This window comes from Gymnoscopelus microlampas (assembly GCF_963454915.1).
Source record: "Gymnoscopelus microlampas genome assembly, chromosome: 12".
NCBI classification, from domain to species: domain Eukaryota; kingdom Metazoa; phylum Chordata; class Actinopteri; order Myctophiformes; family Myctophidae; genus Gymnoscopelus; species Gymnoscopelus microlampas.
Window position 1 is genome coordinate 17,772,714 of NC_139949.1, and position 60,156 is coordinate 17,832,869.

At 41.5% G+C, this 60,156-nt stretch overlaps 3 protein-coding genes across 4 annotated transcripts; 1 reads left to right on the forward strand and 2 right to left on the reverse strand.

Annotated features, from left to right (window-relative positions):
• The first annotated feature begins 4,724 nt into the window (after nucleotides 1-4,724).
• Nucleotides 4,725-30,187, forward strand: LOC311057648 (rho GTPase-activating protein 42-like). The gene is made up of 24 exons (XM_084074653.1): nucleotides 4,725-5,147; nucleotides 6,710-6,805; nucleotides 7,005-7,066; nucleotides 10,481-10,552; nucleotides 12,573-12,674; nucleotides 13,103-13,213; nucleotides 15,466-15,570; nucleotides 16,084-16,213; nucleotides 17,101-17,201; nucleotides 17,913-18,022; nucleotides 18,437-18,515; nucleotides 19,631-19,670; nucleotides 19,792-19,854; nucleotides 20,091-20,165; nucleotides 20,448-20,532; nucleotides 20,618-20,676; nucleotides 22,126-22,231; nucleotides 22,325-22,484; nucleotides 22,661-22,811; nucleotides 24,118-24,798; nucleotides 25,768-25,924; nucleotides 26,375-26,440; nucleotides 27,834-27,913; nucleotides 28,204-30,187. Exons 1-24 carry the CDS (start codon nucleotides 4,994-4,996, stop codon nucleotides 28,290-28,292), a joined length of 2,934 nt encoding a protein of 977 aa, XP_083930779.1. The 5' UTR covers nucleotides 4,725-4,993; the 3' UTR covers nucleotides 28,293-30,187.
• Nucleotides 30,188-31,680: 1,493 nt separating this feature from the next.
• trpc6a (transient receptor potential cation channel, subfamily C, member 6a) lies at nucleotides 31,681-45,536 on the reverse strand. 2 transcript variants are annotated; one of them, XM_084074655.1, is made up of 14 exons: nucleotides 45,275-45,536; nucleotides 43,206-43,534; nucleotides 42,235-42,367; nucleotides 41,313-41,613; nucleotides 40,494-40,679; nucleotides 38,640-38,804; nucleotides 37,240-37,510; nucleotides 36,358-36,585; nucleotides 35,646-35,910; nucleotides 34,906-35,101; nucleotides 34,215-34,415; nucleotides 33,527-33,583; nucleotides 33,278-33,350; nucleotides 31,681-32,512 (listed from the first exon to the last, which is right to left on the reverse strand). In XM_084074655.1, the coding sequence occupies exons 1-14, from the start codon at nucleotides 45,406-45,408 to the stop codon at nucleotides 32,385-32,387; spliced, it is 2,667 nt and encodes an 888-aa protein (XP_083930781.1). In that variant the 5' UTR covers nucleotides 45,409-45,536; the 3' UTR covers nucleotides 31,681-32,384. The 2 variants fall into 2 exon arrangements, with proteins under 2 accessions (XP_083930781.1, XP_083930780.1); XM_084074654.1 differs by having other exon boundaries at nucleotides 33,278-33,353.
• Nucleotides 45,537-49,671: 4,135 nt separating this feature from the next.
• Nucleotides 49,672-56,650, reverse strand: angptl5 (angiopoietin-like 5). Its single transcript, XM_084074664.1, has 8 exons — nucleotides 56,517-56,650; nucleotides 54,522-54,693; nucleotides 54,188-54,291; nucleotides 53,313-53,406; nucleotides 53,111-53,214; nucleotides 52,691-52,811; nucleotides 51,131-51,316; nucleotides 49,672-50,165 (listed from the first exon to the last, which is right to left on the reverse strand). The coding sequence occupies exons 1-8, from the start codon at nucleotides 56,571-56,573 to the stop codon at nucleotides 49,846-49,848; spliced, it is 1,158 nt and encodes a 385-aa protein (XP_083930790.1). The 5' UTR covers nucleotides 56,574-56,650; the 3' UTR covers nucleotides 49,672-49,845.
• Nucleotides 56,651-60,156: the final 3,506 nt, after the last annotated feature.

Sequence of the window (60,156 nt, forward strand, 5' to 3'; positions counted from 1 at the left end):
AGCGGACAACAGGGTGAGCAGGGAAATCCCTCTGGTACTGAGTCTGCATCGACATTCTCTCCCGCTGACCCCTTGTTTCACCCGTAGTGGCTACCCTCACCTCCGCTTGACCTCTGCTGCCTTCACACTCATCCTCTCTCCGTCGTGCCAGGCTGTCGTTCCTTTGTCCCGTTTGTTCTGAGGTTCTGGAGGCCTGCTGTGTGTTCTGGAAGGTCCGGTCTTCTCCTGTAGGATGATCATTACCAGGGTGAGATATTAATACAAGATGTTATGTCATGTCATATTGCCTTATCTTTCCATACTATGCCTTTTCTTATTTAGGGTGTAGTAGGCCATGTTTTCTGGCTGATTTTAATTTAAAAAATGTATGTGGATGCATGCATCCAAACCCTTCCACAGACCACAGCCAACACACACACACACACACACACACACACACACACACACACACACACACACACACACACACACACACACACACACACACACACACACACACTACACACACACACGTCCTCTACAAACCATGACATACACATAAAGCTGATCTAATAACTGATAAACAAAGTATACCCACTAGGTTTAAGTTACAATGCAGACCTTTGCCTCTCTCAGGCTGGGAGCCTGGCTTAGGGCAGAAGGCTTCTTGTGACGTGGTCTCCATCTTTGCCGGAGTGTCTGGGTAGAGGAGTAATCCTGACCAGACCAGAGAGTTGCAGGGAGAGGTGTCACTCAGAAAAGGATATAAAGGCCCTGAGAACTGCCTAGTGCTTAAAAGCTCTGTAAAATCCTGAGTCTTTATTTAACTCTGAGAGTGTAAGAATGGACCTGTAAGGGTCTCAGTGAAATAGACCCCATATGATACCGCAACGATGATGTCAACTGACTGAGCCACAGCGATGCCCCTGAGTGTAGCCTTGCAAAATACCAGCTAGTACAAACTTACCTGCAGCTGTTGGTAGCTCGCCCCTGTATGGTCGAGTACGTAAAAACAACATGTGGTGGGGACGTGTCTGTGACAGGTTTGCATTTTGGATGAACATTCTGTCCACAGGATCCTGAGAGCGATGTTGGCTCATTGATATCACCAACTTTGAGTCAGTGGTTCCCTCCAACAATTGCTGCAGAAATCACCACAAGTGTTAATCTTTGCAAAACCACTTGAATTACTAATTTGCCTTAGCTCTTTCTGTGTGTTGGATCATTTTGATTTTTTGTACACATAGCTTTTTATGCAGATAGCAGTTGAATATAGAAGATATATTTTATTTTGTGAAGGAATCCCAAGGTATTATCGTTTATGTCTTAATAACCACTTGAAAGCCAAGGTGACGCAAGTCTAGCAACACTTAAATCAGCTGTATTTCTTTATATTTTGCCACTAGATATATACAGCCCTGACTATATTGACAAAAGGCAAATACTAACGTACCTCAAAATCGACAGACTTCAGCACAGTTCCTTAGTTTTAACGACTGTCTACATTTTCCTAACCATGCCTTGTTATACTGTACACAGGCTCTTTTTGGCTTGTATACTTCAGTTGTCATGGAGCTCCATTATTCTTCAGTGATTGGCAGGTGGTTATTCAGAGCTCCTTGTACAATGAAGCTGTTAACCACCCTGGAATGGAATGGAAAGATGGCTTTAGAGTAGTTCTTCACTGGATTCACACTGGGACCCAAATGTCGTGTAGCTCACACAGTTATAGGATCCAATATGCAGCCTCCCTTCAGTGTAGTGATAGGATGTTGGGAACCAGTGGTTTAGAAAAGCAAGTCTCAACCTTTTTCATTTCAAGGACCCCCTGTTTGATATGCATTAGATTAGGCCATGGATATTTCTATTGCTGGAACCCCAATCTACACCATAAAATTCTCATTGCTTATTTAACTTGAGAGTGTACAAATGGAACCAAATGGTCAAGGCAGCAGAGTGTTTGTTGTTGACTGCAGGCTGGGTCAGTGTGAAGAGAGACCTTCGTCAGAGAAGGAGCACACTACTGACTGTGAAAGTTTTGTTTTGTTTCCCAGAGAGGGACAAAGACTTTTTAGCAGTTTTTTGTCTGATGTGGCCACTTACCAGTGGGGACTGCAGCAACCTGTGTTTGTGTCTGTCACTCCACCTACAAGATCTCTCATACAGCCCTAGTCCGTTACAAGTGTTTCAGGCAAAGTACCCATCGCTATAGAGTGTTCTTCTTATACATAGTACTTACAGTCAAACATGTATTGTAATGAAAGTTGAATTATAGACTATACTTGGCATAACTAGTATACCAGTGGTAGGTCCAGAACTGGCCCGTCACTGATAATATCTGGCCCCGCAACTTAATTTACAATATCTGATTTGAATTGGCTTTGCATTGATGAAAACGGGTAGGATGAACGCATAGTTCTATTTCCATTCTTTGAATGTTCTGTGCCCACTGTCAAGTTGTGTAAACCTTACTCTACAGACTTTTGATGAACAAACCTCAGGTTTAAGAAAGAAAGAAAGAAATCTTATCTGCACCTGTACCATTTGATTACACATGCATTTCTATCAGTTGTTCTACCACACATTTTTGCAAAATATTTTTTTTGTTGTCCAAACCTCACACACATCATTTGGTATACATTATCTCTGTAGTCATGTGATCAAGACGTATCTGTCACATTTCTCATATTCCATTCCGATTGGCTTCCAAAGTTTTTGGGGGTGGCCGTTTTGCACAAAATACTACACCATTACACTGTGAAGGCTACTTACGGAATGTAGGCATCCCAGCCTCAATACACTACTGCCTCCTTCCTTATGCTGTTGCGTTGACAAATCTGACCAAACTGACAAAGACTAAAACTAAATACATTTTCTGTATATATTCATTTAATTTTACTTGGTTAACTAAACACACAAGAAATGCTGTGGGTACACAGCTGATCATGGCCAGCGGATATACAGTAACACTTTGACTTACAAAATTCTTTGGAAGGTTGAGGTTCTCCACTCTGCCTTGGGGCCTTTGGCTGTTTTCCAACGTAACAGTTGTCATGGTTTTTCTTGTGAATTCGAAAACAAAGGCAAAGTGTTCCCACTTCCCAGCACTTGAATAAATGAATAAACAAACGGCCTACACAAGTGGTGATTTAAAACATAATCTTTTCTTTACTGCAGTCATGTTTCCAAGAAGTTGTTCTGCCCCTGGCACCTCCAGTGTTTGACTCTCACCAGTATTGCATAACTCTTGTAGCCTACATTTATAGCAGCCAGAGGACCTGTTTTGACCTGTACAGGTGAATTCCCTAACCATAAGATTCTTGTAGTGATACGTATCACTACGATAATGTTATGTCAATCATGCAAAGAGATAAAGCATTTCCATTTGTGTATTTTTGGTTAGAAATATATATATATGTGTGTGTGTGTGTGTGTGTGTGTGTGTGTGTGTGTGTGTGTGTGTGTGTGTGTGTGTGTGTGTGTGTGTGTGTGTGTGTGTGTGTGTGTGTGTGTGTGTGTGTGTGTGTGTGTGTGTGTGTACACTATATATATATATATATATATATGTATGTATGTATGTATGTGTGTGTGTGTGTGTGTGTGTGTGTGTGTGTGTGTGTGTGTGTGTGTGTGTGTGTGTGTGTGTGTGTGTGTGTGTGTGTGTGTGTGTGTGTGTGTGTGTGTGTGTGTGTGTGTATGTATGTATGTATGTATGTATGTATATATATATATATCCTACATATAGATATTAGGCCTGCAAAAAAGAAAATTGCTTAAAAATTGCCTGCAATAAAACAAAGTATAACAAAATCAACTAACATTGATTCACTAGATTCAGATTAGCTAATGTGTCATATAGAAGCTGCTGGGTGGGGGGGGGGGACTATTATGAAAGTTAGCTAAATGTCCACTGACGATTCCTCCCCTACATAATAGATTTATTTCCTAATAGGCCTACTGGACATAAATCCTCAAATTACTTGGCAAAATACTCTCCCAACGCCAGCAGGAGTCTCCCGTCCCCATAGTAACAAGCAGTGATTGAGAGCCATAGATAGACAGAGTTGAGTTCGTTGAATGGGTTAAAGTTTTCTGTGGCAGGCAGCCATCGACGATAAAAACCCACATATCAGTTTGTTTTTAATACCATTATATGTTAACTTAACATTTTAGAAAGTAAAATTTGTAATCTCTCAATGGCGACGTCACGTTATTAGTCCAGGATAAAAGTCACTGAACAATGTGCGCGTCATGATAATAGTCCAACTCCAGTGTTGCCATGTCTGCTTATTATAAGCGACTTTGAGCTTGTTTTTCTGTAAAGTTGTTTGTAAATATTGATAGTTGTGGTTTTGGGGGCTTGTTTCTAAAGTGTAGTTGCTTATTTGGGCTTGTTTCCTAATGTTGTTTAAACCAGTGGTTCTCAAACATTTTCATGTCAAGAACCCCAAATTAATATGTATTTGTGGATCCAATCTTCTGAAAATATTTTGTGCCAGAGACCCCCATACAAGATTTTGTGGATTTGAAAAAAATATTCCCAAAATGTCATTTTCCCCCCCAAGAATTTTCTTTGAAAATAGCCGATCTATCTGAGCTTGTAGATCAGGTTTAAAGGGTGCTCATGTGGCTTCTTTTGGGCTTGTTTCCCTAGAACTGGTTGCTTATTTCTCTCACAGAATCTGGCAACTCTGTCCAACTCTCTGTATCCACGCCTCTGGCTGTGATCCACACAGTCTGGACTGTCCGGAAGTTCTGTGGGAAAACTGAGAAGAGCATGAAAGAAGAAAAAAGAAAAGAAAAAAAAAGAAAAGGAACAGAAGGAGTTGGAAGAAAGTTTACTCTTAATAATCTTCTCCGAGCACTGAAATAAAAGTTCTCCTCTTTGTACCTCATTCATTGCCGAGGATTTTACGCAGAAACACGGTCTGAATGAAGTTAAAGTGCAGTGGATTTTTACAGAACACGGTCTGAATTAAGTTAAAGTGCAGAGGATCATAATATTCATTTAGCGATGGGTCTCCCGACGCTGGAGTTTAGTGACTCGTTCCTGGACAGCCCAGAGTTCAGAGACAGACTGCAGTGCCATGAGATAGAGCTGGAACGCACCAACAGATTCATCAAGGACCTCATTAAAGATGGAAACATGCTCATATCTGCCCTGAGAAGTAAGTCAAAAAAAGGAGAGTCAAATGTCTTTTTTTGGGCGTCAAAACAAGTTTGCATGGAGCAGGGGTTCTCACCCTTATCAGGCCGTGACCCCCCCCCCCCCCCAAATAATCATATTTGAACTGGGGACCCCCCAAAATAATCACATTTGAACTGGGGACCCCCTAAAATCATATTTGAACTGGGGACACCCCCCCCACCCTGATAAGCAGTTGGAATTGTAGTAGTCGAGGCATGACGGTTCCACAGATAAATTACAGTAATTTAGCAGACGCGTTTATATTGTGAAAATAGCTTTGAGAGCTTGTAGATCTGCTATTTTCACAATGTTTGCATCTTTCTTATATTATTTGACAATTTGGCTAATGTTTGACCAGTTTTTATAGTATTATTTGTTGATACATTTTGATGCAGTAATGGTCTTTTTCTTTTCTTTCTTTCTTTCTTTCTTTGTTGATGTATTAAAAAGGTCTTTAAAGTCCTTAAATTGTCACTTCACTGTCATCTGGGGACCCAAAAAAAATCATGTGGGGATCCCCCTGGGGGTCCCGACCCACAGGTTGAGAACTACTGGCCTAGAGAACCTTTGATCTCATTGTAGTCCCTGATAATTATCACAGTGTTGGCAAATCAAGGCCATTATGCCGGAAAGGGCAAAGTAAACAAACAGCGTAGTTTGAGACTTTGAGTTTACTGTTACTTGGCCTTTCTATGTGATTTGTTTTATTGTTTGTTGTGTTATTGTATAGCTGTAGCAGCAGCAGTATACACCTGGTAATGGACCATAATAGAACCTTATGACCGTTGAGACCGTGGCATTTGGAAATAACGGTGGTACTAATATTGTGGCACTCAAACGGTGTTGCACATAGTTATTACAGTGTCACTTAGTGAAGTATGTCTTCTAGTGCAATTAACCTAATCTCCCTGGAATGTCATGAATCGCAAGTTGTCCACAAAGAGGGAAATGTACGTTGCTTTCACAGACCCCCAAATCGAACAAAAACATGATGTAAAACCACAAAATATGCATGTTAAGTTTACGGCTCTCTCAGTTTGAGGTTATGGTCAGTAGACCATAACACTGGGATCCAGATAATGCTATTGTAGCCTACTGTCAAGATGGTGGTTTCTACATCTGATTATTCTACCTCTGACTGTGTAAACCATTGGGTCAGAAAAATGTGTTGTGACTTGAGATGTTCTGAAAGGGAATGAAAAACGACTTTATCATAGGGTTATATCATGATGTGCATGTGTGCTGGGCTGTATGAATACGAAATGTGTATATGGTAATAAAAAGTTGTGTTGCATACTTGACTTGAAGTACTGTAGCCACATTGATGCTGAAATAGAAACAATGTAGTGGTGAGCTTTGTGTGTGGGGGGAACCTTTTTCTGTGAATGTGATGTGAAAGTGAAGACCTGCAAATAATGTTTGGCTTACATGCCTAATTTATACTCTGTCACATATGTAACACATTGTTAGCTTGTAGATCAGTTCTTCTAAGCAAGTTATACGTACTTAAATCAAGTTTTACTATGTCCTTCTTTCACCCAGGTCTGTCTCTGGCTGTGCAGAGGTTCTCTGAATCTCTGAAAGAGTTCCAGTTTGAGTGCATTGGGGATGCTGAGACTGATGATGAGATGAATATAGGTAATGTGGCAAACGTAAAGAACTTAACTTGCTTGGCAATCTATTGAACTGAATGGTTTCTTTTTAACCAGCAGTGTTTTTTTTTGTGTCATCCTGTTTCTATCTAGAACTACTACAGTAAAGCCAAAGGCATTTCCACAGCATTCTATTATTCTATTCCCTGTTCTACTCTAATGGTCTTGTACATTGTGTGTTGCAGCCCAATCCTTAAAGGAATTTTCCCAGCTTCTGAGCACTATGGAAGAGGAAAGAAGACGATTGGTAATGTTTGTTTGTTTTGCTCATATATCTGTATGTTTGTGTGGATATTTATAAAGAGGTGTAACCGGCAGCTAGCTGGATAGTGCATCAAACACATAATCACAGCGTCCCTGGTTCATCTGGCCAGAGACCAGGGTTGCATATTATCATTACCCCTCTGTGCCCTCAACTTCCTGTCTCTACACTTTCCTGTGTAAATGAAAATGAAAACAAAAGCAACAAATCCAAAAATTTAGCAATAAAAAATGGCATGATCCTTTTAAGGTTTAGTTGAGGTAAAGATGAGAGTTACTATCAGGGTAGAAATTGAACTATAAGGGTCAAGCTTTACACTCAGATTTAAATATACACTCACAATTTTGCTGCTGCTGTAGGGATTTTATTTTGCAAATGATTGATGTATTCATGAATTGAAGAAAAGATAATTAAAACATCACTTCACAGTGTCCAATTAAATGGGTGCTGGATTAAAAAAAAGGACCTTGTACATTATATCGACACATCAAATTAAGAGCATTTTTTTTAATGCAATGGTGTGACGTTTTGAGAAACAAGCTCTTCCTCAGACTGAAATACTGTATTTATGACATTGTCAGAATGGTTTGGAACATACCATTATTTTTCTTCCTTCCTTGTTGGCCAGGTAAACTTCTCAATTAGTGTGTGTACTTTACACTGTGTACCGTGAGTGTGAATGTTCGAATGCATAAGATAAGATAAACCTTTATTCATCCCCGGAGGGAAATTTGGGTGTCATAGCAGCAACAGCAGTGAGAATGAAACACAGGAGAGGTACAGGTAAGAATAAGTCTCAAGAACCAAACCAAAATAAATAAGAATACAAATAAATCCACAGCCTATCAACAATGAGGGTGAGGGTGGTCAGATGGAGCAGGGGTGCCCACCACTGCGGAGACTAGGGGTTTAAATAATCTGCGGTGCCTCTGGCTTGCCTGGGTGTTCCAACAAACACATTTGGCAAGAGGGAAGCTGGATGGGGGACGGCGATCTTTGTCGCCGCATTAGTGACTCCTACAAGTTGCTCAAGGGTGCCTGTGAGCAGGGGCATTGAACTTTGAGGAATAGGGTGTTCCTCCGCACTCACTATGTCCTGGTGAAAGTCCTCACTGGCAAGCAATGTGCAAACTATCAACAATGGATATGTGCGCACACAGTCTATCAACAGTTTATGTGAAATAATTGGATGTTAAAGACGCTGCTGCAGGTGAAATATATGACTCTCACTTCAGTCTATGCTATAACTACAGTGTCTATCATTTTACATATGACAAAATTCCAGGCCTGGTTGCAGCAATAACAAATATGAACATAGCTAAATTGTCTTGTAAATTCAGCTGATTAGATGCAAAAAATGTCCTTCTTGCAGGCAGCTAGTCTTAAATGTTGAACTTCAATTCAATACCAGCTTGAATGAAGGGAGAGATGATCATCAAGGTCTTCCTTTGCTCTTTCCTCAAGTTTGTGATGTGCACTATGACACGGTTGTATAACAAAGTACAGTTTAAAACAACAGAACAGAACAGCTGTTGTCCACTATTGTCAATTGGGCAATTAGATGTAAAGTGATGGTGACAGTGTGGAATAAGGTTCTATATTCCCCGTTAGATATGTCCTTGCCATCTTGTGTATTAGGCTGTGTGTTGTCTTCACATGTAGATGTTATTTGTCTAGCTCCTTGTAATATGTCCCAGCAGTGTGTCAATATTCCAGGATGCTGGTATTTCTTGTACTTCTTGTTATGAGTACAGCTTGGCTCTGTGGCGTGGGCCTCTTATCTAGTAAGTGTATAACTATGGTCCTATCCCTGCTGTTAGACAGAACTACTTGACCTCTGATCTGTGTGTATCATGTACTTCTCACATGAGCTCATGTAACAAACGTCTGTCTTAGAAGTACTTAGTACTCAGGTGTCTCCGACTCCATTTGCCTCAACATCCTGAGTGATCCAGAATTCCTCGACAATAGTTATGGACCAATCATGGATATTCCATATCAGTATGTCTTGATTTGCCCATGTTTACTCTAGTCTAGTTAATTACTTAAATACAAATTAAACAATGCAAATGTGTTTGATGTCTTTGTTAACTGAAATAAGAATGACCTCCATCATCTTGGATGAGGCTAACAGGGAAGCAACAGAGAGACATACTGCCCAGCACTACTTGAATTCTTCCTTTTTGTCGACATGGCTCCTTAGTATTGTATTTCTTATTTGTATTGAAATGGGGTGTATGCAATTCTTTTGGAGAAATAAATGCGTTTAAACCATTCAAACAGTTTGGGGATCAGAATCCCAGGGGCCTGGGGTGACAGGACCCTTGCTTTCTTTAGTCTCTGAAAGCTTCCTTGGTTGATAGATACTTTTTTTCATTTGACAACTACCCAGGTCCAGTGTGCCCATTGGACCCGGTATCCCAAGTGGCCCCCCCTACAACAGGCCTCACCTATGCAAATGAAGAAACTTAGTGAAACATGTGTGCTCCATAGTGAATTAGATTTAAAGACCCCAACTCAACCAGAGGACTTTGTGTACTGTAGAAGTGTCTGGAATCTGGCCCTGAGTATGTGTGTGTGCGCACACGTGCGTGTGTGCATGCTTGTGTGTGTGTTATTGCAATCCTGTACTGTACGTTTATGTGATGTATGTGTTGCGTGCACGTATATGTGTGCATTTGAGTGTGTGTGTGTGTGTGTGTGTGTGTGTGTGTGTGTGTGTGTGTGTGTGTGTGTGTGTGTGTGTGTGTGTGTGTGTGTGCGCACATGCACATGCATGCATGAGCACTAAGGTGGTATAAGAGACGTGCGTGTACATGGACTGGTTGCAGTGAAAGCATGTGGAACCTATTCTGCCAATTCCCCTGTGAGACTTAGGGCCCAGTCTGGCATGGGAAAGACTATAAAAGGAGCCTGTGTGTGTTTGCCTCCAGTCTCTCTCTCTCTCCTCCTCTCTCTTCCTCTCTTTCTCTCTCCGTCACTCTCCTCCCCTTTCGCTTCCTCCTTCCCTCCCTCCATCTCTCCCTCTCCTCTTCTCCCCCTTCTCTCACTCACTTGTTCCCTTTTCGTCGAGGAACACTTAACGAAGGTTGTGCATGTGGTGAATTATTAAGCCCGATGTATCCATAGTTGGCCGGCATGTTGCGTGATGAAAATAGCTGATCTACAAGGTCACACTGCGTCATGATGCGACGAGTTGTGTAAATCTTGTAAAACTTGTAAATATGCTATTTTCAGCATGTGACACCTCTGCGCAGTGTGCAACCAAGTATACATTAAGCTTTAATCTTTAGTCAGACAGTCAGTTAGACAGTTGAAGTGTCTAATGTCATATTAATACTGTACCTAGAGAGTGTACGTGGTGAATAAACCTGATCCTGACTCAGACTGTCTCCCCAGATCCAAAATGCGGATGACGTACTGATCTCACCCCTGGAGAGGTTCCGTAAGGAGCAGATAGGAGCCGTCAAGGTATGTGTTGTGTTGCTTTATGTGTGCCATTTAGCTGAAAAGATGCTCACCTACACTTCAGTCAGAATTATAATCGCTTTGTCACCAAGAATTCTTTTAACCCATTAAATCTGTGTCATTTTAGATTCTATTCTTTGGCTATTTAAATATAGCAGATATACAAGCTCATAGCGTGTCACTTCGTGCCGCACTATGAGCTTGTAGATCTGCTATTTTTTTTTTATCTTGAAAATTCTAATCTTTGAATATATATATTTTTTAAAGCGAACATTTTTAACTCAAATGTTTGCTTCTGGGGGTCCCTGGAACAAAATATTTTGAGATGGGGGGGGGGGGGGGGGGGTCCGCGGCCAAATACATGTAATTATGGGTGTCCTTGACATGAAAGGGTCCAAGATTCGAGAACCACTGATATAGCAACATACGTTTTTCTGAAAACTGTTACGATTTAGAAGAGATTTTGTAGAATCGACCTCAGGTCTTAATGGGTTAAATAAATATAAATGACAAATGAATGTGGTTCTGATTCTTAACATACTTTTTAGTTGTACTTGTTGACACATGATCAGTATGATACCAAATGTACGAAGCTTGACATGTACTCTCTTGGCCAGCTTCATGCTCACTAAATTGACTTCATTATAATTTCACGTGAAATATTTCAAAAGGTATAAAACATTATGTTGAAAATACTTCTGTGGCCTACTGGCAGTGTGCACAGGAAATGTGCACCTGATCGGTCCGGTGGTTTTCGAGATTAGCTCCGGACACACTCACACACACACACACACACACACACACACACACACACACACACACACACACACACACACACACACACACACACACACACACACACACACACACACACACACACACACACACACACACACGTTTACTCAAGAACCACTCCATACTTGAGCCATGGACATAAATTTGAATGAAATAAATGTTAAAATATATTAGATGAATGGGGTTTTATTTTTGTCATTGGACAACACTAATGTAACAAAAATATTCTGGTGACATCAATGAAGAAGCAACTGTCTCCACTGAAGCCGTGTGGGCAGTCAAATAAGTGTGCTTGAGCCGGACTCTGAACTGTCAGAGTCCAGCATGCTCATAAATCCTCATAAATAAAAGATATGTGTGTCATCATCTCGTCTGTAGGGAACACTCTGTGAAGTAGTCATCAGCTCGTCCCTGCTCTGCGTGCTGTGCAGGGTTTGGCCCGCTAGTCATTCTTCCACACAGTGGTCAGAGAGTCCAGTTTGGCCGTCAAGACACACGATGGGTCACACTCCCGTGTCAGTTACAAGGTCATGGGAACGGACATGATCTGAGCGAACTGCAGAGAGAGAGATACTGTAAACATACAATGTGGTGTCTGGTTTCAGCAGCTGTCCCACATGTTATGGTTCAATCCATCCTTCTTAAGAGATATAAAAAATAGAAGCAAGTTTTCGATGAACAGAATTAGGCACGATTATGTCCGGCTGATGGAGGAGCTCTGCTTTACTTCCTGATGATACATGATACTGGTGGAATGCCTCCTTAGTCCATAGAATGTAACACAGGGGTGTGTGTGAGAAATATGCTCTTAACACACACACAGGCACGCACACAAGTGTGCGCACACACACAAATTATTATTTTTTCCATAAAATGGCCAAGAATTGGGTCATTATGTTTTCTGAGCTTTAGCTCTTGAAAAGACTTGCAGGTTAGCATACTTTCCTGTTGACTTTGGCAGCATCCCATCATTTAAATCACTCTTAAATTTCCTTACGTTTCCATTTTTCTGTCCTAGTACAGTACATTGTATCTCAGTCCTTTAGAATATGTAAATGTTCTTATATTGTGAGAAATAAATGTGAAGTATATTTGTTTCTATAAAGATTAAGACTTTATAAATGCTGTGACCTTTTGGCCACGGCATATAAAAAAAAGGACAATTTCCGTACACATCTATATATTTGCTAACGCTAATTTCCCTAATTCTCAACCATTTCTACTGTAGGAGGGAAAGAAGCAGTTTGACAAGGAGACAGAGAAGTACTACTCTGTGTTGGAGAAACACCTCAGCCTGTCGTCCAAAAAGAAAGAGTCACAACTGCAGGAGGTACACCGCAAAGACAATTTCTAGATTGCCATGATAATAGGGTTGGGATCCTGAACCGGAGGAACCTTAGAGACCGGATCCAACGTCAAGGAACCGGAATCGGTTCCGGAACCGGTTTTATCACACTGTCAGAGCTTGTAACGTCTGTAACATCTGTTACACAGTTATAATACCAGTGGTTCTCAAAATGTTTCATTCCAAGGACGTAACTCTGAGAACTGTAAGGGTCCAATTGGTTCCATTTGTACACTCCGAGTTACAGACCTGTAAGGGTCCATTTGGAACCCCCATAGGAATCGTTAAGGAATCGGATCATAAAGAGGGAATCGTTATGGAACCGGTATCGTTAAAATCCTAAAGGATCCCAACCCTAGATGATAATGCTTCCTCAGATTAAACCATATTCAGCGTTTTCTGTCCATTTGCAGGCAGATTCTCAAATGGGTAAAGACCGGCAGGTGTTTTACGATGCATCGCTGCAGTATGTCTTCAAGATCCAGGAAGTGCAGGAGAGGAAGAAGTTTGAGTTTGTGGAGCCGGTGAGTCACACAAAATGTTCATATCCATCTAGGGTGATCTAGTGATTTTCAACCTTTCTAATAAAGAACCCCCAATTTGATATACATTAAGATTTTTGTCTCTCCCAATCTAAGAACATTTTATTTGTTCTGATTTGGTGTGTCATTTGGTCCAAAAGTCCTGTCTATGTACTGTAGGTGCATATAGGTAAACTATGATTACAGAATGGCGTGGTGGGTGGGGGTCCAGAGTGAAGATTTAGTATTAGTCATTTAACTGGCGTACCGCACCATACACCTCAGTCACCCCTATTGTTACTGAGAAATATTTCTTTATTGTCTCCGCCAGGCCGAAGGCATGGCGAGAGAGTATGTTTTACCGTCCGTCCGTGTGTCCGTGTGTCCGTGTGTCTGCGAGCAGCTAATCTCTGGCACCGTTGGCCCGGTCGCTGCGAAACTGTGCACACACACTCTCTGGATGCCAATTCAGAACCTCTGCCCCACATTTTTCACATGGGCCTGTTAGAGCACCACCAGGAGGCCAATTTGTGCAAAACCCATTTTTTAATATTACTCCTACAGATTTTATCCAAACATCACGCAAATCGGTACTCAGTATCTCTATAGTCATGTGATCAACACGGATCTGTCCGATTTCCCATATTCCATCCTCATTGCCTAAGGTTGGCTACCAAAGTTTACAGGATTGGTCCGTTTGAACAAAATGCCTCAAATCATGAATGCAGCATGCGATTTCCGTGAAATTGTGCACGCACATTCTCACTATGCCAAGGAACAAATGCCACTTCAAAGCTTTCAAATCAGCCTCATGGTGGCGCTAAAGCCGGCCGATTCACGTTTTTACCTATAACTGCACCGATCTGCGTGAAACTTTGCACGCACACTCTGCCTTTTAGAGCGCCACCAGGAGGCCGACTTTTGGAAAACACATTTTTTGCTCTTACTCCTTCAGATTCTGTCCAAAAATCACGCAAATCGGTACACAGTATCTCTATAGTCACGTCAACAAGACGAATGTGTCCGATATTTCATATTCCATCCTAATTGGCTAACATTGACTTAGGTCCTTTTTGAACAAAATGCCTCAAATCATGAACGCAGTGTGCGATTTCCGTGCAATTTCACACGCACATTCCCACTAGGCCGAGGAAACCCTTTTCACATTGGCCTGTTATAGCGCCACCAGCAGGTCTAATTTAACAAAACACAATTTTGGAACAAAATGCCTCAAATCGTGAATGCAGTGTCCGATTGCCGTGAAAGGCCTAAAATGAAATGGTATCCTTTTCACATTGTCCTATTATAGCGCCAGCAGGAGGCCACAGTAACCTACCTGACCTGGCGGAGACTTGTGCTCCGAGGAGCACTTTTTCTAGTTACATTTGAATTTTTATTCAAATGTAGCTGACATCTTTAGACCCAAGAATATATTGTCTTTGCAATGTATTTAGATTAAGTTTGGCTAGATTTATTATGTTTCAGAGAGTAACCCATATAAAAAAGAAATGTCAGTTTCTGTGTGGGTTGCTTTCTGTCACCAAGCCTTGGCCTATAGGAGAGAGAATGACTGATGCTTTGAGACTGAGATTGTATCACAGAAAAATGCAATGGAAAACTCCCCTTCTATGCATGTAAACAGCCTAATGAAGCAGTAAGCATAGTAAGTACATTAATGAACGCATACTGACAAATATCATCACTGAGAGACAGGCACACACATACACACACACACACAAGCTCAAACACATACCGTCCAACGATAATGATATTTACATGATACATATCAGTTGAGCCCACTTCCTGCTCCCTCACTGGCACTTCCTGTGTGGGGATCTCCTCCGCCTAAAGCGTAATTTATGCGGCGCCGCACGACGGTTTCACGCGCCAAAAATAGCAGACCTACAAGCTCACAACGCGTCGCTTCCGCAACGCGTTGTAAGCTTGCAAGTCGGCTATTTTCGACTTGCGACACCGCCGTATGTATGAAGTATGAATCGGGCTTCAGAAAGGGAGTGAGAGAGACAGAATCGCTGTCGTTAAGTAAACAACAACGGCAGCAGACAGACACACACCGCTTAACAGCAAACCAAACCAAAGGACAATGCTTAAGGAGGCTTACAGTGTGTAGCATTTTCATTTCATTTTTACATTTAATGTGTTTTGCGTGAATTAGAACCGTTCACTTTGTGAATTTCCTGTGACTACCGCCCTCCCTCTCCTACTTCATCACATTTGTCACTGTGTTCTTCCAGCTGTTAGCGTTCCTACAGGGGCTGTTCACGTTCTACCATGAGGGCTACGAGCTGGCCAGCGAGTTTGAACCGTACAAGCAGCAGCTGCAGTTCAACCTACAGAATGTAAGTTTGCATCTGCCATTCAGTACAAGCTGACCAAACTCTCGTTTAATAGTCAGAGATAGATACTATTAAATATCCAATATAAAATATATCGTTGCTGTCGGGCTGAAACCAGCTAACTCCATTTTGACGCTTTTGTATTTTTTTTTCATAAATCAGTACACCCTTTACGCCTGTGTGTTGGTAAAAGAAATATTGAACCAATGAAAAGTATTAAAAAGCGCTTCTGACAAAAGCAGCTAACTCCATTGGATCCTCAAACTTTCTGCTAAACCAGCAAAGTCCACCAAAGGGGGGTGGAATTAGCTGGTTTTGCTGACTCCAGGCTCCACCCCCTTTTGACCTCCAACCTCATTGTGAGCTTGGAGGTCATTCAGCTGTTCTTATCAATGATAAACAAAACCTCCTAACTCCACTTTTTGATTTGTTTTTTTCATTTCCTGAAAATTATACATTTTGGAGTTATTGAATATATTAAGTGTGTGTGTGTGTGTGTGTGTGTTTTGTGTTTAGACACGTAATAACTTTGAGAGCACCCGTGCAGAAGTTGAGCGACTAATGAAGAGGATCCGTTCTGCAGAAGCGGACTTCAAAGCCCCCGGCTCCTTCACCATGGAGGGATATCTGTACATACAGGAGAAACGTAAGAAAACCACTACTCCCAGTATCCACACATGTTTTAGCACTAGGCCATCATTAGTGTGTCCAACTGTTAGACAATCATGTGATTAACTGTCCCCACTGACGCACGTCAAAAAAAAAAAACCTTTCTGAGATTCCTTAGATTTTTTGACATTTGTTAATAATATGTGTTATTATTTAGTTTGTTTGATGACAAAACTGAGAACTGATAACAATAGGCCTACTCTCCTACAGAAAGACGAAATCAAATACAACATGACGTGACGGTAGCTATGGGTGCCGGGAGGCGGCTGCATGTGTAATGGAAGATGCAGTAGTTTTTAAGCCTGAGAATTGTCGATTTCTAGGCAGCCCTTTATTGTCTTACTCTTTGGATAAATTTGTACCGTGTCACAGTCAGTTGATGCTTCATAATCATTATGAGTAAAATCGCTGGAGTTGTTTTTTTATTTTGGAACGCATTTCTTATATGAACTTATGTATGAAAAAAAAAAGTCTATGGGATTTTAAAACACTTCTGTGACTCAGGGGGCGTGGTTTTTGACATCAGGCTTCAGTACTCTATAGAGGTTGATGGCTGGGTGGTTAACCACACTGCACCCAGCAAATGTGAATGTTTGAAGTTTTGGTACTAGGCTTAACAGTCAGGGACACACACAGCGTTATAATTACCACTAGTTTCCACCAGTTGAACACACACACACACACACACACACACACACACACACACACACACACACACACACACACACACACACACACACACACACACACTCATACATTATTTCTCGGCATGAATATGCATCTCTTTAATGCAGTACTACAGAGAGAAAATATGAATAAAGCAATGATTCACAGCACACTCTTTGGTTTTGTCATGTTATTCAGGTCCGCTGGGCTGTGCCTGGACAAGATACTACTGCACCTATGAGAAAAGCTCTAAGATGTTTACTATGAGCAACACAGAAACCAGACCATCCAGCAGACAGGTGAGATGGTACCAAAAAAAGATATATATACCTGTATACTGTATATATGTTACAGTAAAAAAAAAATGTTACAGTATGATTGGAAAACCAGTCAGATTGAAAAAGGAGTGCTTGTTTTCCGTGCTCCCCTCCGTCAAAAAAAAGAAATTACGTCTCGGAGGTGCCGAGATCAGGGGGGGGGGGGTGATTTACGATTCTGTTCCTGTTCGGGACATAACTCGGAGGGGCTGAGTCGGCTGAAGGTGACTTCGCAACGCTCGGCACGGCGACTCGCTTGCCTAAGCTCGCCCCTTCAGCCCCTTCAATGCCTCCGTCTGTGAAAACAAGTGCATGCAATCTGATCATACTGTGATATTTATATACACACTACATTTATTTACTCATTTTTCTTTTTCTATTTTTTTCTTTTTCCAACGAGAAAACTAAAAGTAATTGAAAAATGACAGTCCCCTCATTGAAGTTGAATCGGCTTATATAAGCGTGTCTGCGGTCCCTGGCACAAAACATTTTCAGATGGGGGTCAAATACATATCAATTTGGGGGAAAAAGTTTGAGAACTACTGATTTAGAAGGCATTTGTAGAACCAGGTTAACAGAACAGAGTGGTGGGTGGGGGTCCAGAGATGTTCATGTTGTGACTGTGTGTTAACAGAGCGGCGTGGTGGGTGGGGGTCCAGAGATGTTCATGTTGTAGCTGTGTGTTGTTAACAGAACGGCGTGGTGGGTGGGGGTCCAGAGATGTTCAGGCTGCGCTCGTGTGTCCGGAGGAAGACTGACTCCATCGACAAACGCTTCTGCTTTGACATCGAGGTGGTTGAGAGGTGAGAGGTGGAAGGATGCGTGTGCTGTACTGTCCTGAAGTACAGAGAGTAAGAGTAATGCTGCGTTCACTGTCACAATTATTACATCATCGTCTAATCGCAGTTACTTTTGCATAAACGTCATAATCGTTTCCATTTTCAAATACAAAAAAAAAGCAGAAATGGCAGAAATAACTAAAATGATGTGCAGTATCGTGTTAAAACTTGGCAATCCACATTAGAGCGAGGATTGAGATCCACATTGGAGCCACGGCGTTCCCATGTGGATCCTGAGTTCCATTCACATGATTCGATTCTTAAAATGTTCATACTGTAGATAAATTGACGCTTAAACCAAATAGAAGCCATCTTTTGACTGGGTCATTTGACAGCTGTAGATGTGTGGTGTGTGAATCTTGTTGCTGTGTGTTGCAGACATGGAGTCATCACCCTTCAGGCTCTCTCTGAGTCCAACAGACGCTTGTGGCTGGAGGCCATGGATGGAAAAGAGCCCGTATGTCATATTCTCATATATAATTTTCACTTTCATATCAGTATATGCCTTCTGATTATGACGTCGCTCTGTAGGAGGCAATCTCGACAAGGCGCTGATCAGCGCCAAATGTTTTGTGCAGGCCAAGGAAGTACCTGAGTGCATTTTTTGTTTTATATATTTAACTTTAACTTTATAATGTAAGTCAATGTGGTCAGATTAGCCTGAAACCTTGTCCAAATTTGGAGTCATACATCACAGATACGTCATAGACTGGACACATGAAGTCCGAGATCCACATGGGAGCCACGCCATTATTAGACGCTTGTCTCTTTCTCTGTTCTATTATTCTGACTTTATTCAGATTCAGATTCAGATGACTTTATTTATCCCCGGGGGGCAATTCAGTTTCTACAGATCTCACCATGACATGACATACATAGAGCAACAGTAAAAACACGAAACAGAGAACGCTCAGATTGATCGACCTAGTACATTGTACATTATTCCTTGTGTTAAAAGTAGAGCAGCAATGCATAGAAAAAGACATAGATATATGTATTCAAAAACACACAGTAGAAAAAAGTACATAATGTGCGTATACATTAGTGCAGGTTTTTAAATAGTTGCATACTGTCGTTGAGGTATACATACATAAAAATAAAAAAAAGCACTTCAGTTATTTAGCAGCATTTAGCAGCCGAATGGCTGACGGAATAAAGGACTTGGAGTAGCGGTTTGTACTGCAGATAGAAGCTCTGTATCGCCGTGCTGACGGCATGAGGAGGAAGTTAGAGGACAGGATGTGGTCAGGTTGGTCTATAAGACCTTTTGCCTTCTGGACCACTCTCCTCTTCCAGAGAGTGTTCAGGTCATTTTGCTTGACTCCAGTGATTTTGGAGCAGACTTTGACGATGTTATTGAGGCAGTTTCTGTCCTTCACAGACAAACACTTTTTTTAAAGAAATAAAATGGAATTTTGTCCAATCTGTATGGTAGAGTATGTTAATACGATATAACTTATACAATTGGGGTGGTTGTATTTTGTCTCCCTGCTGATCTACAATATATGACCAAAAACATTTTACAGTCTATGAAATACCTGATCATTTTTTTATTATTATTTATTTATTCAGATCTACACTCTACCTGCTCTGCTCAGCAAGAAAGAGGAGAGTAAGTATGCCAATGTTTGAGACCGTGTGCAGTACATTCAGCAAAATGTGATTTTTTAAATAAAATTATAGATAGATGTTATTGACTGTGTGTGTGTGTGTGTGTGTATGTGTTTCTACAGCGTTTCTCAACGAGGCAGGGTTTAACTTTGTGAAGAGGTGTATAGAACTGGTGGAAACGAGAGGTAATAAAATCACATTTCATTTATGCCTAGTTTTAAGAAGTATGCCATTTTTTACTCTTTGCCCAGTTGATCAAATGTGTCAGGAGGGATAACAATTAAATTTAAATTACAATGTGTCAAAATACTTTAAAACATGTATATTTTCCCCTCTTACAAATACTGTCCAAAATATAATTTTTAATTTGAATTTGAAATACTGTATATGTAATTTATTTCTTCTCTGTGGGATGTGACAGGTATTAACACTCTGGGCCTTTACCGCATTGGAGGAGTCAACTCCAAAGTTCAACGGTTGATGTCCACTGTGTTTGGTAAGAAACGGACCAATTACTGCAGCTTTTCTATAAAATCTTCACTCTTTGTGTGGTGGTCTACATTGTAAACACAGTATATTTGTCATATAGATAGAGCATAACAAAATGTTGCACTTTGCTGAATTGAATTGAGCTGCAACACAGTTGGAATAGAAATTGAATTTGATTTGGCACGGGCTGGAAATCTGTAAACTCTAGTGGCCAGTAGATATTCTACTAGAGGCGCATCCGTATTTAAATGCATAGTGACTGACATACAGTAACTTCTCTGTATTGTAGCTACCAGCTCTCCTCCTGACATGGCGCTGGATCCAGACATCTGGGACAACAAGACTATAACCAGTGGACTTAAGAATTACATCAGGTAACATATGCTGTCACACATGAATTCACTCATTCACACGCTCTCTTAAGTCCTATATTAATTCACTCACTCTGTCCCTCATCAGGTGCCTGGCAGAGCCGCTGATGACCTACAGACTGCACAAAGATTTCATCAAGGCAGCCAGTAAGATTTGTTTTTCCATGGCTGATTGATTTTCTTTATTTGGTCTTTTCAAAATACACAAAAGCCGCCCTGCAGCAATATGTGCATGTAAAACTATGAAGGGTAAAAAAAACACAATGAAGCCAAACTGCTTATTTCCATTGTGGGATAAGGGGGTGGGGGGGGTGGGGTACTGGGGCATACAAATAGAAGTTAACCATCTTTTTAAAACCGACTTGAAGACTCTTTCTGTGGATTATCTTTTACAATAGACAATAAGCTTATTCCATAAAACTTAGACTGTATACAAAAAAAGATTTGCCCCATAGATCATTTAAACCTGTCTGGGATTACATCTGTCTGTCTGCCTCTACTGGTAAATAAAGTAAAAGAATATTTTTGCCATAATGATTTGCTTTGTCAGAAATCGCATACTAACATGCTATTTAGTATGCCAAGTTAGTATTTGAGACTTTTTTAGTGTGTCCGAAAGCTTACTACATACTCAGTAGTATGGGAAATGCATACTAGATTCAGGAATTGTTGCAGTATTCACTGAATGTCCCACAATGCAATACGACACCATACCAGAATTTACATGGTGGCCGGGCAGCGACCAAACATCTGGCGTAACATCAATTACTCTTCAATGAAACACATCTAGAATGCAGATGTGTTATTTGTTGAAATAGGACATGTACAATAAACACCGCTATACACAATGATGAAACGGGAACATAAAATGTGTAGTACTTAAGCTGACCTCCAGATTCCTTATGGTTTGATACCACATGATTAGTAAATATGAAATAAAAGATAATATAGTGTATGCACTGAAAAGTATGTTGAACATAGTATGTAGCATATAGTACGTGATTTCAGACGCTGCCATAGATTCCCCTATCCTCAGTTCCAGGGTTGGAAGTCTTTTCTCTCTTGATTTTAGACCGAAAAACCAAAGACCGCTGGACAGCCAAATTCTCACTCCAACTCACTGCTCAAGGTCTCTTCAACAACTACCCTGTCCTTATGGGACACAATGACAGCAGAGTCATCAGCATACAAAAATAGATTTGTGGAACAAGCTGATTTAAGGTCATTAACATAAAGCACACTGCCTTGGGGTACCTCACATTTAGTGTCCCTGTAGGCGTTGAAAGCATTCCACCCACATCAGGCATTTGTTTTCTTCCTGTGAGGTAGAACGTCATCCAACTACTGTAATTGCATTGCTGTCAAAGCCAGTTGCCTTTACCTTAAGCAGCTTCGTAATTCCAGTAAGACCATTCCACATACATTTCCCCATCCACTTCCTTACTAATCACATAGTATAGTAGTATAGTACAGTAAATAGTTGTATGTGGAGTGACAGTTCTTGAAGCCTGACTGCAAGTCATATATGATGTCTCCTGAAAAACAATTGTGGATTTACTCATGTATAATCTGACTGCATGTCTTATCTGGTTTCAGAGTCTGATGATCAGAGGTATCGTGTGAGTGCAATTCACGCTCTTGTCTACAAACTTCCAGAAAAAAACAGAGAAATGTTGGACCTGCTGACCAAACACCTTCTCACGTACGTGCTTCTAAAACAAATCTTATTTAAAAAAAATGTATTTGTGCTAAAAAAGTGAGCTTGTTTTTATTACTCTATTTATTTTTTCTCCAGTGTCTCCACTCACAGCAATCAGAATCTGATGACTGTTTCTAACCTGGGAGTGATCTTTGGTCCCACGTTGATGAGATCACAGGAAGAGACAGTGGCAGCCATGATGAACATTAAGTTCCAGAATATTGTGGTAGAGATTCTCATTGAAAACCACATTAAGGTATGTCTAGAGTGACACATACGAGCATGTGCGTGTGCGCACACACACACACACACACACACACACACACACACACACACACACACACACACACACACACACACACACACACACACACACACACACACACACACACACACACACACCTTATTCAACTCCATCTCTCTGATTATCAGATCTTTGGTGAAGCCCCGGACCTCTCGGTACCCCTCACTCAGGCCCCGTCATCTCGATCTGCTCCACGGAGGAACAAGGCCATCTGTCTGTCGTCTGGGAAAAGGAAGGCCCGCCTCTACCCTCCGGCTCTCTGCCTTGCTGACAATGACAGTGAGTCCTACTGTGCAACATCTCTGGTTTGGATTCACACCGTAGGGGGCTTGTGTGGTACAGTATAGTCACTCTGTCCACTAGATCTGGGTAGGCACTAGTCATTGGGCGATTCCAGTTCTCGGCGATGCCTTCCCAAGCGTTTCTAGATATCTAGCAGGTTTGATATTTGGCTTTGTCGCCGACTGGGCATCATACAGTATGAATGGGGTTACGACCACAACCCGAGCAGATCCGCGCCACAGCCAGTGAGAGCACATTACCAGCCAGGTGGCTACTAGGGGAGGCTCACTGGACATGACCGCACCGCTCCTGACCACAACAAAAACAAACTTTTATAATGTATAGTACCCCAATATTACCGTCCAGTCCTGGCTCCTGTATAAGCCAGCTGCAATGTTTCCATTGACTTCCAAAAACATTACAAAACAGAATGAGAGAATGGACGAGCGTTCGTAAGGGGGGGGACTGTTTATTTGAGAGGAATTGCACACAGAGAGAAATAGTTTGTGTTTATTTGAGAGAGAGGGAGAGAGGGGGAGAGAAAAAGACTCTGCTCCGCTGTACCCAGGGGAAATGATGTTCTCCTCTGATTGGATGTAGACATAATATTCATAACTTGCTAAGTAAATCATGACCACACATGGATATCTGGTTTATTGCGGGACGGTGCGTATGAGTCCTGTCCTGTGAAATATCTTGCAATGTGTGATCCCTTGTCACCGATCAATCGTATAGTGTGAAAACCACAACGATATTATGACAGAAAGAGACTTGTATAGTGTGAAGTGCATAACTATCTGATGACTCCCCGACGACTTTAAAAGTCGTACAGTGTGTGTTCTAAATGGTTGACATATTCGCCTGTCATCAGTTGGCAACGCCTCCACTAGAGTTACCGGGAACATTAACACGAGGCTTAATGTAAACTTCACAGGTCCGTGTCAACAATGACATAATTTGCAATTGAAAAAAATGCAGACACGAGTCACGTCAACACTTTTTTTCAGTTGAGAATAACCCTATTTTATGGTACGACAATCATGTGACAAAGTATTAACTAGCCTTCAAGCTCACTAGTTGACAGAAGAACAACATGTGACACTGGTTTAGGGAGATGCACAATGTGATTCATGATATTCAGGATATCCAATCACCATACAGGACAGTTCCCTTCAGATCACATTCACATCAGGCTATATGGTTGCATGCTCACTTTCGTATCAGTCATCACTCAAAATTAAGCATAAATGACCCCAAACAACATGTCAGAATGTGACTCATGTTTCATCTCTATCTCCTCCAGGTGACACTTTCAGCAGCAGTCCCAGTACGACTCCAATGGGTAGCCAGGAATCTCTGTCATCCCATTCCTCTGAAAAGAATGGACTGTCCCAGACCTCCCCTCCTCTCTCACCTGCTGCTGTCCCAGACTCCTCTCCCTCAGTCCCCAAGACCACAACTCCTCCTGCGCCATCGTCCTCCTCCTCTTTGTCCCATCCCTCTTCCAATGGGAAAGATTATAAGGGACAGACAGACGGCGTCCTCTCCCCTCAGCTCACACCCTCCCTCCCGCGCACCTCCTCCAACCACTCTCTGAGCCAACACCAGAACTCCTCCGTTCGCTCCTCCACTTCCACCCTACATTCAACACTGGAGAGGAGTCCACCTCCGAAAGGAAGTGCCTCCTCTTTGTCTTCCGCGAAGGAGCCCAGAACGGCCGCCTCTGCCAGAACCTCCTCCCTCACCAGACCCGTACAGAGAACCTCCTCTGTCGGTTCTCTGGAGAACCATCCGTCTGTGGCGGAGCCTAAAGCTGCCGTCGTGGCGGTGGAGGCCAGAGCCGCAAACGCTACCTCCTCCATCCCGTTAAAGGAGCGCAGGGCTGCCTATAGAACTGTGTCGTCCTCCTCTTCATCATCTTCATCCTTGTTTCCCTACCAGCTCTCCGCATCTTCCTCGCTCACATCGCTGCACATCTCGGAAGGTGCGTGTTTCTCGTTCCTGTCACATCACTTTTGTTTTCTTACGCAACTGGTCAGCAAAGCCAGCTGATTGGTCGAACGCTGTTACGCTGGTAGAGAGGTTTCCCAAAATGCACGTCTAAATGTGAATAGTAGTCCTCTTGTTTTCTCAATTTTATTCTTTTACTGCTTTAATACAAAGCTTTTACATTTACGCATGCATTACTTGCCATCATGCTTTTGATGTGCATTTCAAAACCAGGAAGTAAGGTTTGTAGTTTTCACATTCCAGGGACATCACTGGACGTTTGAGCTCAACTTTGTTGAGGTTGTGTTCTTCTATGTGTTCTCAACACATAGAAGACTGCTTAGTTGGGCACTCGAGTAGTGCAGCGGTAAAGTTCCTGCCCACCACTGCAGAGACTAGCGGTTTGAATCCATCATGGTGCATCTGGTTTGGCCGGGCATCTATACAAATCAATTGGCAATCTCAGTCGCTGCACTACAGGCACTACAGGTTGGTCAGGGCGCCTGTTCAGTGGGGTGTGGAGTGGACTAAAATGTACCTCTGCAAGCGGTACGTCCTCCCAATGAAACTCACTGTCAGGTGAAAAGAAGTGGCCTTCACGTCACATGTATTAGAGGGGACACGTTGGTTGTCTGTGCGCTCCCTAGGACCAACTGTAGGAGTAGCAGTGACAAAGAGCATTGGCATGACGACTAAATCAGAAAAAGATATACATATTTTTCTTCTAATGGAACATTAGCCTGCCCAAATAACAAATATAAAGAAATAATGTCGTCTTTGCTATGATGGGTGCTTCAGCGATGTACCTCAGCTGTTCTTCATACTGTATTGCATCATACCCATAAATAGTCATCATAAAACAACCCTTCCAAGAATTGTTATATATTTTGTAGCATTACATCTTGAAAATGAAAGAATGATCTGTGATTACAATGTGGTTCTGATTACTGTTTTCTGTGTCCAGATTACAAGAGCTGTCACGGTTCGGTACAGAGTCTGATGTCACTGGACCACCGCGACACAACGCTCACACGCAAAGCCACACACACACGCAGTGGCTCCGATGTGCTTCCTAAACACAGACCAGTGGGTAGCAATGGCTACCAGACGCCTGGGTCAATGTAAGTGTCTCACAAGTTAGAGATTTATATCCGCATTCTTACAAGATTGTAGATGTGCTATTTTTGAAAAGCTGTGACAATTTGTTCAAATCTTTGAATATATATTATTTTAAAGCAAACATTGTTTTACTCAATCTTTGCTTCTGGGGGTCCCTGGAACAAAATATTTTGAGATGGTGTCAGAGGCCAAATACATTAATTTTGGGGGTTTGGGGGATATAGCAACATAGGTTTTTCTGAAAACTGTTAGGATTTAGAAGACATTTTTATAATCGACCTCAGGTCTTAATGGGTTAAGCTCAGTGTTTTGTGTGTGTGTGTGTGTGTGTGTGTGTGTGTGTGTGTGTGTGTGTGTGTGTGTGTGTGTGTGTGTGTGTGTGTGTGTGTGTGTGTGTGTGTGTGTGTGTGTGTGTGTGTGTGTGTGTGTGTGTGTGTGTGTGTGGGTTGCAGGTTGTCATCCAGAGCTACTCTGTGTGACAGTGCAGTGTTCTCCTCAGCACTGGATATAAGGGGAAGGTAAGTGAGACCTGCTGTTACATTCATAGTATCTGACATTGGTCTAACACATTTGTGCACAAACTGTGGTTCCTGGCCTCAGGTCATGGGAGATATCTGTTGGGTTGCATTGATTTTGGATACTGCATTGATGTTTATTTGTCTGAGGAAGACCTCTTCTTTCAAAACATGTTGCTTATAATCCCGAGTGCACTGATCACTTTCTTTTCTGATTGCATAAATGCGTGATCCTTTCTTTGGCTTTTAATTATTAAAAACATGGCTGTAGAATGTCAGCAGACAAACAATTAATTGCCAATTAGTTATCTAATTTCTACATTGTGTTGGGTCATTTGTGTTGGGTATTTATGCAATATGCATCATTGCTGAAAAGGTTTGTGCACCCCTGATCTAACATTAGGCTGCAAACCTATCCATTTACACCATGGTAGACTATTTTTGAAGACCACCTTCAAGGCACTTTGGTTGGTTTAGAATCACAATGTGGATATTCACACTGTTTTGGATATAATAAGGGGACGGAGGTAAAACAGAGAGAGTATGACATGAAACGCATGATGTCCTGGGCCAGTCTCAAAGCCATGATGCACGTGTTTGTGGTCATGAATCATTAAGCCCTATATAGTTCTTTGTACAGCAAATGGTAAAAATAGTGCATCTGCTATACAAGCTCACAATGCATCACATTGAGCTTGTAGATCTGCTTTTGAGAAAACAAAAATTCTCAATTGATTTAACATCCGTCCTGATGAATCTGATCTGAAATTGCACATGGGCATTGGCCTGTAGTTAGGATAAACTGACCACGGCAGGTAAAAATAATAGATAGGGTTTGCACTCTGTAAATGTAAACTGCTCCTGTTTTGTCCTGTTTGATAAAACGTTCATAAACTATTGACTGGGAGCAGTTTACATTTACAGTGTACAGGAAATGTGGGTATGGATTCGTTTTTAAAATGTTACAAATAATTGCACTTTTTTTTTCTTCTCCAAAATACCAAATACCAAGGACACCAAGCTTAATGCGGTTAAGAGTTAATATACACAACAGCATACTTTAGTTAAGCATATGTAGCTTCTCTATCTATGGAGCCACGACCCAATATACTAGATTTGTTTCTTCTCCAAATGTATTTTCTTGCATGACCTTGTAAGAATCACTCACAACCCGCGTATAGGCCACGAGCCATCAGTCAAGAAACATTGGACTTGACAAACAAAGTCATTTAACAATGCTAAAATACCAAAATAATACAAATACAATTATGACATAACAAAAGAATGAAAGTAATATTCCCCAGAACATTGAGTGATGGAATTGCCCTTGACTTTCCTTATTACTTGTGTCTCTGGCTCACTGTCTGTTTGTATTTTATATTTCTTTGTGTGTCAGGGAAGCGAAGGCCCTGTACTCCTGCGAGGCAGAGCACAGTCATGAACTCAGTTTTCCCCAGGGGGCGCTGTTCTCTAATGGTGGGTATAGCGGCACACGCACATCAACACCTCTGAGCTAAAGTAAACTCAATGTTTGATATCGTCGGGAAGCCCTTCCCTTCTGGACAGTGTTAACCATAAAGCCTGATTTTATACTTAGTCGCACAACTCTGTCCCGCGTCAGAAATGGCCGATCTACAAGCTCACAGCGACGCGTTGTAAGCATGTAGATCTGCTATTTTTGGGTGTAGGACACCGTCGTAGGGCAGAGTGTAAACTCGGCATGACAGACCTTATAATACCTCAAATGTCTGCGGTTGTGTCTGCAGTGTACGCCTCTGTGGAACCAGGCTGGCTTCAGGCGACGTACGGTGGCAGGACAGGCCTTGTACCCGAAAACTACATCATGTATATCTGAGGACACGAAAGGCTCTGGTACACACATTACTGCAGTGGTGGAAAGTAACTAAGTACATTCATTTACTCAAGTACTGTACTTACGTAAGTCTTTTAGGTACTTTTACTTTACTGGAGTATTTCCTACATCTCAGAGGCAAATATTGTACTTTTACTACAATTATTTGAAAACTTTCGTTACTAGTTACTTTGTAGATTTGAATTATTATTATAAAACATACATTAACCACTTCAGCCCTATTTAAACTTTGGCTATTTGAAAATAGGCGATCTACAAGCTCACAACCTGGTTTGCGATTTTGATACGGGACATTCTGCATAATGAGTACTTTTACTTTTGGTACCTCAAGTATATTTTGATGCCAATACTTTTGTACTTTTACTCAAGTAAATGTTGATTAGCTGACTTTTACTTGTAACAGAGTGTTTCTACATTGCTGTATTGATACTTTTTACTTAAGTAAAGAAATGTAGTACTTTTTCCACCACTGCATTACTGTATAACACAAAGATCTCTTTGGTAATCTAGATTGTAGGGGTCTACAGTGCATAGTATACTGTGCTGCTGATCAAAGATATAATATATTTATAGCAAACTTGTGATTGTCATTAATGAACACGTATGTACTGTATGTTGAGATGTGTATGTTCGACTGCTGTAGCTGGGTCTAAATGAGCAAAGACAGGTACATGTACTGTATATATATATATCTTGGACTACTTTGGCTTAGAAGCCGATTAATTAACATGCGGTACTAATCTATCTATACCGATGCCTCTCAACTGGTTTCTACACTACACTGTAAAATCCTGAGTGTTAATTTAACTCTGAAAGGGTCTAATAGACCCGTAAAAGGTATAGACTTACACTTTAACCACATGAACCCTGGTGTCCCTACAAATATCACAATGGGGAAAAGACTCTTCAAAAATAGCATATCACATATTTCCGTATAATGTCGTACGAGGAAGTACAGGGCGTAAATGGTTGAGGGTTACATTAGCTATCAGGATTTTACCGTGCAGAACCCAAAATGTCCTCCTCTGTGAAGCCACAGCCCAGACTACAGTAGGTAAGTTGCCTTTGTAGCATGACCTTGTCCTTGTGAGAACGACTCTATACAGGAGCCATCAGTTGAGAAACACTGGATAAAGACATGATTTGGTCTAGTTGTAGCATATGTATAACCAGAGGTTATACTCTTGGTACCCGACTATTATTCCATCCATATACTGTATGTCTGTTTTATCCATTTCCATATAGTCTGTTAGAGCAACATTCTCTATGCCAAGTTTCCAGGCGTCTGGGTTGTGGTTTTCACTACATTTATGTCAATTTAGAGAGAACAGTACACTGTCGAAATCTAGTGTTAAACTCTGAGATGTACAAGTGGAACCACATGGACCCGTAAGGGTCCATGTGGTTTCACTTGTACACTCTCAGAGTTAAATTAACACCATAGGTTTTATTGTGTAGTTGCTTTACTATGAGGTTTATGTCCCAGCAGTGGTGTGTCTGTAGTTAAACTGCTGTACAAGTCACTGGTGGTCATTTTCATTTAACCACTTAAGCCCTATTTTATACGTAATCGTACGATGGTGTCATACAGAGAAAATAGACTTTTTTTTATTATCTTTGAACATTTTCTCCTATAATAATATGCCCTAAATAGGGACACCAGGTTGAAAGAGGTTAAAATGATGACACCAACTAATTATGTGTTGGTGGGCCCAGAACTGGTGTAGTGGTTATGAACCTGCCTGGGGCAATAAACCCATATGTATCATTTATTGTCGATCAGTGCGACATCAACAATCATGGAGATTTTTGACATCATGGAAATTTGATAAAACATTTTGTTGTGTAAATTAATAATAAAAACAAGCAAACAGCAAGTCTTCTGCCTCAGAAAACGTTCTCTGAAACATTTGGGAATGTCTGCTGAAAATTGCATTCATACACAGTAATATCCAGTGTTAAATGAACATGAATTTTGCGGTGCACTTCCCTTTACACTGACAACCATTAATTCGATTATTTATTTTACACGATTTCACATACATAATCATGGTGATATTTCTCCCAGTCATTTGCCTGCCTGTAGAGACGTGCGCTCCTGCTGGTCAAGGAATGAATTCTGACAGAATCCGTAGACAAAGAGAACTTTGTCCCAGATTCTGTGTCCCTTTTGTTCTTCCTACATTCTCAATAAATAAAAGACTGGGGACTGGACCACCCACTCTCCTTAAAGAAATGTTGTATTTGTAAATCATTGTATGCTCTGTACTGATATTACTGATAAAGTCATATCAATATACAGAGTTTTTCAGACTTTTGTCTATTTTGGGTGCTTATTGCATGGGTAGTATGTAGGGCATTCACGAATAGTGATTTTTAGTATTCGAATTATTCGACCTATAAGTATTCGAATATTCGATTAATCGATTTGATTATAAAAAATAAAATAATAACAAAAATAAAAAATAAAAAAAATAAAAAGTTTTTTTTTTTTTTTTTTTTTTCAATGACATTGATGACTGGACTCAAGGAATGCGAGTTGACGTCACACCAGAGCTCACAGCTGCGTGTCTGCTGCAGAAAAGCCACACAAAAAAAAAGAATCTTAAAAAAAAAAAAAAAAAAAAAACTTTTTATTTTATTTTATTTTTTTATCGAATAATCGAATAGTGGTTTGATAGTCGAATAGTCGGTTTGATAGTCGAATATTCGAATATTCGATTATTCTGTTAATGCCCTAGTAGTATGTATACTGTTTGGTGCAACAGAAGAAACTTAAGCCTGATATACTTAGTTGCGCTTGTTGATCAGCCATTTCCGGTGCGTGACACTGCATGCAACCAAGTATAAATAAAGGCATTAGCAGTCGACAGGAAACCACTGTCAAAACTGCCCAAGAGCAAGGCACTCACAGAGCGAGACACTGAACCCACATTTGCTACAGAGGAGCTACTTCAAGAGTCCAAAACTGGCACAATTCAAAATCCTGAGTGTTAATTAACCTTACTCTCACAGTAAATTCAAGATTTTACAATGTAGTAATGCACAATTGCTCACAGATACTGTTAGTGTTATTGTGGAAATAAAGGAAACAAATATCTTTCATGTATGTATCTGTTTATCCACAAGTCATTCTCCATGGCACGACTTTGCTATTAGGATGTGCATCTGTTGTTTTAAAGGTTCCAAGCTTGAGCAAAAGCCTCAAACGTAAGCAATGAATGCACAGTACAAAGAATAAATTATAGCTACTGTCATTGCAAAAAGAAAGTTAAACCTGTTCTGGCTCTTGGCAGCAATTCAAACAGTACACATTTCCTGTACTTGCCAGGTTTTAACATCACTGCTCCAAAAGAACAGTCAAGCTCCCTTCCTGTACAAAATATTAATCCTAGTGATGGATTACTGTCTCATATCAAGCACATGAAAGGAAAGTGGCTATAGTAATAAACAGGAATGACAAAAAAGGCTGTTACACAAACAGAAACCTATGTTTTAATACTTTGTTCATATAAATACATTTAGTCATCCTGTCTAACGCAGGGATAGGCATAGGTATTTGTTTTGTCAGTATGATTTTTCATACCTACGCTTTGTGGTGGAGTGTGGTTCATACAGTAAGCAGCTGTACAACCGTGTGAACGACTTGACACTCGAGGCATTTCAGTCTCCTTTGGCCATCTGTATACTGCAGAGAATCTGAAATGTTTCTCCTGATGACCTTCACGTTAAGGCACTTTGGTGACACTTTTCGATTTCAGGGCTGTCCTTGCTCCTGGTTACTAGTAGTTGGTGTATCAACAACTGAGACTTATTCTGTCATTGCACCCATTTTAGGGTACTCTGTATAAGAGCGTTGTTTAAATGCATACAATGCAAGATGTGTCTATATAATTATATGTATTCATCACATACCCAGCCTTTATTTGACCTGGGGGAGGGGAGTAATAAAAGGACAGAGAGGACGAAAAACTTGTACCGATTGTTCAGCTGCCTTTTTCTTCCGCAGGGGTTATAGTGCAGCTGAACAATCAGCACAACTAAAGTGGTGTATTAGGGTGTACAGTATATCTCCTATGACGGTTCCTTGATCTCCCCTAGTCTCCTTAGTAGTCCCTCTAGTGTCTCCATGTTTTCAGATTTCTCCTCCAGCAGCTCATAGCGCAGACTGGAGATGTCCTGCTTGATCTCCTTCAGCTCTCCTAGAGAAACGCACACAACAAAGTGGTTTTCAGCTCCAGTCCTGGACTCCTGGCCTACTCTTTACTGTAAGTCACTGCTTGTTTTCTCCTCCTAAATGGGCTGTTGTTTTTCATTCGACTGGCGTCTCTGTTATTAGTCGCCAGTGAAATGGTCAAAACGAAAATCCGGGGATAGTTTGACACCATGACCTTTCCTCTAGCACCACCCTTAGTCCAAAAATTCTACTTGCACCAAAGTTATCTCAAAATCTTATGGCCTGATGGAACTTACTGAGTGCATTCATGCTCCCTGAAAGACAACTATTTCAGTGACCCCATGATCTGCCACTCTCAAATATCAGCTTTTTACATAGATTCTAGGATGAACCCTACTTTGGTGACCCCTTGGCCTTACTAGTCTACTCTAGCGTCACCCTTCAGCCAATTTCCAGTTGGTTGTAAGGACGAACTAGGGGCTGCTAGTGGGGGCTAGTGGGGGCTTTTAAGTCTTGTTTCCTTGTATGTCATTCGATAGTTCTCTCCAAGGAGTGTATAAATGAGCTCTGTAACTTTGTCCTTACGGCTCCTAACTCCTCTCCTTTCATGATCCTTTTTGGGTCACAATGACATTGTCACGCCCCTTTGGCTCTAAAACATGCTTGCTTGGATCTGAAGTTTATTCTTCCTTTGCACTCACTGTACAGCAGGTTTCTCTGGATAAACAGCATCAATGAAATGCCTGAATGGAATATGTCATGTTTGTGCAGCCACATATTGAACTTATACCTTCAGTAATCTCATCACTCTCTCTGTCCGTCTGGGCTTTGATGATGTAGCGCTTTATCAGTCTCTTCATGATCTTCTGAAACAATGTCCATCAGCTTCAGTATACGTGTACATCATTACATTAAATGATCAAATATTGACACAGTACATAGACAAGTGCACACAAACACACACACCCACACACACACACACACACACACACACACACACACACACACACACACACGCACACACAGAGTAACTCCATACCTGGTATCGAGTATGGCCACTGGAACCGCTGAATCCTGAAGTTTTACTCTCTCCGAGCTAGAAGGACAATGTATAAGTTTCACTACAAGAGCCTGTCATGCAATAGTATAACCACTGGGAGGTGCTCCGAGTTACACTACTAAATGATCAGGTGATCATGTGCTACTTGACAGACCAGTAAAGCCTAATCTAAACTTCATCAGCAGACTCTGTGGCTCTCTGAAAATAACTAGAGGCTTAAGACCCCCATCTCAGAAGCATTTCTGTGACCTAATATTTGAACTCAACCACAGGTTTTATAGGTTTTTGTAGATCTGCTATTTTCGGCAAAGATATTTACATACTGTATAGCATTGGTTCTCAAAGTGGGGTCCGGGGACCCCCAGGGTTCCTTGGGGGGTACCAGGGGGTCCCCAGCCAGATTTGTTAATAAAGCGTCATAATCATTTTAACCCCTTTATCCATATTTTATACTTTGGCTATTCAGAAATAGCAGATCTACAAGCTCATAGCTCATACATATCAATTTGGGGGTCCTTGGCACAAATACGTTTGAGAACCACTGCTTTGTAGAGCTAAAATAGGAGGGGGCCTGGTATAGAGTCCGTGGGAAAGTAATAGGGTTTAAGCGGTTGAATCCATATTGTTTTTAATCCATTTTTCCAAGAAAATTTTCAGACTCCACTACCTGGCTGAGCTGAGCCCCATCTATGCCTTTGCCATGTCCTGCTCGGAAGTGCTGGAGCAGGGACTTGATGCCGGTGGCCAGTCCCAGCATGGCCTTGGGGCTGGGAACCAGGTTGAAGGGCACAGGGAGGGTCCTGCCCTCCTCAAAGTAAGAGAACCACAGTTTAGCCCGGGCGAACTTCCACTCCACATCAGCATCATCCTAATGGACAACAGATGATTACTGTTACTGTGTGTGTGTGTGTGTGTGTGTGTGTGTGTGTGTGTGTGTGTGTGTGTGTGTGTGTGTGTGTGTGTGTGTGTGTGTGTGTGTGTGTGTGTGTGTGTGTGTGTGTGTGTGTGTGTGTGGAGACCATTTTCCTGGTCCTCACAAGAGAAATAGTTGCTTGATGGTTAAAAAAACATTTGTAGAGTTAAGCTAACAATTAGGAAAAGATTTAGAGGTTAGTTTTATTGGTTGGGGTTAGAGTTATGCTTGATTTATACTTATTTACTGCGGTGTCGTGCACCAAAAATAGCAGATCTGCAAACTCACAACGCGCCCCATCGCGGTGCGTTGTGAGCTTGTAGCTCAGCTATTTTCAGCTTTAGGGTTAAACCGTGACACACACAAACATCAGTGGATTCTCCAGTGCTGCTACCGTAAAGGTAAGGTAATCATGTTTAGGTCAGTACTAGAGCCACACACTAACCTCGATCTCCTGGAAGGAGCTGTTGATCATTGCAATGAGCATGTTGAGCAGCACGATCACCATGGTAACGTTGTAAACCCCGTAGAGCACGTAGCCGATGTTCTCGATGAATTTGTGTCCGTTGTTGATCACGACCGACCTCACCTCCGACAGTCCAAATATAGCCCAGAACAATGTCTTGAAGCTCTCCTCCAGGCTAAGAGGGATAGACAGATTAGTGAAAATGGACGGTGGAAGGAACGACGGAGGTGTCAAACTAGAAATTTAATTAATTGGATTGACTTCAAAGGCTTCTTTTCTGGTATAGCTGAAGCCAAACAAGAATATTTGACAGAGAAAATCCCCCTCTTTGTCCATCCCATTCTCTCTGTGTTCCTTCAATTCCAGTGATGCATTTTGCAGGTGTAACCCATTCAAACCTGGGCTCACAGGAAGGGCTACTCTGCCACATTCACTGCCTTTTGACCTTCCCCCATCGGGAACCCAATATGAGTCATGGCACCCTTGTAACCATGTCGAAACCACCTTATACTTCATTGACCGGAGTCCCCAGGGGTCTATCCTAGGCCCCCTCCTTTTTTCCCTCGACACTACATTTTTCTGTGAAAATAGCCGATCTACAAGCTCACAACGCGCCGCATCTGAGTATTGGAACATTAGCCCTACACCAAACATAGAGCGATAATGTTGAAAATGGTGATATGTGTCTCTTAAACTAAATGATGATGTGCATGTCTTACGTGGTAAAGGCGTCGTTCTGCTTGGCTCCCAGGTAATAGGAGTAGAGGTTGAACATGCCAATCATGAAGGCCAGAAAGACCAGGATGAAGATGACCATGAACTTGAAAATGTCCTTGACTGTCCTGCCGAGTGAGATCTGCAGGGGCCCGAAGCTCTCGTTGGCTGGGAGGATGTAAGCGATCCGAGAGAAACTCAACACCACAGCGACTGCGTACAGGCCCTCGGATACCAGCTGGGGGTCTGATGGCAACCAGTATAGACGTGCTGTGAAAAGAGAGCTGTGCTTTACTTTGGCTCCACGTCAGTTCATATCATTTTGTACGTGCGTCTGCAAGCATTTCCCTGGTAATGGTGAGGCGATTAGAACACTGGGGAACCATTGTTAACAAATTGATGCTTATTCTGCTCAATATTAACGAGAAACCAAACCCAAACCGTAAATATGTGTGAAGCCTGACATCTGTGGTGAAAATCAGGGAACTGACCTGGCCATCGATTGGTGGTTGTTGGTGGTGTCACCCTAGAATACAAGATCACCTGCCACCAAAACTGACCAATAGCAGATGGCCAGTTCAGTGCCCTAAACGGTTCACCATTAGATATCAGGCTTCACACAGATTTGGGCATGGTTGCACTTTAAATATAAAATGTGTGAAATTCTGTTTGTGCCTTTGTTGTCTGTTTATATACAGTCCATGGGTTTGTGCTTACCTAGTGTAAAGTAGTGCACCTCAGGAGGCAGTGTGACATTGACAAGCGTTGTGTAGTGTGTGCGTACATAGGTCTGGGCCACAGTGGCGTGTTTTAAAGCAGAGACGCGAGAAGTGAAGGAAGCCAGGAAGATCGCCAACATGCCAAAGTCCAGGAAGTTCCACGGTTCCATCAGGTACTCCCCTGGACCCTGACTCCAGATCTCCTTCACCTCTGCCCAGATCATACCTACACACCAACACACAAGACCAATTAGATGAAAACTTATTGTAAGTTCAACATTGTTGTATAGCAAGGGTTTCCTAAACCTTTCAGGCTCTGCTTATCTCTATTCCTGTTTTTCAAGCCATTAAGACCGGGAAAGTATCTGTGTCATTTTTAGATTTCTTTAGCTGTTCCAAAATAGCAGATCTACAAGCTCGTAGCGTGGCACTTGGTGCTGCGCTACGAGCTTCTAGATCTGCTATTTTTGAAAAATCGTCATATTTCAACTGGGGACCCCCCCACCCTGACAAGAAACTTGTCGGCATTACATTTAGTTTGACTCGGTTCCACATATAAATATTGTGAAAATAACCGAACTATAAGTTCACAAGTTGTCACAACGCCTCGCGAGCTTGTAGATGGGGCTATTTTCACAATGTTTGCCTCTTTCTTATGTAATTGACAATTTGGCCAATTTGGTATTAAAAAGGTCTTAACTTTAGAAATGTGCAGATACCCTAGTATACACTTGTACACTTGTTTACTGCTGAGTGAGAAAACAATGTTGCACATTAAGCACATGATGGGACATATCAGTACCATTAGTACCATATAAAGACTAAACATAAGCCACTGTATAATGTATACTGTGTTATAGTGCAGAGCACACGCTCTCACCCACGACCCAGGATATGATGAGGATCTCCATCCACGTGAAGGGCGTTGTGGTCGTACGATAGAGCAACAGGGGGTCCAGCTCATTGAGCTCAGGGACATAGTTTCCTTGGGCTTCTTGTTGTTCTCTCAGATGATGGTGAGTCATGTTGGCCAGCAGGGTGGTGCCTGCGAAGCGGTCGGCAGCGTTCAGCACCAGGAGACACAAGAAGATGGAGAAGGACGAGGCGTGGGCCACAAACTTCATGAAGGGGCTACGCATGACTCTCCCCACCTGACAAAGAGAGGGACACAAGGAGAGGGTGATGAAAGATGATGCTGGGAAAGAAAGAGAAAGTAAAGGTAAGATAATAATTTAACAACTTTGTGTGTGTATGTGTGTGTGTGTGTGTGTGTGTGTGTGTGTGTGTGTGTGTGTGTGTGTGTGTGCGCCTGATTGAAAGGCTTGAATTTATTCCCCCAATGCACTTCTGCCCAGTGGTGTAAAGTAACTAAGTACATGTACTCAAGTACTGTACTTAAGTACAATTTTGAGGTACTTTTACTTTACTGGAGTATTTCCAATTTTCAATACTTTTATTTTTACTCCACTACATATCTGAGGAATATATTGTACTTTTACTCCACTACAATTATTTGATAGCTTTAGTTACTTTGCAGATATGCATTATTATATTATAAAACATACATTAACCACTTCAGCCCTATTTTATACGTAGGCTATTTGAACATAGCAGATCTACAAGCGATGCGACGCGTTGTGAGCTTGTAGATCTGCTATTTTCAAATAGCTTGTAGATCTGCTATTTTCAAACATTTTTGTACTTTTACTTTTGGTACTTTAAGTGTTTTTTGATGCCAATACTGTTGTACTTTTGTAACAAGTAACATTTTGAACACAGGCCTTTTACTTCTAACACAGTATTTTTATACTGTGGTATTGCTACTTTTACTTAAGTAAAATATCTGAGTACTTCTTCTTCCACCACTGCTTCTGCCCGTAACCAGGCCTCCAGGTAATTTCATTGGCTCAATGTTGTGGGCATAGCTTAGCACAAAGACAAAGCCAGAAGATGATAACCAAAGACCATGAGATATATATCTGTCTCTTTGACACAATAGGGTTGGAATTAGTTGTAATGTATTTCAGAACTGCACATAGTGCTTGACAATGAAAATAGGCGAAATGGCTAAATGGAACCAGCTGTGTTGCTCTTCTGTCTCACCTGGGGTGTGGCCATTGCATAAGTGTAGTGGAGGTGAAATGATGCTGTTAAGTGTTAAAGTGGTTAAGTATATAGCAATCTGGTTGGTTCGTTGATTAATTAATTAATTGATTGATTGAGTGATTGGCTGAATTACTCTATTAGGCTATGTACTTCATAAAGTGAAACCATACATACTCTGCTACATGGAGCTATCCAGTAACCCAGAGCCAGCACAGGCAGTCCTATAGCCACTCCCATGACCACCAGTAGTTTGATCCCAGTGGTCTGTTGTCTCAGGCCAGGCAAGTTCTCATACCAGATGCTCAGCAGCTGCTGCTGGCAGTTGGGATGTGCCACAAACTGTAGGGGAAACAGATCAAATCAAAATGTAATGTATGTATTCATATCATATGATGATGATATGTGATCAAAATGCACATACATCTTCTCTATATAAGATTTAAAAGTGTAATTTTAATAATATTTATAATTCTTATAATGTTTATAATTTTGTTTGTCTATTAGACTAATCCTGCAAACCGCTCCATCTTGTTTACGTTTTGCTCTGATGTTTATTAGTGTAAGTATGCTTACAGTAATAAACAAACATCAGAGCAAAACGTAAACAAGAAGTAGACAGAGTCTAATAACAGTGTGGCTTCCCTGTGCAATATGACATCTTTTCCAAAAATGGAGTTGAGGAAATGTCTTGAAAACTAGATTTTGGGCAAGGTTTCAGCCAAATCCAACCGCCGCGGCCATACACTTCAATTATAAAATTGAAGTTAAATATCTCCAAAAACTAAAACGTGAAAAGAATGGAGGCATGGAGGTACTTCCGAGGCCTACAGGCAGTCTGCACAAGAACCTTGCTGCTAATCAGTCCAGCGGTTTGCAGGATTAGTCTCGGACAATTAGACAAACAAACAAACAGACAGAAAACATTTGAGTGTACCTTCAAGCCTTTTCACCCAGCCACACATAACACAGTCCCATTTGTAAGACAGGCATGCTGTTAAAAAACAGAAATCCTAAAAGCCAAAATGTGCATTGGTAAAGCTATTCCTCGGTAAAGAAGGGTGAGGTTAAAAAGCAGGGTCTGCTGCTTAAAAACCAGGAAGAGCGCTAAGCAGAGACATATTACACGCATAGGAGGGGTGAAGAGAATGGAGGATGGGAGGACAAACAAAGTAGGGGAAAGGGAGGAAGATGAGAAGGAGAGAAACAGATGGAATTTCTTGCCACAATGTTTATTGGTTCTATCAACTCTACATACCCAACATAAACAGTCTACACAGACCCAAAATCTTATCTGATCCTTTCTTTGGTGGAGGAACGGGTCAAAGAATGCATACATGTATGCAGAGAAGCACTCTTGCTCCTATTACACACAGTAAAATCCTCAGTGTTTAATTTATCCATTTGTAACTCTTGAGAGTGTACAAATGTGCATTTGTATACTCTCAGTGTTAAATTAACTCTGAGGATTTTACTGTGTAGGTGCAATAGGACACAGATGTGATATTAATCCTGAACAGGGAAAGAATCTTTTTGTACCGCATGAACATTTACCAGAGAGGAATTACACATCTGCTTTTCCTTGTTCATTGTCGGCCATTACAGTGTTTGTGGTGACGATTATGTAATTGTAAACAGCCATACACTGCTAAATATAAAGTTATTAAGTTTATAAATAATGTTAAGTTATATGAAGGTCTAATTAAGAATTCGGGTCAGTGATCAACTGAAGGCAAGCAACCAAACAAATAATCTTCAGTATTTATTCTTATTTGACTGGAAAGAAAATATTTAGTTTGTTTAATGTCATCACCTGTGTGTGTACTGTATCTTATCTAAAGAGCACTTTTTTAATGAAGTAAACCGTGTTTCAGATCTAAAAAGGAAGGTAAACAGAGTTAATCTCCTCCTTTATTGATTGGCGGATGGATGGATATTACTGATGAGTTTATTGAGTGAGTGAGTGGTCTTCTTCTATTAATCAACTGACAGATGGATTCAATGTGGCTGCTTTATTTCTGGAATACTGACCTTCTTGAGTTCGTATTTGATGGCTAGTTTGAGACGTGTGAGCGAGGGGCGACCTGGTGGATCAAAGCTGTCTTCACAGTCAGTTTCTCCGCTCAGTATGGCCTCCACCTCCTCTGTGCTGCGACACAAATCCAGTAAGCCCACCACATAGTCCTTACACTGGCTCGACAGACGGCAGTAGTCATTCTGCAAAGAGGATAAAGAAAAATGTATTAACCCATTCAATCCGGGAACTTTTCTTTGGCTATTCAAAAATAGCAGATATACAAGCTCATGTGCCGCCGCACTATGAGCTTGTAGATCTGCTATTATATATTTATACATTTTTTAAAGCGAACATTTGTAACTCAAATCTTTGCTTCTGGGGGGTCCCTGGAACAAAACATTTTGGGATGGAGGTCCGCAGCCAAATACATATGTAAAAATGTTTTCTAAAATCCTAACAGTATGTTGCTATATCAGTGGTGCTCCAACATTTCCATGTCAAGGACCCCCAAAATGATATGTATTTGGCCGTGGACCCTCATCTCAAAATATGTTGTTCCAGGGACCCCCCAGAAGCAAAGATTTGAATTAAAAATGTTCGCTTCACGAATATATGTATATATATTCAAAGATTTGCCAAAACAATTACGATTCTTTTCCAAAAAAATAGCTTGTATATCTGCTATTTTTGAATAGTCTGATCGGATCTGCATTTCTCAATTTGACAAGCAGGGAGACTACCTAGTAAAAAACCTTTATGAATGAACCTTTATAGTCAGATGTAGATATGGATGTAGTCAACAGATGTCAATCAAAGGTCAACATCCAACGTACCTTAAACTCTTTCTCAATGTCAGCCAGCATAGCCAGCTCGTTGCTGAGCTCCAACGCCGCCAGCACCGGGTCCTCGTTGGACAGTGAGAGGTACGCGGGACTAGCGAGGCCCCTGTAGGCGTTGATCCTGGACCGCGAGTGGCTGAAGGAGTCGTACTGCTGCTGGTAGTTGCAGGAGTCGCAGCAGCAGAAGTAGTCGTGAGGATGGTCGATGCGCGCCCCTTTGCCCAGCAGAGTGTGCACTATCTCGTGCTCCTGGCAATGCGCCGCCAGGATCACCGGGGTCACGTCATGGGAGAACCTACAGGAACGTATCGAAACTTTACAGTGAATAATTATGCAAGTAGGCCTTGTAAAATCTGCTACGTTAGCCATTCTTAACCCATTAAGACCGGGAAAAGCATCTGTTATTTTATACTTTGGCTATTCAAAAATAGCAGATCTACAAGCTCATAGTGCGGCACCGAGTGCCACGCTACGAGCTTGTAGATCTGCTATTTTTTTTAAATCATGACATTTTTTGCAAATCTTTCAATATATATATATTTTAAAGCGAACATTTGTAACTCAAATCATTGCTTCTTCTGGAGATTCTACGAAATTTTGAAAAAAACGTATGTTGCTATAATATCAGTGGTTCTCAAACTTTTTTTCATGTCAAGGACCACCCAAAATGATATGTATTTGTCTGCGGACCCCCCCCCCCCCCCATCTCAAAATATATTGTTCCAGGCACCCCCACCAGAAGCAAAGATTTGAGTTAAAATGTATATTATGTATTCAAAGATTTGCACACATTTTCACGATTTAGTTTTCTCCAAAAATAGCCAAAGACATCTGACATGACACAGATGCGTTCCCGGATTGAATGGGTTAAAGAAAGAGACACCCTTGTATTATAAACTTTCTGTCATTACAGTACCTGGTCCCATCTTCGTCATAAGCATAGAAGTCATCCAACATGTCTGCCTGGGCAGGGCTGGCCGTAAGACGACGGGTGTCTCTAAAGGAAGGGTGGCCCAGGAGGGCCTCTGTGATACGGATGTACCCCTTACCTATAACACATTAGAGGCATTTCATACATATAACCAGTGGTGAAAAGTAACTAAGTACATTTACTCAAGTACTGTACTTAAGTACAATTTTGAGGTACTTTTACTTTACTGGACTATTTCCAATTGTCTATACTTTTACTTCTACTCCACTACATCTCAGAGGCAAATATTGTACTGTTACTCCACTACAATTATTTGAAAACTTTAGTTCCTAGTTAGTAGTTACTCTTCAGATATAAATTACTATATTATAAAACATACATTAACCACTTGAGCCCTATTTTATACCTAGGCTATTTGAAAATAGCCTCCAAGCGCTATTTTCAAACATTTTAGTACTTTTAATTTTGGTACTTTAAGTACATTTTGATACCAATACTTTTGTACTTTTACTTCTACATTGCAGTATTGATACTTTTACTTAAGTAAAACATTTGAGTACTTTTTCCACTACCGCGTGTAACACATAATGTAGAATACTCCCCATGACCAGTGCTTATAAGCACTTGACTTGTAATTTACCTCTGATACACACACATGTACCTTCAGGGTCAACAAGTAAGATGCTGCTCGGCCTGCCGAGGGGCTATTTAAGCCCATGTTTTGTTGTAGTGAACTGCTGATGTATTGGTGTATTTATTTACAGAACCAGACTTTGTATATAACATACTGAGTGGCTACCAGTTGATACTTGCATATCTTAATGCCAGAACTAAATGACAAGTAATCTTATGTTTGGTTGTGCTCGGGTGTTGTGCTCTGAAAATAGCAGAGAGAGAGAGAGAGAGAGAGAGAGAGAGACATACAAAAGAGACTTGCACAAACACACACATCTTACTGATGGCCAGTAGGAGGGCGTCGCCCACTCTTGCCAGCTCCGCCCGCCCCAGCAACAGCTCAGTCACCTCGAGATGCTCATTAGCGACGGCCAGCTGCAATGCATTCTGGCCCATGTAGTCCACGGCATTGACGTTCAAATTGGGCATCTGCAGCAGCATGCGCCGCACCTCTGGAATGTTGCCATATTCGGCCGCCTCCAGGAAGCGCTGCTCAACCTCCGATAGGCTGGTGGACGGAGCAGAGAACATGTAGGCGGGGCCTCGTAGGGCCTGCCGTCTCTTGACGGCCGTGAGGCGCGCCATGAGCTGTCTCTCTGCACTGCTGTGGCTGTCAGACAGAGATGTGACATAAACATTCAGGCTTTTCTTTTAACATAGATCAGTGGTTCTCAAACTTTTTCATGTCAAGGACCCCCAAAATGATATGTATTTGGCGGCGGACCCCCATCTCAAAAATATTTTGTGCCAGGGATTTTTCAAAAATGGCAGATATACAAGCTCATAGCGCGGCACCGAGTGCTGCGCTATGAGCTTGTATATCTGCTATTTTGGAATAGCCAAAGTATAAAATATAAAAGTCAAAGTGGTTAAAATGATTGTGACACTACATTAACTCATTATGCTGGGGACCCCCTGGTACCCCCCCAAGGACCCGAGGGGGTCCCCGGACCCCACTTTGAGAACCAACGACATAGATCACATAAACATGTAAAGAGAATTGAGGGAACCTATACATCCGTCTACATCAGCACACCAAAACCCAAACAGGGAATCTCATTTTTTTTTTTTTTATGTTACAACTTTTTGTGCTGTAAATGTCAAATCCATGCGAACTTTCCTCTATAACTCATGTTACCTCTCTTACCAGTATGTAAAAGTGTATTTATTTATAACTATATTACTCAAGAAATATTACAAGAATTGATTTGAAACATTGCTAAATTACATCAAAGCAGCAACAAAACCCATTTGAACCACGCAGGCCAAAAATACAGAGGTATTTGCAAAGAAATGACCATAGTAAATTAAAGAAATAATTAATATGTTTTTGTGTAGCTGTATATATTGCAATAATAATGTGTGGTCAAAAAATCCCAAGGCACACCTGACTTATCTCATAGCACGCCATGTGTAGGCTATTCATTTAAAATTTTGGTAACAAATTCAGGAACAATACCCCTGCCAGTAACTACACATAATTGATGGTACAATCTAGTAGACTACTGAGTTAACCCTGAGCTGACTTGTGACTGAGCTGTTATCCAGAGTGGTACTTGTTCTGAGTAAAACTTTATGATGTTATATTGTAGTATTTTAATATTACGTCATTTTCCATCAGGCACAAATTAACCGCCTACTACATGTAGTAGTAGTTTTCATGTTGTACCTCTTAAAGGTAAAATAAGGTAAAGAGGTAAAATAAAGATCTGACCATGTCAGATCTTTATTTTTTATTTTATTTTATAGTTGCCACAACCTTCTTGCCATGTTTGGATATCACAACCATGATTCTGTCCCACATTCCAGGGCAGCACTGTTACCAGACATTACCAAATTAATTAGGGTAATCCTTTCCACTATCAACCACACATTAAGTAATTCAAACTTTAGTCATATAAAACCTTTATAAGCTGTTGTTTTTAGCACTAGTTAGATTTATACAGAGGAGCTTATATTGTTATATATTAATGGCAAAGTAACCAATTTTTTGTTTTTTATTTGTTTAAGTTTTTTTTAGGCAAAATTGATATCATCAAATTTGTCTTTAACTATATTATTATTATTATTATTGTTATATTTACATTGACATGAATCAATGGCTAAATCTGAATGACACATAATCTGTACAATCATTCATGGCAGATGATCATCACTCTGATCATTTCAAGTAGCTGTTGCAAAAATCTACAAATATACATTTCACAAGTTGGTGAAATGTAGTTATTTTGGTCTTGCTACAGCACAGTCGTACAGTAGTGACAGATTTTCATCAAACCTCTGTCTCAAACAAAGTAATTACTGAGATACGTCTGTCTAATCCAGTCATGGATTTGCACAGATAACTCACCAAAGGCAGTGTCCGGGACCGCAGTTCTCCTCGCCAAAGTCATCATACATCAGAAGGTTGTCGCGACTCCTGGCCTGTCTGTTGGTGTAATGTGTGGTTGGACTGTTGTGGTTTGCGGCACGCCGGTGGTTCATCTCGATGATCAGCAGAGGTTTGTCTACCAGCTGAGCTCACATATTTAACTCACCAGTACAAATGCATTTTGGCATCTCCCTCTTCCTGCCCTCTTTTTCTCTCTCCGCCGGTCTCTCTGTCTCTGCCTCTGTCTGTTTTTCGTTCTGTGTCTCTTCCTCTATTTGCTTTCTTCTCTCTGTCTCTGCTCTGTCTCTTCCTCCTCCTCTCTTTAACACTTCACTCTCTCTGTCCATCTCTCTTCATTCTCTGCAAGGCTTTCCTCTGGGGAGAGACTGTGATCTTCTGGTTCCTCTGACTCATTCAGATGATGACAGATCTGAGAGACAGGTCATAGTTGTGTGTAATGACAAAATCAACGATTGGCAGAGAAATAGAGCATTCCTCTTTTTTTTCCTCAGCCTGGGGAGAAAAGACAGGAGTGTCTTTTCTGGTCAGGTCTAGTATTGTGTAACTGTTGGCTATGAGAAGCCTATGAGTTAACAGCGACAGTGAAGTGAACCTCTTCCCCAACAGTAAAGTGTACATGTTATGCTGACAGTTTTATCACTCGGGCAATAAAGCTCATCTTAATGTTAACTGCACTAAATACGTGTGTGCGTGCGTGCGTGCGCGCGTGCGTGCATGTAAGTGTGTGTGTGTGTGTGTGTGTGTGTGTGTGTGTGTGTGTGTGTTCGTTCGTGTGCATGCATGCGTGCGTGCGTGTTGTGCCATGTCTGAGTGACCTGGCTGATGAACAGCAGATGAGATTCCTCAGGGTCTAAATTCCCAGCAGGCTTTGCTTCCTGTGTGCTCCTGGGATCCCTGTCCAGTGTGGGAAAACGACTACCCAAACCATACGCTTTACACACACACACACACACACACACTGAACACTTTTACACGTAGACATACACATGCATACACAGACACACACTCAGATATACATGCTCATACTGTACACAGACACATACGATTACACAAACACATTGGACATGCAGTACAGACACAATCACAAACAGTTATGTAGTATGTTTTTACATCTTTGAGATTGTGTTTATTTTAAGCATGCAAATGTGCAATCTTTTCCCATTACCATGAGCAGTCCATCTCTTGTCTACACACACACACACACACACACACACACACACACACACGCACACACACACACACACACACACACACACACACACACACACACACACACACACACACACACACACACACACACACACACACACACACACACACTTTCTTTGAGTGCAGTTAAAAGACTTCCCTACTTTGTTCTTAACGGTTGTGTCTTTGCCCTTCAGTTGACCAGTGTTTGTTTAGTCTAGTTTGATGTAAGGTTTTTACACACAGCACTCTGCTACGGCGCATACCATTACATGGACATGATATAATGATATACTTCACAGTTTCTCCATAATTCTGGGCAGTGAAAATGACCATTTAAGGACCACATCGCTCATGATCAGCGCCTTTAGGCAAAGGCTTTTTTTAAGGGATGAAATAATAGCTTATAATAATAGCTTTTAGGAAATAACAAAAAGAAAATGCAAGAAAAAAGACAATTGAGGAATGTGAAAAAGCACACAAAACCTTTGGGGAAACTTTGGTATTTAAGCAGCAATGTAATCGTTTTTAAATATGGCAGTAGAAAAATCAATGTCCGTTCTAGAAAATGTATTTGATAGAGGCTACAGAGCAGGTAAGCCAAGGTGTTGCCTACAAACTGAAAAGAAAAGAAAAAAAGGAGGCATTAGTAAGTTTAAGTTAAAATGCATTGCATTGTTTTAAATGGTAAAAAAAAGATGTGCTTTTTCTTTTATATGTTCTTGCAATATAGGATTATTTTATGGGGAGGATGGCGAGAGGAAAGTGGGTGTGTCTGACTTCTCAGGGTTGAGTTTTTGTTGTGTCTTGTCCTCTGTACAGATGGAACAGAACAGAGTTCTAAATATAAACACTGTCAGTCCAAACATACACAGTCTGAAGGAGGGGCCATTTATTTATGCTATTTATGTGTTCCCAACATCCCATGCACCTGAATTTACGCGTGTGTGTGTGTGTGCATGCTTGTGTGTGCGTGAGTGTATCATTGAGTACCATCGTTAATTAACACTGGCATATACACACACACAAGAGGGACCACCCAAAGAGCCAGGGCTCCTACATAATCACCATTTAAATCAGTAGTAATAAAGCAATGTCACTGGGAGACGGTGAATAATGTGCGGGCACACACACACACACACACACACACACACACACACACACACACACACACACACACACACACACACACACACACACACACACACACACACACACAGTGTGTTGTTTGAAGTGGAGACAGCTAAGATAAGGTTTCTATATGAATACATGACACAGCTGTCCTATATCATGTATCATAACTGTTATTGATTGTGGTAGCCATTAAACTGGACATTTTTTATTTATTACATGGTTTGCTACATACTAGCCTACACACCATTTTTGGTCAAGGTTGTTCGAAAAATCTGGTACATACATATATATACTGTATATTATTTTTGGGGAAATGTGTCATAATGAGGAAACCTAACCGTATTATCAATTAGTCTTCGAGCCAAAGAAAGAGAACAAACTGAAGCACATGCTCAAAGTGCCATTTTTGACTTGTACTTCAGCTACACACACACACACACACACGCACGCGCACACACACACACACACACACACACACACACACACACACACACACACACACACACACACACACACACACACACACACACACACACACACACACACACACACACACACACACACACACACACACACACACACACACCACATCTATGTATGCTATAAACAGTATGACCATGTTTATAGCACCATCTTCTGGAGTAGGTTGGTACAGGATTTTTTTTTAAAGATGACCAATGATAGTTCCACTCAGGTCATCCGCCAGCTGCCTCTTATACAGTTATGTAAGAAACATTCTCAGCTGGGGGAGGTCTGGGACTTCTCTGCCTTGCTGGGCCAAGGGGATTGCCACAGGGATGCCGCTGCAGATGGTGTACTGTTTGCTATAGCTAAAAACATGGTGCCATCCTTCCAAACATAGCATCACTTTCCCAAAGCTTGTGGGCATTGTGCAACAGGGAAACAGCTTCAGCACAGGAGTGGTATGGTGATGACCCAGCCTTACACCCAGCAAAACTTTGTATAGCCGAGAGTATAGTCCTGCCTGAACACCAGAAGCCTAAACATATTCCTTATTCAAGGGGGGATTCTCCTTTGGATGAGCGGTAGGTGTTTGGTCTCCAATGCAAGAGACCTAGTTTGAATTTACATTAGGGGCTTGTCCTGACCAGTTTTCCAGATGTTGAGTTGGTCAAAGTATTAAGTGGGATGTAGCAGTAGGTCTGCTGCTGGGGGGGGGGGGGTAGGAGAACTTAAATTCACTTTCAGAAAGAGATTTTTTGTTATTATATGGAGTCAGCAAGTATTAATTTGGGACTTTAGTCACATACAGGGACCGTTATGGATCTGAGGGAGGTGAGTTTGAATCAGAAGTGTTGGATTAAGTCTGATAGATGTGGACTTATACAGTATGCTGGCATGGTGGTGTTTATATGAGGATATTCTTGAACACTGACTCTATTGTCAAGCTGTCATATTTACAGTATATTGCATGTTTTACTTGCATCAAATATCTCATCAAACCGTGTAGAATGCATGTGTAGCCATGTGGCTGGTCTTTGCATCAAAACTAAGATTCAACAATGTCTAAGCAAGCAGCTTCATAAACAAATGTGGTGGGAACAGCATGTTGATGAGGTTTAACTAACTGTGATTATGGATTTAGTTTAAGAACATGGTTAGTGCACATATACTGTATGTGTATGGGTTACCATGCTAATCAATTGAAAACTGGTTCTTCTCAGTTAACTTACCTGATACCTGGTTGGGAAGCACATTGGAACAGTGTGGCTCCAATGTGGATCTCAGACTTGATATGGACTGCCTGTGACATCAGTTGTCTATGGCGTATCATTGAGGTATAAATCCAGATTTGGTCAAGGTTTCAGCCCCAACCAAGCCTTTTTGTAGTAGTAAGGGAAAATGTGTACACTCTCATAATCAAATGAACACCTCCTTCTCTGCTTTATGTCTGTCTAAAGACAAAATAAGTAAAGGAGACTGCCCTCTCTCCTTAATTTAAAAGAAGATCAGAACAACTGAAAGAAAGTCATCAGAAAGACACTGGGAACAAAATGTCAGTTCTCTTTTATTATTATACATCAGGTCGTGCATAAGATAGGCTACAGTGCAATTTGTACCATTACCACTCTCTATTGCTCTCCCTCCAGCCCCTTTCTCTCTCTCTTTCTCCCTGTCTCCCCGTCCTTCACTCTCTCTCTATCTCTCTGTCTCTCACACACACTCTCTCTTTCCATTTCTTCTCATCAATTATTGGTGGTAATCCTTCTGATCTTCATAGTCACAGATTTGATACTGTGGGGAATTCCGCTCTGTGTCCAGGTTTCCCAGAGAATGTGTGTGTTCTCTCCCCTGCTCTGCTCCGGGTCTTGTGGAGAGCCGTTGAGGTTGGCCAGTCCACACTGGTTGAACCACCACCCGGTGTGGTTGTGCTGAATACTGCAGCTCTCCACCGTGCGGTTGTTGATGGAGCAGAAAGGAACGCAGCCGTCGTTGTCCACATCTGATGCGCTGAACGGAGCGGTGTCCTGGTTCTGCTCCTGCTCGTAGCCACGGAACGCATCGCCTGCAAGGAAACACAGGCTCATAAGTATGTATGGTGTATGTGTGAAAGGGAGTCTTTTGTTTTTGGTCCCTGCGGGAGGGGAAATGGCTTTTACAGCTTCACCTAGCTGATGGCTGCTCAGATGGCTCTGATGACGGAGGGGAGCTGTTAGATTCTAACAGACTCTAACCTCGCCCTATTCATACTCAACGTAAGACCCTTAAGTACGCATAAAGAACGGAGGGGGAGACCAAAAAGGGGAGGGGGGATGGGGTGTTTGTCCGTCGATTATGTCATCCATCAGGTTGAGTTCTGAGCTCAACCTGACGTACGTTCACTGCTTCCCTCTGGAGGATGAATAGCCTCTCGGCCCTAATCACACATAAGAAACGTGTCAAACTATGAATGCACTGACGTAAGAACGTACCCGTTCCTCACCCCCGGCGTACGTCAATCCCCATCTCCGTCTAGTATGTACGCCACTTAAGAGTTAGAGGTTAAGTGTATTGCTCAGGGACACTTCGACACATAAACTGGGGAAGCTGGGGGTCGAACTGGCGACCTTCCAGTTCCCAGATGGTCTCTCTACCAGTACTCACTCATCTATGGCAAACCCTGTGTATGTCTTGTGGTGCACACACCCATGCACACACAGACGTGCAGACACACACAGATGCACATACTGTATACTCCCACACAAACACAGCGCATACACACACACACACACACACACACACACACACACACACACACACACACACACACATACTGTACTGTATGCGTGTGTGGAAGGATAAACAGACACATACTCTGCCATGGTTGTGCATGTTCAAACATGCACACAGATGGTACACACACATGCGCGCTCACACACACACAAACTGACAGACTTTGTTCTTTGTGTGCGCATGCATACTCTCCTATGCACTATATACTGTTTCCATGAATGCATGACTACGTACGAGTCGTGGGGTGTATATTTCTACCTGCGCTGCCGGCGTATCTGCCCAGGTGTAAACTGTAGAACTGTGTGTCATTGCTCAGGCTGAAGTCATCATATGAAGCATAGGACGTTGTGTCATCCTGTGAGACCAGAGCGATGTGAAGCTGGAAACGAGTCTCCTTCTGGTTCACTATGTGAAAGATCTTCCTCAGGCCCAACCAGTGTTCTCCTACACACACACACACACACACACACACACACACACACACACACATGAAACATGAACACGTGTGTACGTGCACGCACAGCCAGACACAAACATGTATGCAAACACACGTATACGTATGCATATATAGGGCATAGCAGTGGCGGCCATTTTGTGGTTCCACTGAAAAAAGGCCATTCGTTTTTCCTACAGAGATTTCCCAAAATAAATGTGTCAATTATTTTAAGCCTAGAATCAAGCCATCCGGGCTCCTGGTGAATCATTACCATAAAACATTTGATTCTGTAAAAGATTTTTTTTGAATACTTGATGATATACTATATTTAATAAATACCCTTTGTTTTGTGGTTTTCTTTTTTTTTTCACAGAATCAAATGTTTTATGGTCATGATTCACCAGGGGCCTGGATGGCTTGATTCCATGGCTTAAAATAATTGATATAAATATGTTTGTACATACATAGTACATACAGTGCATACACACAAGCTTTCCTGCACACATGTATAAACACTTGCACCCATAGGCACATGCATGTACTGTACTGTACAGTACATCAACAAACACACAAACACACATAATATTCTAAACTAGGACCTTTACATGGCACAATAAAAACAAAACATTATTTATCCATTTGTAACTCATTTGGTTATATTTGTACACTCCCAGTTAAATGGAGTGATATTATTTTGGTTAAAACAAAATTGATAGTAATTAATCATTGCTATAGTGTAGTGTTTCTTCAATAACATTCAATAACCCTGTGTCTACAGCTCTTTAATTAACAGAAAATACATGTATTTATTTATTTACCAACCAGGGACAGTGCACAATAATCAATACATGAGCCAGAGTTAGCCAGGAGCTAATTTTCAGGCGAGTTGCCAATTTCATCCAATCGAGAGAGTACCCATTTATCAGCTTCAATTTTCCAGTTCCGATTTTATCTGCTCACTTCTTTGTGTCATCACTTCCAATTTCACTTGTTTAGGCTATCCTGTATCCTGTACTGCAGTGGTTCTCAAACTCTTTCACGTCAAGGACCCCCAAATTGACACTTATTAGCCCTCGGACCCCCATTACCCCCAGTTTGACATGGATTAGGCTACGGACACCCATTTAATGGAATTTCTATCTCTGGGACCCCAATTTATATTGTAAAATCTATGTTAACTTAACTCTGAGAGTGTACAAATGGAACCAAATGGACCCATAAGGGTCAATTTGGTTACTAACTAACTCCACTTTGAGAACCAATGCTGCACTGTACGTAAAATTGGTATCCTGACCTGAAGGCGGAATTTTCTGGGAGACCCTTGTTACAGAACAAACAAAGAAGATGTGTGCGTTCCAAGCAAAGTAGTTGTAGTGAATTACCTGGAAGGTGCCCAAAGCCATCAACGTAGTCTGCCCAGGGGCGTTTGAAATCAGTCAAGCCATCTGTCCTCCTTTGCATCACTGTCCATCCACCGCCCATGTAGTCCATCTCACAGAACACCTGCAGTAGACCAAATCAGAATGTTTCTAAACCAACAGGTTGGGGCGATATTTCGGGGTGGAATGTCTGTGGATACCATATAAGATCACGTGTCTAGCACATTAGCTACTAGTCTAGTCTTACTTAACAAAATAATATACGGTATAGTTTATTATAAGGGATAATACTGCCCCAATGCAACACTTCCAGAGTTATCCACCTGGAAATATTTGTTGTTGTGGTGATGTCATGATGATTTGGTCTATATAGTGGTGGTGGTGGTGGGATTGAGTGAGTGAGCAAGCGAGTGAGTGTTTTACCTCAAAGGTAAGGTCTGTATTGTCTGGGTGGACAATATAAATACCACTGGGGATCTTGGGGACCACAGAGATCAGATTGTCCTTGATGTCACTGCAGTCTCGCCCTGTGAACAACATACACGTTTTCATCCATTACCACCTGTGTGTGTGTGTGTGTGTGTGTGTGTGTGTGTGTGTGTGTGTGTGTACAGTAGGAGCTTACCGTGGGATTGCATAGGCTTAATGGAGTACATTTCTGTGTTACTCCTCTGCACCTCTGAGCTGAGAGTTTGCACCTTAGTCATCAGCTCCGTTACCTGGAAATATAAATATAAAACAAATTATGGGTAGTATGTGAACTTTAATTCACGCTTTTAAACAGACTGTGCCTTTACAGACTGTACTCGTTCCAGTAAAACAAATGTAGAGCAGTGGTTCTCAACCTTTTCAGGCTGTGACCCCCAAAATAATCATATTTGAACTGGGGGAACCCCCCACCCCGATAAGCACTTTCAATGTAGGAGTTGAGGCATTAAATTTAGTTTGACTCGGTTCCAAAGATAAATATTGTGAAAATAGCAGCTCTGGCCCGGACGGCTGGCGTAGCGGTCAGGGCACCCAGGCTGCTGATTCAGTCCCGATCCCGATGACCTTTGCTGCGTGTCACTGCCCATCTCTCTCTACCCATTTCCTGCCAGTCTACTGTATACTTTGAAATAAAGGCAGAAAAAGCCAAAATAAAAATAAAATAGTAGATCTACAAGCTCCATAACGCCTTACGTTGTGAGGCGTAGTGAGCTTGTAGATCTGCTATTTTCAAAGATCTTGCCTCTTTCTTATACTATTTGACGTTTTGGTCAATCTTTGACCAGTTTTCATAGTATAGTTTGTGGATAACTTTTGATGCAGTAATGGTCTTCTCCCTTTCTTTCTTTCCCTTTTTAGTATTAAAAAGGCCTAAAAGTCCTTAAACTGTCACTTTACTGTCATCTGGGGACCCCCCCCCCCCCCCCCCCAAAAAAAGAAAATCATGTGGGAACCCCCCTGCTGGGTCCCGACCCACAGGTTGAGAACCACTGATGTAGAGGACCGCTTCACCTGCGAGGTGAGGAAGTCCAGGGATCTCTGCTGCTCCTCCATCACGTCTCTGACCAGCTTCCTGGTGCTCCGCAGATAGGCCAGCAAAGACTGCTGGAGATGGCCTGCAGGGCCAATGCATGTGCGTGCACGTCATTACACACACACACACACACACACACACACACACACACACGCACACACGCACACATGCACACATGCACAAACACAAGCATTTTATGCCATAAAATTATATAGTTTACATACACGACTTCTGGACAGTGCACTCTGGAGATTCAGCTGAACTCATGATGATAGTGATAATAGCTATGTAAGCATGGAAACGATAATTTACCACAAAGCGAATGTTTCTCATCTCTCAGCAGTTTGGCGGTGACGTCACAGGGGATCGTACATGCTTCCCGACCTTTGCCCCCTCCGAGGGGCTTTTGGATTCTCACATGGGATTCGGTGAAGTCATCGCTGAGTATCTCTGATTGGTTGTAAGTGGCAGGGCCTCCCGTGTCCTAATAAAAACGATTGTATGAGAGTTAGAACCAGCATGAGGCAGTGATTAAGTAACCACATGGTGTAATTAACCCATTAAGACCGGGAAAAGCATCTGTCATTTTAGATTTTAACCACTTTAACCATTATTTTATACTTTGTCTATTTTAGAAAAAACATGAACAATTGTGCAAATCTTTGAAAATAATATATATTTTTTTTTAAGCGAACATTTGTAACTCAAATCTTTGCTTCTGCAGGTCCCTGGAACTAAATATTTTGAGATGGGGGTCCGTGGCCAAATACATATAATTTTGGGGGTCCTTGACATGAAAAAGTTTGAGAACCACTGATATTATAGCAACATTATTTATAGCTCTTATTCTACTTAGTTGTTATTTTGACATATATTTTAAATGCCTTATTTTTGAGATAAGACAATGTAGAGAGACAGGAAACCAAGGGCAGATAGAGGAGTGACACACGAGACAAAACCAGGAGTCGGATTCGAACTCGAGCCCTCGCAGCTCACAAGGAGAACATGGTCTGTGCACTAACTGGTCACCAGGCAATCCCAACTCAAATGACTTTTTTGCCCCAAATTTCTCTCTTCAGAATATAGCGTACTGATAATTCCCACTAGTTTCATGAAAATCCACTGATACATTCTCGATATTGACATTGACCTTCATTGTGACCTTGAACTTGCTATGTATTGCTACGGGCATGGTAATAACAAAATAAGCAGTAATCAATGCAGGATACTTTGAAAGGTGCAGATGGAGTAGCAAGTACTTTTTTCTCAGAACATGCATTTTATTTGACGAGCTCTTTATTATTGTCTTAAAAGTAGGGCAACAAATAAGGTACAACTTCAGATATTTACCTAATAGTCCATACCTAGAAAAGAATATCAGTTCCTTTTTCAAAATAATGATATGGAAATGAATTAAAATGTGTTTAACGTTCTCCTAACTGTTGAAAAAGCAGTTGGAGTATAAAGAATCATGACATCATTAGTGGAGAAAGTTGCTAGTTAAACATAATGTGATTTGGTGTTTGGTGTAATATTGGCCTATAAATGTACATTGTAAGTGTCTCACATTCAAAACCACCCATATTTGCAATGTTCTGGAAGCCTCTGTTAACTGTGAAACTAAATGTATATTGATGGTATATTATCCTTGTATTTGTTCATACAGAGCTTGGGTGACTTTACCAGAGTGGATTTCTTCCTCACGACCTCACCTGACATCACAAAAGGTTATTTAGACTGTTTTTCCATGTTATTTGAATTCCCCAGCACATCTATTGCCCTGTCTTAAACAGTTAAATGAATGTATTTTTAGTGGTTAGAATAAAAAAAGGATAACTATTTATTGTCAAGTAAACTGTGATCATCCAAAATTACATTTTCAGAGCAATCCACAACATCCGTAACACTAGGTTAACTAGCACCGGCAAAACAGAAGCTGTACATACTGTACTTAAAAATCACAGTATGGTTTTTAACTATGCTTTTACTGCTACAGCTGGAGCATTTCTCATACATCTTAACAAGAATTCTGTGGATTCAGCTACTATGACCAGTGAGCAACACATTTTATGAAGGGTTCCATCCTTATAGAGAAAGTGCTCTAATCATCAGGTGACACTCACCAGAATACTTTAAATGTCTGTCAGCCAGTAAATAGCCAAATAGTCAGTCACTTTTTCCAGACAGTAGGTCGGTGCTATTCCCAGCTTTTCAATCTCAGCTGGTGCAGAATAGAGAGGATGAGTGACAAGCTACAAGACTAGTAAATAAACATTGCATGCATACTGTATGTAGTACTATGGATACCTGTATGGTGGCGATAAAAGGTAGGTGAAGCAGAAGGAGCAGGGTTATCCACATCATTTTTGCACCGTCTGACTCTATCCGTCTGTGTGCCTGTATATTTTCAGCTGTGGTCCTGTCCTCAAGGAACGTGTTTGTGAACGTGTTCATTTCCTCACCAGCAGGCTCCCCTGGCTCCACACAGCACTCTCTCTCTCTCTCTCTCTCTCTCTCTCTCTCTCTCTCTCTCTCTCTCTCTCTGTCTCTCTCTCTGTCTCTCTCTCTCTCTCTCTCTCTGTCTCTCACTCTCTCTCTCTCTATGTGTCTGTCTGTCTGTCTGTCTGTCTGTCTGTCTGTCTGTCTGTCTGTCTGTCTGTCTGTCTGTCTGTCTGTCTGTCTGTCTGTCTGTCTCTCTGTCTCTGTCTCTCTCTCTGTCTCTCTCTCTGTCTCTCCAGAAAAAAAGTCTGTTCCGTTCTATTCCATACCTACACGCCATACCTTTAATGATTCCTCCCTCATTCATTAATTTCTTCTTTTCTGCACTCTTTATTTCCTTCCAATTCCTCTCTTTATGTTCTATCTCATTTGTCTCCTACCTCGCACTGTTTTCCTGTTGTTTTTTATGCCTCTCTGAGTCCCTCTTTACCTTTCACTTTTCAAATGGACCAACTGTTTTATTTGGCAGAGGATTCCCAAACGTTGACTGACATGAGATCAGAAGTACGCCTGTTCTATCCATTCCAGTTCCACGGAGGACAAATGGCAGGGAGAGCTGGCCCCAGATCTGTGGTTGAAAGCGACTATACCTGCAGGTCATTCCTTTCATTCTATTGGCCTCTCTCTCTCTCTCTCCTTTACTAAGCATTGTTGTTTTATTGCTGCACGGCTGTATCCTGCCTCCAGCATGAAAACCAGATGTAAGAGGGAAATGGGACACCTCCTAGTAATCTCTCTCTCTCTCTCTCTCTCTCTCTCTATCCCAGTAAGCAACATGTCCATCTCTCTCAGTGTGTATTTGCTCCCCTGCGTCACCCTCCCTCTAATACCCCCATCCCCCCGCTCCCCATGAAACCACTGAGTCAGACATCTGAAAACTGCTTCTCGGAAAGTCAGACCACTTACTCGTATTAATTGGACAGTTAAGAGGTGAGGAAAAGTGAATGGCAGCAGCAGCAGAAGCAGCAGCAGAAGGGTGACGCATTCCAGTCCAGGTACAGCTGGAGCCAGGCTGTGTCGTTGTCATGCTTAATTTATGCTCTGTTGTGCGACGGTGTAGCATGCCGAAAATAGTAGATCTACAAGCTCACCAGAGTCACCACACACGTCACATTCCGTGACGTGTGGTGAGCTTGTAGATCCTCTATTTTTGGAGTGCCACACCACAGTGACACAATGACACAGTATACATCGGCTTAAGAGTGCCATAAATAAGCAATGTCTCCATCCCGAGCCCCTCTAGGTTTATGGACAGGTTGGTGTTTGGAATGTGTCTAGAGCCTGGTGCCGCCTGAGCCCATGGGATGCTACATCTGTGCAATGTTACGCACGCTCATAAAGTAGCCTATTATTCATCTGAATGAATGACATGTGACATCTGACTTTGAACAAAAGGAAACATCTCTTATTTAACCACTTAAACCCCAGCATCCGTATTGTGGGGAAAGCTTTGGCTGAAAATAGCAGATCGACAAGCTCACAGCGCGAGCATTGTGAGACTGTCGATCGGCTATTTTCAGCCAAAGCTTTCCCCACAATAACAGAAAACATAAGGCACTAGCATAGAGCCCTGAGGGACTCCGCGCAACCATATGGGGCTTAAGTGGTTAAATGCTCTTCTTATGTGTTTGTAATCCGGCACCCAAGTCTCATCTGATGGTGCGCTTGTATCCACCTGGATTCAAATCCTGCCTGCCTCAAACATGGGGAACAAAACCATTCAGCCAAAGGGGAATCCCCCTTTGATATTGTGTTTCTGGGCGGGCCACTGTGCTGCATTCACCCCTGTTTGACCCCCACCCTCCAACTAGTGAACTCAATCCTTGATGAGCCCCCAGTATGACTACCTGGATTTGAATCCAGGTCTCTTGCATGGGAAACCAAACATTTACCGCTCACCCAAAGGGTGAATCCCCCTTGGTCAAGGGACATATTCGGGTTCTGGTCTACTGGGCAGGGCCACTCTGCTACACACGTTTCAAGCCAAATGTTTTTTTCCATGCCCGATTTTGAGTTTTGTGGTTGTTGTAGCATTCCTCTGAACCCTGTTCCAACCCACCTCCCTGTGCTCCCACACCCATGCACACGCACCCCACGCAAGCACCCACGCACGCACGCACGCACAGTGTGGGGCCATAGCTGAGTGGGTACTGGGTAGAGAGCCCGTCTGGGAATCAGAAAGTACCTAGTTCACCTCCCGGTCTACCCAGTCTATGTGTCAGCTCATTTCACATACTGTATGTGCAAAACTTAACTGTGACACAATATACTCCCTCTGTCACACAATAACAGTATCACTTTCATATCTTGATAAAAGATGTGTGCTGCATATTTAAAAAGAGAGCAGAGATGGACCTTTTTTTAAGATGTTAAAGTGTGATAGTGCCATCTATTGTCTTCTGTAATGTATTACATACTGTATATACCTGCACTTGTCATCCAACACTTTATTGTACATCAATCTCAACAATGGGCTAATGGAATTGCTGAACCTTAGTTTTCTACAACCCACCCACAGTTTAAAAGCCACATTTCACCCAAACTCTGAGACCATCCAGACAGCAAACCCTGCTTGCTAATATAGACACCTCGGCAGTTCACAAACTGCACAGTGTATCATTACACAGCTTACACTTAACAATAGCAACACAGTATACCTAAATACATACAGTATAATGCATTTGCAACTATGTACTGTATAACTTATTCATATATTCATATATCTCTGTCATCATAATGATCTCCTATGCCAGAGGTTTGCATTTCAGAATTAGCTGAAATTGCCTTCAGTTACCATTTGTTGACTTCATATTTTGAACTGATATTTCTGTTGTTTGTTTTTGTATTTATTCATAGATTGTGGCATTTCTCTGGTATTTTAATTTCACTGTGCTTTTGGCAACCGGTTTGGTATTTTAAACTCGGCAAAGCCGATATAATATTTTGTGGTGTCCTTTTTCAAGTGTAAACATCTCAGATGTGATTTAAGGTTTGGAATTCAGCTGTAATCAGTTCACAAAATCATATTTTTTAACAATGAAAGAATGTCATTTATGTATTTATTTAAATTGAAAGGTTGCTACATAATGTCCTCTAAAAATCAAAAACAGGTGCGATGATTTTTCTCAACTGTTTGTCATAAGTAGCTGTAATTAGCCACAGATTTGGAAGAAATATTATTTTTGTTTCTTTGTAACATACTGTCTTAAAGGACAACTTTGTTTTTTTACAACCAAGGTTTATATTTTAGCTTGTAATTAAAGTAAATAAAAGATGAGTGTTAATTTTTATTTATTTACTGCTTTCTATAGTTTTAGCAATTTTCGCGATATTTTTTACAGTGTGTGTCTAGTGGGCGGGGGCATTCTGTCCGGTGGTTAAATATGTCTTTTTTTACACAATAACCCAGCGTTTTCTTTATTAGTATTTACAGAAGCTTGTTTCTAGC

Coding starts and splice junctions, on each gene's coding strand:
- LOC311057648 (XM_084074653.1), top strand. CDS start 4,994: ATGGGTCTCCCGACGCTGGAGTTTAGTGACTCGTTCCTGGACAGCCCA. Junction 10,553..12,572: donor AGCAGATAGGAGCCGTCAAG/GTATGTGTTGTG, acceptor TTTCTACTGTAG/GAGGGAAAGAAGCAGTTTGA. Junction 27,914..28,203: donor GGGGGCGCTGTTCTCTAATG/GTGGGTATAGCG, acceptor TTGTGTCTGCAG/TGTACGCCTCTGTGGAACCA.
- trpc6a (XM_084074654.1), bottom strand. CDS start 45,408: ATGAACCACCGGCGTGCCGCAAACCACAACAGTCCAACCACACATTAC. Junction 41,614..42,234: donor TATGACGAAGATGGGACCAG/GTACTGTAATGA, acceptor ACGTTCCTGTAG/GTTCTCCCATGACGTGACCC. Junction 35,102..35,645: donor CAGAACGACGCCTTTACCAC/GTAAGACATGCA, acceptor TATCCCTCTTAG/CCTGGAGGAGAGCTTCAAGA.
- angptl5 (XM_084074664.1), bottom strand. CDS start 56,573: ATGATGTGGATAACCCTGCTCCTTCTGCTTCACCTACCTTTTATCGCC. Junction 54,694..56,516: donor CTTTTATCGCCACCATACAG/GTATCCATAGTA, acceptor CGTTTTTATTAG/GACACGGGAGGCCCTGCCAC. Junction 51,317..52,690: donor TGGCTTTGGGCACCTTCCAG/GTAATTCACTAC, acceptor GTGTGTGTGTAG/GAGAACACTGGTTGGGCCTG.